This window comes from Aegilops tauschii, chromosome 7, assembly GCF_002575655.3.
Source record: "Aegilops tauschii subsp. strangulata cultivar AL8/78 chromosome 7, Aet v6.0, whole genome shotgun sequence".
NCBI lineage: Eukaryota > Viridiplantae > Streptophyta > Magnoliopsida > Poales > Poaceae > Aegilops > Aegilops tauschii.
In genome coordinates, this window is record NC_053041.3 from 459,649,050 (window position 1) to 459,701,273 (window position 52,224).

A 52,224-nucleotide genomic window follows, 5' to 3' on the forward strand; every position below is an offset into this window, starting at 1 on the left:
CATCGTCCACCGCCGTGGTGCTCTCGGCGTGGCGTGGTCAATGTGGTCAAGGAACGACTTCCATCGGAAGAGTACTGTACGTGGAGAGGCTGACAGCTGGGTCCACGGCAGCCGCAAGGAAGTGCCTCCTTATTACACGAAAAATAATTATTCCTCCACCTGACAGCAAGGACCCATCGGACGGGCCACCGTATTTGGCGAAAAAAAGATTTCCCCCTAACTGCTGGGACCCATCGGACGGGCCACCGTATTTCGCGAAAAAAACGTTCCCCTCGTTGTCAGCTCGGACCCACCGGAAGTGCCTCCTTATTACGCACAATAAAATGAATACTCCCCCAGCTAGTAGGGACCCACCTTGGTGGGAGGCTGACTTGTGGGCGTACTAAGTTGACGGGGACGGTGTGCTTTGTCAACTTAGTCAATATGAACGATTCTAGCTCCAGTGACCGTACGATGTCCATCCAACGGCCATAGTGCTTCTTCAACCTCTGGTCTTCTTGCTCCAGCCGCCCAAAGCAGCGCCGGTCGTGCCACATGCTCCTGCCTCCCGTGGCTGGCTGTGCTCCCGCGGAGGCCTCACCGCCCCCAACTATTCCCACCACGGGCCAGGCCCGGCGGCGACGGCAGCCTCGCACCAGAGCCGAACCAGTGAACCCTCGTACTCCTCTCCGCGCGGGCTTCCACTGCCGCGTCTTCCCCGGCTCCGCGTCGTCCCCTTCCTAGGCCTCGATGACGTCGTCCACCACCCTGGTGCTCTTAGCGGGGCGTGGTTAACGTGGTCAAGGAACGACTTCCATCAGAAGAGTACTATACATGGACAGGCTGACAGCTGGGTCCACGGCGGCCGCAAGGAAGTGCCTCCTTATTACACGCAAAATAATTATTGCTCCGCCTGACAACAGGGACCCACCGGACGGGCAACTGTATTTCGTGAAAAAAAATGTTTCCCCCTGACTGCTGGGACCTACTAGCTACATCTTCGCACGCAAGGAAGTGCGTCCGGGCAAAAAAACGATTCGCCCCCTGACTGCTGGGACCCACCAGCTACATCTTCGCACGCAAGGAAGTGCCTGACAGTCGGGACCCACCTGGTCGAAGCGTACGTAGCGATGTCATTCTGGTTGCGACCGTGTACGTACATACTGGTCGATGTAGAGGCGCACACGTGTCGATGTAGAGGCGCGCACGTAGCATGTACATGTACGTACAGCCGCCAGGGTGCAAGAAAGTAAATACGACCACGTACGTACATACGGGCGGGGTCTCAAACGCCTACTTGCGCGTACGTACGGCCAGGGCTTGTGTACATGGCTGGGTCGGAACGGAGAAACTACGTCGTCGTCGTGTTCATGGGGAGGCAACGGAATGCGTCGTGTTCATCGGGAGGCAACGGAACACGTGGGAGCCAACCGGCTTGGACGGAACAGCCGATGGAAACGTGGCCTAGCGTACCATAGAACGGAGGAAATGGCCTTGTGTTCGACCGGCCACGTTCGAAACGCGATCCTGTTCATCGGGAAGGGTCTGGCGTACCGCAAAACGGAGGAAATGGACCTCCTACGGTCGAAACGGGGGTCCTGTTGATCGGGAGGGATGTGGCGTACCGCAAAACGGAGGAAACAGACTTGTGTTGGAGCGCTACGGTCGAAACGAGGGTCCTGTTCATCGGGAGGGGTGTGGCGTACCGCAAAACGGGACACCACGGGATACTGTTCATCTCCACCGTCGACCCCCTCCAGCCTCCATGGGCTACTGTTCATCCACCGTCGACCTCCTCCAGCCTCCACCTGCGACTGTTCATCCACGGGCTCCTGTTCATCCAGCCTCCACCGCGCGCTACTCCACCGGCTACTGTTTAACCAGCCCTCTCCACGGGCTCCTGTTCAACCACCCCTCCACCGTCTACTGTTCATCCAGCCCTCCACCGTCTACTGTTCATCCAGCCCTCCATGGGGTGGTCCTATTCATCCAGCCCTCCACGGGGTCCTGTTCATCCAGCCCTAACCGGCTCGATCGATCGGGGTCCTGTTCATCCAGAGGCAACACCACGGGGTCTTGTTCATCCACCCCCACCGGGAACTGTTCATCCAAACCCCCCAGCAACGCTCACTGTTCATCCAGAGGCAGCATCGATCGGGTTCAGTTAGCAGCAGTAGCTAAGGAATCGCTCGATCGGGTTCAGTTAACAGCCATCGATCGATCGCTCGGGTTCAGTAACGCGTAGCCTGCAGTGCAATCGCTCGGGTTCAGTTAGAGCCCAACGCCTCGCTCGGGTTTAGTTAGATCCCAACACCTCGCACCCACGCGTGTGCGTGTACGAGAGAAACGCGCATCGCTCGGCCCCGACCACCCACCGTAACCGGGAACACCCTGATATTTTCCTCGCCCTCGCTTCTACCATGGTTTTTTCCGTCATGGACGGCCCAAGGAATGTCATGCAGCTGCGTCTCCGGCCGCCCAGGACGAAAAGCCCATTTTCTATCATGATTTTTTGTCATAGAAGTAGGAGCCCACCACATCTATGATGATACCAGGTTTTGTCATAATTATCGTCATAGAAGTGTCATAAGTATGACAGAAAAAATCCGTTCGGCCTAAAATGTCACGGATGTGTCTTTTTTTGTAGTGAATGTGTTAGGCGTGTTTACTACAACATGCTTAATACATCGACCGTACAAAACATAGCCATTAATTGCAACTGGTATTGGTAAGATTGAACTGGTGAGTACATACTTGGTAAGTCCTGAGAGGTGGTTGCTGGGGCACTTCATCTTGGCCAGAGCCCGCCCAAAGTCAGTGGCGGCGGAGGCGAGCTGTTCCTCCGAGTCGAAGCGTGGATCAGTGCCACTGACATGTGTACCTACACGCAACCAATAAATGGTAGAAGTTAAACTACAATTGCTCAAATGATGTGAAATACTGTAAGACATGGGATGCAGCTAACCTCGATGGCAAACAACAGCATCGGCTGTTATGACCCTGCGTAAGTACATGGACAGGCATGTTAAGTACAATAGGGTTAACATCCACCAAAAATAGCAAATGGGCATCATCTCTAGTATATCTTTATTATGGAGAGTAGCATGGTAGCAAATGGACAGATTAAAAAATGGATACAACTGTTAATTGCAACAGGCTTAACAGCATCCTAAGTCATGTTTTGTAAGTTTGTAGCCATTGAAATACAATTGTTTAAAAATGGATTCAACTGTTAATTGCAACAGGCTTAATAGACATTGAAACCGGTACTGATAAAAATGCAATTGGCATAGTTAAACATCACAAGGCAGGAGCTGCCAGAGCAGAGAATGGCCCAGATGTCTATAAAAAGGTAGGGAAAGTAGCAAAAACGTATTAGGCATGTTTACTAGAACATGCTTAATACATCGACCGTACAGAACATAGCCATTAATTGCAACTGGTATTGGTAAGATTGAACTGGTGAGTACATACTTGGTAAGTCCTGAGAGGTAGTTGCTTGGGCACTTCATCTTGGCCAGAGCCCGCCCAAAGTCAGCAACGGCGGAGGCGAGCTGCTCCTCCGAGTCAAAGCGTGGATCAGTGGCACTGACATGTGTACCTACAGCCAACCAGTAAATGGAAGAAGTTAAATTGCAATTGCACAAATGATGTGAAATACTGTAAGACATGGGATGCAGCTAACCTCAACGGCAAACAACAGCATCGGCCGTTATGACCCTGCGTAAGTACATGGACAGGCATGTTAAGTACAACAGGGTTAGCATCCACTAAAAATAGCAAATGGGCAGCATCTCTAGTGATATCCTGAGTCATGTATTGTAAGTTTGTTGCTGATATTGGTGAAATTGAGCTGCACACTGTAATATTTGAACATCACACAGTGTGCAGTACTGAAATAAACAAGGCACGAACATGCTTAATACATCAACCGTACAAATCATAGTCATTGCAAGTGGTATGGGTAAGATTTAGCTGGTCAGATCTTACCTGTTAAGTCCTGGGGGTAGTCGCCGGGGCACTTCATCTGGGCCAGAGCCTGCACCATGTCGGCGGCGGCGGCAGAGGCGAGGTGTTCCTCCGGGTCAACACGCACAGTGGCCATCGCGCCATGGACCGCCATCAGCTCCTGGCGGTGGGGATTTGGAGGCATGAGGATGTTTCACAGGCGCCATTTAAGCAATCAAGCCGGGGCCGTGATAGAGATCGGTGGGTTACTTGACTGGATCCGAGCAGAACGTAGATGTGGTTGAAGCTATGGTTGCGGCGGCGGCGGTTTGAGATGCCGGTAGGGGGAGGCACGAGGGGGGATCCTTGTTGGGGAACGTAGTAATGTCAAAAAAATTCCTACGCACACGCAAGATCATGGTGATGCATAGCAACGAGAGGGGAGAGTGTTGTCCACGTACCCTGGTAGAACGACAGCGGAAGCGTTATCACAACGCGGTTGATGTAGTCGTACGTCTTCACGATCCGACCGATCAAGTACCGAACGTACGGCACCTCCAAGTTCTACACACGTTCAGCTCGATGACGTCCCTCGAACTCCGATCCAGCCGAGTGTTGAGGGAGAGTTTCGTCAGCACGACGGCGTGGTGACGATGATGATGTTCCACCGACGCAGGGCTTCGCCTAAGCTCCGCAACGGTATTATCGAGGTGTAATATGGTGGAGGGGGGCACCGCACACGGCTAAAATATCATATATCAAGTGTGTAGAGAGGTGCCCCCCTGCCCCCGTATATAAAGGAGCAAGGGGGAGGCCGGCTGCCTATGGGCGCGCCAAGGAGAGGGGGGGAGTCCTCCTCCTAGTAGGAGTAGGACACCCCTTTCCTAGTCCTACTAGGAAAAGAAGGGGGGAAGGAAAGAGAGGGAGAGGGAGAGGGAAAGGGGGCTGTGCCCCCCTCTCCTAGTCCAACTAGGACTCCTCCTAGGAGGGGGCGCGCCACCTCCTGCCTGCTGCCCTCTCTCTCCCCTCAAGGCCCACCAAGGCCCAATACTTCCCCGGGGGGTTCCGGTAACCCTCCGGCACTCCGGTTTAATCCGAAACTTCTCCGGAACACTTCCGGTGTCCGAATATAGTCGTCCAATATATCAATCTTTATGTCTCGACCATTTCGAAACTCCTCGTCATGTCCGTGATCACATCCGGGACTCCGAACAACCTTCGGTACATCAAAACATATAAACTCATAATATAACTGTCATCGTAACTTTAAGCGTGTGGACCCTTTGGGTTCGAGAACTATGTAGACATGACCGAGACACCTCTCCGGTCAATAACCAATAGCGGGACCTGGATGCCCATATTGGCTCCCACATATTCTACGAAGATCTTTATCGGTCAGACCGCATAACAACATACGTTGTTCCCTTTGTCATCGGTATGTTACTTGCCCGAGATTCGATCGTCGGTATCTCGATACCTAGTTCAATCTCGTTACCGGCAAGTCTCTTTACTCTTTCCGTAATACATCATCCCGCAACTAACTCATTAGTCACAATGCTTGCAAGGCTTATAGTGATGTGCATTACCGAGTGGGCCCAGAGATACCTCTCCGACAATCGGAGTGACAAATCCTAATCTCGAAATACGCCAACCCAACAAGTACCTTTGGAGACACCTGTAGATCACCTTTATAATCACCCAGTTACGTTGTGACGTTTGGTAGCACACAAAGTGTTCCTCCGGTAAACGGGAGTTGCATAATCTCATAGTCATAGGAACATGTATAAGTCATGAAGAAAGCAATAGCAACATACTAAACGATCGGGTGCTAAGCTAACGTAATGGGTCATGTCAATCACGTCATTCTCCTAATGAGGTGATCCCGTTAATCAAATGACAACTCATGTCTATGGCTAGGAAACATAACCATCTTTGATTAACGAGCTAGTCAAGTAGAGGCATACTAGTGACACTCTGTTTGTCTATGTATTCACACATGTATTATGTTTCCGGTTAATACAATTCTAGCATGAATAATAAACATTTATTATGATATAAGGAAATATATAATACTTTATTATTGCCTCTAGGGCATATTTCCTTCAGTCTCCCACTTGCACTAGAGTCCATAATCTAGATTACACAGTAATGATTATCACACTCATGGAGTCTTGGTGTTGATCATGTTTTGCTCGTGGAAGAGGCCTAGTCAACGGGTCTGCAACATTCAGATCTGTATGTATCTTGCAAATTTCTATGTCTCCCACCTGGACTAAATCCCGGATGGAATTGAAGCGTCTTCTGATGTGCTTGGTTCTCTTGTGAAATCTGGATTCCTTTGCTAAGGCAATTGCACCAGTATTGTCACAAAAGATTTTCATTGGTCCCGATGTACTAGGTATGACACCTAGATCGGATATGAACTCCTTCATCCAGACTCCTTCATTTGCTGCTTCCGAAGCAGCTATGTATTCTGCTTCACACGTAGATCCCGCCACGACACTTTGCTTAGAACTGCATCAACTGACAGCTCCACTGTTCAATGTAAATACGTATCCGGTTTGCGATTTCGAATCGTCGGGATCAGTGTCAAAGCTTGCATCAACGTAACCCCTTACGATGAGCTCTTTGTCACCTCCATAAACGAGAAACATATCCTTAGTCCTTTTCAGGTATTTCAGGATGTTCTTGACCGCTGTCCAGTGATCAACTCCTGGATTACTTTGGTACCTCCCTGCTAAACTTATAGCAAGGGACACATCAGGTCTGGTACACAGCATTGCATACATGATAGAGCCTATGGCTGAAGCATAGGGAACATCTTTCATCTTCTCTCTATCTTCTGCAGTGGTCGGGCATTGAGTCTTACTCAATCTCACACCTTGTAGTACAGGCAAGAACCCTTTCTTTGCTTGATCCATTTTGAACTTCTTCAAAACTTTGTCAATGTATGTGCTTTGTGAAAGTCCAAATTAAGCGTCTTGATCTATCTCTATAGATCTTTATGCCTAATATATATGCAGCTTCACCGAGGTCTTTCATTGAAAAACTCTTATTCAAGTATCCCTTTATGCTATCCAGAAATTCTATATCATTTCCAATCAGTAATATGTCATCCACATATAATATCAGAAATGCTATCGAGCTCCCACTCACTTTCTTGTAAATACAGGCTTCTCCAAAAGTCTGTATAAAACCAAATGCTTTGATCACACTATCAAAGCGTTTATTCCAACTCCGAGAGGCTTGCACCAGTCCATAAATGGATCGCTGGAGCTTGCACACTTTGTTAGCTCCCTTTGGATCGACAAAACCTTCCGGTTGCATCATATACAACTCTTCTTCCAGAAATCCATTCAGGAATGCAGTTTTGACATCCATTTGCCAAATTTCATAATCATAAAATGCGGCAATTGCTAACATGATTCGGACAGACTTAAGCATCGCTACGGGTGAGAAGGTCTCATCGTAGTCAATCCCTTGAACTTGTCGAAAACCTTTCGCAACAAGTCGAGCTTTATAGACAGTAACATTACCATCAGCGTCAGTCTTCTTCTTGAAGATCCATTTATTTTCAATGGCTTGCCGACCATCGGGCAAGTCAACCAAAGTCCATACTTTGTTCTCATGCACGGATCCCATCTCGGATTTCATGGCTTCAAGCCATTTTGCGGAATCTGGGCTCACCATCGCTTCTTCATAGTTCGTAGGTTCACCATGGTCTAGTAACATGACCTCCAGAACAGGATTACCGTACCACTCTGGTGCGGATCTTGATCTAGTTGACCTACGAAGTTCAGTAATAACTTGATCTGAAGTTTCATGATCATTATCATTAACTTCCTCACTAATTGGTGTAGGTGTCGCAGAAACTGATTTCTGCGATGATCTACTTTCCAATAAGGGAGCAGGTACAGTTACCTCATCAAGTTCTACTTTCCTCCCACTCACATCTTTCGAGAGAAACTCCTTCTCTAGAAAGGATCCATTCTTAGCAACGAATATCTTGCCTTCGGATCTGTGATAGAAGGTGTACCCAACAGTCTCCTTTGGGTATCCTATGAAGACACATTTCTCCGATTTAGGTTCGAGCTTATCAGGTTGAAGTTTCTTCACATAAGCATCGCAACCCCAAACTTTAAGATACGACAACTTTGGTTTCTTGCCAGACCATAGTTCAAAAGGTGTCGTCTCAACGGATTTCGATGGTGTCCTATTTAGAGTGAATGCAGCCGTCTCTAAAGCATAACCCCAAAACGATAGCGGTAAATCAGTAAGAGACATCATAGATCGCACCATATCTAATAAAGTACGATTACGACGTTCGGACACACCATTACGTTGTGGTGTTCCGGGTGGCGTGAGTTGCGAAACTATTCCGCATTGTTTCAAATGTAGGCCAAACTCATAACTCAAATATTCTCCTCCACGATCAGATCGTAGGAATTTTATTTTCTTGTTACGATGATTTTCAACTTCACTCTGAAATTCTTTGAACTTTTCAAATTTTTCAGACTTATGTTTCATTAAGTAGATATACCCATATCTGCTCAAATCATCTGTGAAGGTGAGAAAATAACGATATCCGCCACGAGCCTCAATATTCATCGGACCACATACATCTGTATGTATGATTTCCAACAAATCTGTTGCTCTCTCCATAGTTCCGGAGAACGGTGTTTTGGTCATCTTACCCATGAGGCACGGTTCGCAAGTACCAAGTGATTCAAAATCAAGTGATTCCAAAATTCCATCAGTATGGAGTTTCTTCATGCACTTTACACCGATATGACCCAAACGGCAGTGCCACAAATAAGTTGCACTGTCATTATTAACTCTGCATCTTTTGGCTTCGACATTATGAATATGTGTATCACTACTATCGAGATTCATTAAAAATAGACCACTCTTCAAGGGTGCATGACCATAAAAGATATTATTCATATAAATAGAACAACCATTATTCTCTGATTTAAATGAATGACCGTCTCGCATTAAACAAGATCCAGATATAATGTTCATGCTCAACGCTGGCACCAAATAACAATTATTTAGGTCTAAAACTAATCCTGAAGGTAGATGTAGAGGTAGCGTGCCGACGGCGATCACATCGAGTTTGGAACCATTTCCCACCCGCATCGTCACCTCATCCTTAGCCAATCTTCGCTTAATCCGTAGCCCCTGTTTCGAGTTGCAAATATTAGCAACAGAACCAGTATCAAATACCCAGGTGCTACTGCGAGTATTAGTAAGGTACACATCAATAACATGTATATCACATATACCTTTGTTAACCTTGCCATCCTTCTTATCCGCCAAATACTTGGGGCAGTTCCGCTTCCAGTGGCCAGTCTGCTTACAGTAGAAGCACTCAGTTTTAGGCTTAGGTCCAGACTTGGATTTCTTCTCCTGAACAGCAACTTGCTTGCTATTCTTCTTGAAGTTCCCTTTCTTCTTCCCTTTGCCCTTTTTCTTGAAACTAGTGGTTTTACTGACCATCAACACTTGAGGCTCCTTTTCGATTTCTACCTCCGCTGCCTTTAGCATTGCGAAGAGCTCGGGAATTGTCATATCCATCCCTTGCATGTTATAGTTCATCACGAAGCTCTTGTAGCTTGGTGGCAGTGATTGAAGAATTCTGTCAATGACGCAATCATCCGGAAGTTGAACTCCTAGTTGAATCAAGTGATTATTATACCCAGACATTCTGAGTATATGCTCACTGACAGAACTATTCTCTTCCATCTTGCAGCTATAGAACTTATTGGAGACTTCATATCTCTCAATCCGGGCATTTGCTTGAAATATTAACTTCAACTCCTGGAACATCTCATATGCTCCATGACGTTCAAAACGTCGTTGAAGACCCGGTTCTAAGCCGTAAAGCATGGCACACTGAACTATTGAGTAGTCATCAGCTTTGCTCTGCCAGACGTTCATAACTTCTGGCGTAGCTCTTGCAGGAGGCCTGGCACCTAGCGGTGCTTCCAGGACGTAATTCTTCTGTGCAGCAATGAGGATAATCCTCAAGTTACGGACCCAGTCCGTGTAATTGCTACCATCATCTTTCAACTTAGCTTTCTCAAGGAACGCATTAAAATTCAACGGAGCAACAACATGAGCCATTTATCTACAATTAACATAGACAAGCAAGATACTATCAGGTACTAAGTTCATGATAAATTTAAGTTCAATTAATCATATTACTCAAGAACTCCCACTTAGATAGATATCCCTCTAATCATCTAAGTGATTATGTGATCCAAATCAACTAAACCATGTCCGATCATCACGTGAGATGGAGTAGTTTCAATGGTGAACATCACTATGTTGATCATATCTACCATATGATTCACGCTCGACCTTTCGGTCTCCGTGTTCTGAGGCCATATCTGCATATGCTAGGCTCGTCAAGTTTAACCTGAGTATTCTGCGTGTGCAACTGTTTCGCACCCGTTGTATTTGAACGTAGAGCCTATCACACCCGATCATCACGTGGTGTCTCAGCACGAAGAACTTTCGCAACGGTGCATACTCAGGGAGAACACTTTTATCTTGAAATTTTAGTGAGAGATCATCTTATAATGCTACCGTCAATCAAAGCAAGATAAGATGCATAAAAGGATTAACATCACATGCAATCAATATAAATGATATGATATGGCCATCATCATCTTGTGCTTGTGATCTCCATCTCCGAAGCACCGTGCCCGTGATCTCCATCTCCGAAGCACCGTCATGATCACCATCGTCACGGCGCGACACCTAGATCTCCATTGTAGCATCGTTGTCGTCTCGCCAACTATTTGCTTTTACGACTATCGCTACCGCTTAGTGATAAAGTAAAACTATTACATGGCGATTGCATCTCATACAATAAAGCGACAACCATATGGCTCCTGCCGGTTGCCGATAACTCGGTTACAAAACATGATCATCTCATACAACAAATTATATCACATCATGTCTTGACCATATCACATCACAACATGCCCTGCAAAAACAAGTTAGACGTCCTCTACTTTGTTGTTGGATATTTTACGTGGCTGCTACGGGCTTAGCAAGAACCGTTCTTACCTACACATCAAAACCACAACGATAGTTTGTCAAGTTGGTGCTGTTTTAACCTTCGCAAGGACCGGGCGTAGCCACACTCGGTTCAACTAAAGTGAGAGAGACAGACACCCGCCGGTCACCTTTAAGCAACGAGTGCTCGCAACGGTGAAACCAGTCTCGCGTAAGCGTACGCGTAATGTCGGTCCGGGCCGCTTCATCTCACAATACCGCTGAACCAAAGTATGACATGTTGGTAAGCAGTATGACTTATATCGCCCACAACTCACTTGTGTTTTACTCGTGCATAGCATCAACGCATAAAACCAGGCTCTGATACCATTGTTGGGGAACGTAGTAATTTCAAAAAAATTCCTACGCACACGCAAGATCATGGTGATGCATAGCAACGAGAGGGGAGAGTGTTGTCCACGTACCCTCGTAGACCGACAGCAGAAGCGTTATCACAACGCGGTTGATGTAGTCGTACGTCTTCACGATCCGACCGGTCAAATACCGAACGTACGGCACCTCCAAGTTCTACACACGTTCAGCTCGATGACGTCCCTCGAACTCCGATCCAGCCGAGTGTTGAGGGAGAGTTTTGTCAGCACGACGGCGTGGTGACGATGATGATGTTCCACCGACGCAGGGCTTCGCCTAAGCTCCGCAATGGTATTATCGAGGTGTAATATGGTGGAGGGGGGCACCGCACACGGCTAAAATATCGTATATCAAGTGTGTAGAGAAGTGCCCCCTGCCCCCGTATATAAAGGAGAAAGGGGGAGGCCGGCTGCCTATGGGCGCGCCAAGGAGAGGGGGGGAGTCCTCCTCCTAGTAGGAGTAGGACTCCCCTTTCCTAGTCCTACTAGAAAAAGAAGGGGGGAAGGAAAGAGAGGGAGAGGGAGAGGGAAAGGGGGCTGCGCCCCCCTCTCCTAGTCCAACTAGGACTCCTCCTGGGAGGGGGCGCGCCACCTCCTGGCTGCTGCCCTCTCTCTCCCCTCAAGGCCCACCAAGGCCCAATACTTCCCTGGGGGGTTCCGGTAACCCTCCGGCACTCCGGTTTAATCCGAAACTTCTCCGGAACACTTCCGTTGTCCGAATATAGTCGTCCAATATATCAATCTTTATGTCTCGACCATTTCGAGACTCCTCGTCATGTCCGTGATCACATCCGGGACTCCGAACAACCTTCGGTACATCAAAACATATAAACTCATAATATAACTGTCATTGTAACTTTAAGCGTGCGGACCCTTTGGGTTCGAGAACTATGTAGACATGACCGAGACACCTCTCCGGTCAATAACCAATAGTGGGACCTGGATGCCCATATTGGCTCCCACATATTCTACGAAGATCTTTATCGGTCAGACCGCATAACAACATACGTTGTTCCCTTTGTCATCGGTATGTTACTTGCCCGAGATTCGATCGTCGGTATCTTGATACCTAGTTCAATCTCTTTACCGGCAAGTCTCTTTACGCGTTCCGTAATACATCATGCCGCAACTAACTCATTAGTCACAATGCTTGCAAGGCTTATAGTGATGTGCATTACCGAGTGGGCCCAGAGATACCTCTCCGACAATCGGAGTGACAAATCCTAATCTCGAAATACGCCAACCCAACAAGTACCTTTGGAGACACCTGTAGAGCACCTTTATAATCACCCAGTTACGTTGTGACGTTTGGTAGCACACAAAGTGTTCCTCCGGTAAACGGGAGTTGCATAATCTCATAGTCATAGGAACATGTATAAGTCATGAAGAAAGCAATAGCAACATACTAAACGATCGGGTGCTAAGCTAACGTAATGGGTCATGTCAATCATGTCATTCTCCTAATGAGGTGATCCCGTTAATCAAATGACAACTCATGTCTATGGCTAGTAAACATAACCATCTTTGATTAACGAGCTAGTCAAGTAGAGGCATACTAGTGACACTCTGTTTGTCTATGTATTCACACATGTATTATGTTTCTGGTTAATACAATTCTAGCATGAATAATAAACATTTATCATGATATAAGGAAATATATAATACTTTATTATCGCCTCTAGGGCATATTTCCTTCAATACTGACGGTGGGGATGTGGTTGGAGGAATAAATTTTGAAATCGCGCGCCTAATGAAAATTTCACTGCAAAACTTTAAACTTGGGCGGGGGAAACACACAACACAGACAAAGCGCGTAAAATACTCGTGTGCGAGAAAAAAGAAAGTTGGCAGATCCCGTCTCCAAAAAAATGTACACGTGTAGTTGATTTTTTTCGGTCAATGGTACGCCTGGTTTATTTGGAAACATCGCACAGGTAACTGACTTATGGATCATTAACGCAAAAAAACGCAGACGGGTATGACATAGAAACCATATGTTTTGTGATCTTCTAATGATTAATGCAAAAAAACGCACAAGGCACACATGCAAATCAATGCTCAAAGCCCTCAAGGGATGCTCTTACCGACATTGCACGTTAATACTACAAACTTAAATTACTACTGGTAATTTTCTCTAATACTACAAACTTAAACTACTTCTCACATGCTGCCATCGGGGCATGCTGGCCAGATGCCGGTGTTCTCCTTCCCGGCCCTGTAGGCGGCAGCCCACCGTGCTTCGATATCCGCCAAGCTCTCCTCACCACAGCGTGCGGCCTCTTTTTTCTTGCGGTGGCGGGACTCTCTTTTCTTGACTGTTTCTGCCTTTTCCGCTCCTTCTTTGCGGCTTTGGCCGCCTCCAGATCCACCTCCCATTTGGCCATGGCAGCCTCAAAGTTCGCCCATGTAAGTGTCTGGCCGTCGGTGATGATGAACTCAGCGCAGCGAGATGCCATCGTTTCCTTACCATGTGTGCGCTCGCGGGCGGCGAGGAACGCGGCGCGGCGGGATGCCATCGCTTCCTTACCAGTTACTGTGTGCTGCGGTGCCATGGAAGACGCCTGGAGAGAGCTCTTGGACGGAGGGGCCGGGCAGCCGTACAGTGCGGTGGTATTCAAGAGCTCAATGACAAACGACAACAGAAATTTGGCTTCCCTTACAATTTTGCTTGTTCATTATCGCACACGGTTCATCTTCGTCGCTTCCGGAAACAGTGTGCGCTGAGCCTAGCCTATTGTGTGTTGCGTTATGATTGGCCGGAACCCCAGCCACGTGGATCGCGCGTGTGCACCGTAGGATGCACCGCAATCGAACGGCAATCCACGTCCCTCACATCACACCCGTGCACCTGTAGCTGGATTGGATTTATATGCGCTAAATGCCTGGGAAATGCACATAATCCCCTAAATATGGTAAATGAGCCCGGAAAATGCCAAATTTGAACACGGTGATTTGCAGGGTGTATGTTCGTCGTAGAAAAAAACTCCAAGGCAAAGAACAAAGAAGATTTGGATTCCCCTTCAATCTTGGTGATTTCCCTCTCGAAAGCATGGAACTTCCTCGGCGATGGTTCGATTTATGAAGGGCGTGCATGACGACATAAGCCAAACCTTCTCAAATTTTTACTAGGGCATGGTGAGGTCATACCATGTCACACCATGCCAGGCGTCATGTTTTTCAAGCATTTATTTCATTTTTTCTATAGTTGAAAACCCAATAAACAAACGTTTGTGGTTGACTATTGCCGCACATTTCATCAAAGTATCTGTCCCTTCCTTGTAAAAGGCATGAGAATTGACTAAATGGCACGAGCATGGTTTTCCAAGCCGTTCTTGTGCACCCTTTCATGCACCGATAGTTTGAACTTGAATTATGTGCATTAACGCCTAGGAAATGCACATAATCCCCTAAATATGGCAAATGAACCCGGAAAAGTGCCAAATTTGAACACGGTGATTTGCAGGTTGTATGTTCATCGTACAAAAAAAATCGTGGACAAAGGACAAAGGAAATTTGGATCCCCCTTCAATCTTGGTGATTTCCTCCTCAAAACCATGAAACTTCCTTGGTGATCGTTCGATTTATGAAAGGCGTGCATCATGACATAAGGAAAACATTCTCCAATTTTTACCAGGGCATGGTGAGGCCATACCATGGCACCACGCCAGGCGCCATGTTTTCCAACCATGTGTTTCATTTTTTTTGTATAGTTGTTAGCCTAGTAAACGACGCATTTATGATTGACTATTGCCACACATTTCCTTGAAATATTTGCCCATTCCTTGTAAAAGGCATGAGAATGTACTAAATAACACGAGCATGGTTTTCCAAACCGTTCTTGTGCACCTTTCATGCACCGATTGTTTGAATTTGAATTATGTCCATTAATGCCTAGAAAATGCACATAATCCCATAAATATGGTAAATGAGCCCGGAAAAATGAAATTTGAACATGTTGCATTTGAGGCGGTATGTTGATCGTTGGAAAAAATTGAATGACAAACTAGGACGGAAATTTGGATTCCCCTTCAGTCTTGGGGATTTCCCTCTCGAAAGCATGGAACTTCCTCGGTGATGGTTCGATTTGTGAAGGGCGTGCATGACGACATAAGCCAAACCTTCTCAAATTTTTACCAGGGCATGGTGAGGTCATACCATGGCACCATGCCAGGCATCATGGTTTTCAAGCATTTATTTCATTTTTTCTATAGTTGAAAACCCAACAAACAAACATTTGTGGTTGACTATTGCCACACATTTTGTCAAAATATCTGTACATTCCTTGTAAAAGGCATGAAAATTTACTAAATGGCATGAGCATGGTTTTCCAGGCCGTTCTTGTGCACCCTTTCATGCACCGATTGTTTGAACTTGAATTATGTGCATTAATGCCTATGAAATGCACATAATCCCCTAAATATGGAAAATGAACCCGGAAAAGTGCCAAATTTGAACACGGTGATTTGCAGGTTGTATGTTCATTAGAGAAAAAACTCGTGGACAAAAGGAAAAAGGTAATTTTGATCCCTCTTCAATCTTGGTGATTTCCCCCTCGAAACCATGAAACTTCCTCGGTGATGGTTCGATTTATGAAAGGCATGCATGACGACATTTTTACCAGGGCATGGTGAGGCCATACCATGGCACCACACCAGGCGTCATGTTTTCCAAGCATGTATTTTATTTTTGTATAGTTGTTAACCCAGTAAATGATGCATTTATGGTTGACTATTGCCACACATTTCCTTGAAATATCTGCACATTCCTTGTAAAAGGCATGAGAATGTACTACATAGCACGAGCATGGTTTTCCAGACCGTTCTTGTGCACCTTTTCATGCACCGATTGTTCGAATTTGAATTATGTGCATAATTAATTCCTAGAAAATTCACATAATCCCCTATATATGGTAAATGAGTTCGGAAAAATGTCAAATTTGAACACGTTGCATTTGAGGCGGTATGTTGATCGTTGGAAAAAAACTGAATGGCAAATTAGGACGGAAATTTGGATTCCCCTTCAATCTTGGTGATTTCCCTCTCGAAAGCATTGAACTTCCTCGGTGATGATTCAATTTATGAAGGGCGTGCATGAAGACATAAATCAAACCTTCTCAGCTTTTAACCAGGGCACGGTGAGGCAATACCATGGCACCATGCCAGGCGTCATGTTTTTCAAGCATGTATTTCATTGTTCTATAGTTGATAACCCAGTAAATGACGCGTTTGTGGTTGACTATTGCCACACATTCCATTGAAATCTCTGCCCATTCCTTGTAAAAGGCTTGAGAAATTACTAAATACCACGAGTACGGTTTTTCCAGACCGTTCTTGTGCACCTTTTCAAGCACCAATTGTTCGAATTTGAATTATGTGCATTAATGCCTACAAAATGCACATAATCCCCTAAATATTGTAAATGAACCCGGAAAAGTGTCAAATTTGAACACGGTGATTAGCAGGGTTTATGTTCATCATAGAAAAAACTCATGGAGGAAGGAAAAAGGAAATTTGGATTCCCATTCAATCTCGGTGATTTACTATCGCACACGATTCATCTCCGTCGCCTTTGTGAACCGTGTGTGTTCACTCACACATGCAAAAGGAAAAAAGAAAAACCTCGCCCACTTCGTCCCCACACACTCGCCACGGACTCCTCCGCAAATCTGCACCCTAAGCTCGACGGCTGTTGGTGGCGGACGTAGGTCGCGCTGCAAACAGCATGGGATTTCACCCCTACCGCTTTCCGCCGCCTATCTGCACTGACATTCTAGACTCTGGTTGACTGGGGTTTTCTGCGGATTGGGCCGGGGATTTTTCTCATGGAGAAGGTAGTCAACTTAGTGAAATATTCACTCATCTCTTATCGCAGTCCGTCCATCGATGTTAATCAACCGGCGGAAATCGCCGTGGAATCATTTTTGTTCTAGCTGATTCGTGGGTGTTCATTCATGTGTCCATAGTGCGAGCACAAAGCGGGCAACTGTGGTCGTGGACAGTCGGAAATGAAGTTCTATCTCACCATTCCGGATGACTTCAGGGAGCGCTCGTTATGTTCAATCTCAACCTACCACGGTCGACATGGCCTAAATTTGTGAACACATACCGTCTGTTGCTATATTATCTATATATTTGCATCAAATCTTTGTTACATTATCTATTTTTAATTCTATATTTTTGTACTTTGCTTTCATCTATATATTGATCAGTTCTATCAGTTACTCCCATATTTGCATCTTGCTCTGTTATTTCAATATATCTAATTTACGATCTTAATTTTCATTTCAAGCAGAACATCCCTTGCTTTGCAAGAACAGGAGTAGAAGCAAATCTTGGGCTTTACTTTGTTGATGACTCCCAGGATGTCATATTGACAACGCAACATGGATTTACAATGACGGTTAGCGTAAAACTTGATAAAGATGGTCACTCCTATTTTAATGTGGACCTTTGGAGAAAAATGTCTAAGTGTTATGAACTGAAAGCTGGCAATAAAATTCTAGTGCGTGCACCATAGCCTGGTCTAATTAACATGGATGTTTACTTCCCCAACGTCATCAGCCGATCAAAGTCTGATCGAGGTTAGTGTCCTTTCAACTTTCTCTATACTGTCATATTACTTAGCAAAATCGGGGTATTTGTTCTGACTAATTGATCACTATTTAAGCAACCAATTGTGATATCATATTCTGACTCCGTTCCTAGGCAGTAACAAATTCTATTTACCAATTTATGTGCACTATATATTCTTCTGCCATGTTCTGAATAAATAATACCTTTCCACCTTTTAAGCAGGATATGTTGGATGCATAGTGAACGATCTATATGTTACTAAGCGTACCAAATTTCATTGGAAGGACTTGAAGCATATCATAAACTTTGTTGATAATCTGACAGAGATAGCACAGCGTATGAACACTGGATTTTGGATGGGATTAATTAGAACTATGGTGCACACACTGAACAAGACCAATTGTGTGCACAAAACGCTGGTAAAAAGTCTTATTTTAATGTTGATGCTCATAAACTATATATATCTTCAACGATATGTTACAATTGGTTTTTATTCTACATGTCAACAGAAATTGCCCCATGTAGCAGTTCCTGGATCGATTTCATGGCGTGGTCGAATTACACTTGTGCCTGCTAATAACGCCAAAGTGATTGCAAAGTACTGCATTTCCCGCAGAAATGGAACCATTTAGATTAACAAGTTCTCGCTTCTCGTGGCAATGCATCCATATTGGAAAATTGGAGACACAGTTCTACTCATGCTCTACCAAGGCACAGGAGGGCTCTTCCTTTTCATTGACGAGATGCCGAGTCACCGTGATCAAGCTGCTTCCAGTGGATAGTTGTGCTTGTTGGCCCTCAGCCTCTTAAAGTGTGCTAGTTGTTACTATATATGCTAAGTATGTAGATACGGACCATATGGTTGTTGGCCCTTAGCCTCTTAAAATGTGATAGTTGTTACTATGTTAAGTATGTAGATGTGGACCATATGGTTGTCAAAACAGTGTTATGAAGATCCTCCTTTTGTCGAATAGTGTAACCACTATATATATGTTAATCAAATGTTGTTACCCAAGTTCATAAATTTTCATGGAAAGTATTAGTATCGTACACAGTTCATTGAGTTTAAGCGTGTGCCCGATGTCCAGAAGGCATTTGCATATTAACTGTCCATATTGCAAATTCACACTATGTTAACATAAGGAAATGTATGTGTAACATACTAATCATCGCTCACGAGTACTCTCAGACGCATCGTGTGCGATACTCCTAGCCACCGCAAGCAACTAGTTTGCATTTTTCAAAGTTTTTTGTATACACAGAATCACACACAAACTAACTGTATTGACCATCTGTGTTGTAATTTCTCATCCCAAATAGTTCATCCGAGTCAGCTGTTTGCCACGTATCACACACATCTTGTTTACACGGCTCATTTGTGTTCTTTTGGCTCATCGCAAACAGTTCATCCATGTGAACTGTATGCCGCATATCACACACATCTTGTTAAGTTGAACCGTTTCTGTTGTGTTCCCTAATCGAAAACAGTTCGTCCGAGTGAACCTTATGCCGTATATCGCACACAAACTGATATGGCTGCCCATTTATGTTGTTCTACCTCATCGCAAACAGTTCAAATGGATTAACCGTGTGTCCTGCATAGCACACACATTGATATGGCTCCCGTTTCTATTGTTCTGCCTCATCGCAAACTGTTGGAATTGATTAACCGTGTGCCCTGCATCGCACACGCAACTAAAATCTAAACCATGTTTGATGGCTCCGCCATCGCAAATGTTTTGCACCTTTTTTGAAGGGTTTTTTACACAACCGTTTGCGATTATTGCATCGCACACAATTTCGGCAAAGGGTCTCTGATCGTAGTGTCGCGTTAGCAGTATCCTGCAGTAGTGCAAGCTGAATTGCTATTGAATAATATACTAAGTAATGAAAATGATTGGACACTTTCTAAACCAACACCGAAGCCAACTCCGAAGAAAAGGGGTATTCTATTTCTCAGTCCTGAAGATATGCAAGAGGCAAAGAAATCTATGAAAGAAAAAGGTATTAAAGCTGAAGATGTTAAGAATCTACCACCTATTGAAGAAATACATGGTCTTGATAACCCGACACACGTAGTAGAGGTAAACTCTCTCCGTAGGTCTGATGAAGGTGATATTCCTCATAATAAGTCTGCTAGACAATGCTTTGATGAGTTTGATAATTTATTGTTAAACAAGAGAACTTCAATGCTTATGTTAGTAGACAATTGAAACGTAATGCTTACATGCTTGATCACGTGAGTAATTATATGAGTAGAACTATTAGTGATCTTAAAGTTATTAGTAAACATGCTTCCATGGTTACAACTCAAGTAGAACAAGTACTTAAGGCACAAGATGACTTGCTTAATAAGTTGAATAGTAAGAATAATGATAATGTTGTTAGGGTTATGACTAGAGGTGGTAAAATGACCCAGGAACCTTTGTATCCTGAAGGTCACCCTAAGAGAGTTGAGCAAGATTCTCAGAGAACTAATACTGATGCATCTAGTCCTCGTACTAAAAAGAAAAAGAAAACCGATAGGACTTTGCATGCTAGTGAACCTGTTATAGATACACCCGAGAATCTCAATGATATTTCTATTTCCGATGCTGAGACACAATCTGGTAATGAACATGAACCTAGTGTTAATGTTAATGATAATGTTCATGTTGATGCTCAACCTAGTAATGATAATGATGTAGAGATTGAACCTGATGTTGATCCTGATAACCCACAATCAAAGAATCAACGTTATGATAAGAGAGACTTCATTGCTACGAAACATGGTAAAGAAAGAGAACCATGGGTTCAGAAACCCATGTCGTTTTCTCCTAAGCCATCCAAGAAAAAAGATGATGAGGATTTTGAGCGCTTTGCTGAAATGATTGGACCTATCTTTTTGCGTATGCGTCTGACTGATATACTTAAAATGCCACCTTATGCTAAATATATGAAGGATATTGTTACTAATAAAAGAAAGATACCAGAAGCTGAAATTTCCACCATGCTTGCTAATTATACTTTTAAGGGTGGAATACCAAAGAAACTTGGAGATCCAGGAGTACCAACTATACCATGCTCCGTTAAAAGAAACTATGATAAAACTGCTTTATGTGATCTTGGAGCCGGTGTTAGTGTTAGAGCATCTCCAACAGTCGCGCCAAAAGGCGCGCGCGCGCGTGGTAAACTGAGTTTTTAGCGCGCGGGGGACGTTCTCGCGCGCTCCAGCGGTGGCGGGAAAATAGCGCGCGCGGGAAAAGGTGGCAGCTCGCGCGCTATTTTTGGCGCACCGCTTCCGGCGCGCCTTTAAATTGCGGCGCTCGCCACGCGGTTATTCCACACTCTCTCTTCCTCTTCCGCCGCCACGCGCGCCTCCCCCACTTCCTCGTTGCTTCCTCGCCGCTCCAGCGCCCCGCCACGGACGCGCCATCATGCCGCCGCGCCGCCGAGGAGCGTTGGGCTACCGCGGCGTCCGCCAGCGCCCCAACGGCTGGTACTACTCCGAGATCCGGTCCGGCGACGTCCGGCTCGGCCTCGGCACCTTCGAGACGGCGCACGAGGCCGCCCGCGCGTACGACGTGGCGGCGTGGTGCCTAGGCAGGTCGCACCTGCAGATGAACTTCCAGGACGTCTACACGCTCCAGCAGGCGCTGGACGTTGCCCCTCCGCCTCGTCTTATCACGAACCAAGACCGTGCGGAGCACGCTGAGCGGCAGCGCCGCCTCCTCGTCGCTGAGGAGGACGAGTGGGCCATGGCGGAGTGGCGCCGGCGCCACCCGGAGGACGTCGCCGACGAGCAAGCCTACTGGGCGGAGCAAACGGCAAAGCGTCGCGCGGAACGGTTAGACAGGCGTCAGCGGAAGGCCCTGGCGTTATCGCAGTGCGAGATCGTTGAAAATGGTGGGCAGTCGATCTTTTCGGCTAATGATCCTCGTTGGGACGACATGTGGCTCGATACCTCGGACCAGACCAGCGAGGATGACGATGATGATGATGATGACGACTCGGAGTAGGTTGTAGTTGCATTGCACTATCTAGTAGTTTTTTTATGTCGTTGGATCGTAGTTTTATCTATTCATGCTGTGAAACTATGTGAAATATCTATGTATCATTTTTATCTATGAATTTTTATTTAGTATCGTTTTTATTTAAAAATATGTACGCGATGTTCGGCTGCTGGAGCTACGCGCGCGCGCTGCATTTTAGTGCAGCTGCTGGAGCTACGCGCGCGCGCTAAATTTTAGCGCGGCTGCTGGAGCCAGCGCTGCCCGCCGCGCTTTTCCAGGCGATGGGCGCGCTGCAAACTGCTTTTTAGCACGCCGCGCGTTGGGCGGCTGTTGGAGATGCTCTTACCCGTCACCAACGCTCCAGCTGCCCGCTCATTTCATTCTGAGTTATTTCTTTTTCGCCTCTGATTTCTCATGTCTGATTCTTTTTCACCTCTGATTCTCAGTCTTTGGGTTAATTCGTTTTTGTGCCGAGGACCTCTCCCATGTAATCAGTTGAAGGGAGCAAGGTGGGAAGAAAACTCGAACGTAATCAAACGCACGGCCAGACAGAGTTCTCACATGCGTGCCGGCTGAAAATTCTGTTGTTTCTGCCATAGGACGTGGCGGCGGGTTAAATACTACAACATGTAGGGTCTTTTTTATAAAAAATGAAACATTTTCTCTCAGACATTCACTTAAAATCGTACTGCGGGTTCAATTATCGAAAAATACAAGGACGTTTTTGCAAAAAGTGCGCGACGACGGACGAGTGGACGACCAGAAGCACTGCGTTAATAGGGACTGCGGGTTGATTTTGCAGAAACAGAGGGACTTTTTTGTCAAATTGGCAACAACGTACGACCAGAAACCCTATGTGCTTTATTATTAGGTAGAGATTTAACAAAAAAATACGAAAATACCTTGCTGCACTTTTATTTATTTGCGATGTTTATTCAACCTATTACAATTTTCTCCCGTCCACGCACCAATTTCTTGCGCCATTACCCGAAAGGGATTGACAACCCCTTTAACTCGTCGGGTTGCAAGGTGTTGTTGTTTGTGTATAGGTGTTGTTTACGTTGTGTTGCTTGGTTCTCCTACTAGTTCGATACCTTGGTTTCATAACTGAGGGAAATACCTACCGTCGTTGTGCTACATCATCCCTCCCTCTCCGGGGAAATACCGACGTAGTTCCAGCTGCCATCATGGTCCATGACGCCGGCCTGCGGCATGGCAGCGTGGATCGTCTCCACACGGTGTTAGTGACTGGCTGGTGGGCGGCCGCCGTCGAAGCCAGCTACGACTCTCAGTACGACCAGATGATCGTTCGCACCACCAACAGGTTCACCGTCGTCAAGAAGCCCGCGGACGACATCGCCGTACTCCTCCAGCCCGCGCACCCGGGCTCCTCATTGCCTGCCACCCTAATCGGTCTCCATGGTCAGAACCTCTTTCAAGCACTGGTGGCCCTGCGACTGCCCGCCGACGCCATGAAGAATGTCCACCTGGAGGTCGCGCTCGCCGCGAGGCGCCTCGCCCTGCAAGAAACCATAGACCTACACATCCATGTGTACGAGCGAATCGTGTACATAGGTATCTACAAGGACAGTGAGGACGCTACAACGTTGGCCTTCTTCAACCGGCTGGAAGCCTTGGATGCCTTAGCTGAGAAGCACCTTGACCTCGCCACAAAAGCCGCCGCTCCTTAGCCGCCGGATGGTGGCCTGGCACACTGAGTTGAGGAGGAGGAGGTCGTATGTTGATGGATGCTTCTTTCTTCTTGCCTCATGTAACCACCACTGCGATTGCATCATCGTGGCCTTAAATCTTATTGTGCTATTGCATCTCGTTCTAGTCAATACAGACATGTGCGATCCCTTTGCTTAATTATATGCATCGCTGTAACTAGTACTCCATCCGTCAATTTATAAGTTGTTCTGACAGTGTTTGGGGCCGGCGCACGATCACGCACGTTCGTGTGCATTCGGCTGAACCGTAAGTTGAACCATTTATGTTCTCTTCCCTAATCAAAAACAATTCATTCGACTGAACTGTATGACGTATATCACACACACCTTGATCTGGCTGACCGTTTCTGTTGCTTTCCCTAATAGCAAACAGTTCATCGGAGCGAACCGTATGCCGTATATCGCACACGCATTAATATGGCTGCCCGTTTCTGTTGTTCTGTCTAATCGCAAACAGTTTGTGTGGATCAACCGTATGCCCTGCTTCGCACACGCAACTAAAATCTGAACCATGTTTGATGCATCCGTCATCGCAAACGTTTTGCACCTTTTTTGAAGGGTTTTTTACACCATCGTTTGCGATTATGGCATCGCACATTAGTTTCGTTGAACGGTCTCTGATCGTAGTGTCGCATTAGCAGCATCGTGCAGTAGTGCCCGTTCATCAAAGGTGTGTGGATCATGAGCATACGAAGTAATTTTAATCAAGGATGAAGTATCAAAATGATTACATATTTTGTTTTCTTGAGTATAGGATCACGCACTATTAAGAGGGGATCGATAGGGTTAGTAAAAGACTTGCCCTTGCCACAAACCTCCTTCCAAAAAAATTCTTTAGATCTATCACTGTGTTCTCTGGCATGTTCTCTCTCTGGCCCTGCCGGATGTCCGGGCTTCACGCCGGATGTCGGGGCCGCACGCCGGATATCCGGACCCAGCTATCTAGAGAGCACTTTGTGTTGATGTTGTCTTCCGGATGTTCGGCCCTCTATGCCGGATGTCCTGTCTCTCCATGGGCCCCGGATTTCTGGGCTCCCTTGCCGGACGTCCGGCTTGTGCTATCTAGAGGGCTATTCGATTTGGTGAACTTGCCGGATGTCCGGCCATGTGCCGGATGTCTGGGCTTTCCTGATATGCCGGATGTCTGGGCTTGGCCCCGGATGTCCGGCCCCTCTGTTTTTTCCTTTGCTTTAGCTCTGTTATTTTAGTGCCTTGCCACGCCGGATGTCCGGCCCCTTGCCCGGATGTCCGGCCTACCCGTACTTGCATTACAACGGCCACATTTGGGCTCACACTATATATAGCCCTCCTCCCCCACGGGAGAGGGTTGACCATTCACTTTGAACAAACCCTAGAACGCATTTCACTCTCTCTCTCTCACTCTTCCACACCAAATCTTAGATCCCTAAGGGATTTGAGAGCATTTGAGAGAAGTAGTCCAACCAAGTGATAGATCCACTCCTCCTTCTTTGCACCAAAGGAATTCGTGATTTGAGCAAGTCTTGAGCTTTTCCCCATCGTTCTTCTTACTCTTGGAGGTTGGAGACTCCTAGGCGGTAGGAGTCTTTCGGAGAGGAATCGATCATTGTGATTACCCCTGGAAAAGTTTGTGAGGGTTTGGAGACCACCCCAAGGTCTACCACTAGTGGTTGAGAAACGCCTTAGTGGTGTTGTCTCAAAGGGAGAATAGGGTGAGCCTTCGTGGCGTTGGTGTGCCTTCGTGGTAACATCCACCTCTCTAACAATGACCTAGCTTCCCTCCAAGGAAGTGAACATCGGCATACATCCTCGTCTCCCGGAGTTGTGGTTATCCCTAACCCTAACTCTCTACTTGTGGTTACTTGTCTCTTAGCACTTATTTATATCATAGTGTGCTTGCTTACTCACCTATTTGTGTTACTTGTTAATCTTGCTTAGCTCCTACCATTATACTTGCAATTGTTAGGTCACTTTCACATTCCGCATTATTGCCTAAAATTGCTAAGTAACAATTAAAATTTGTAATTGTACCTATTCACCCCCCCCCCTCTAGGTCCATCTCGATCCTTTCAGACGGTGCTCCCGGTTTCCTTTTGTTTTGAATGATTGCCCTGCGTAGAGGCGGCATTCTTAGAGGCCGCTTCCGATGGAGTGCGGCTTGCTAAGCGCCGATCCTATGAAGCACATTTTAGTGTGAGGGGTAGGGTGCAAATATGGGCTCCTTTTTTAGGAAGTTTCCCGAATACTTACGACGGAGAAAGGGAAAAGGCGCGGGTAGTCGGCTGTAATTGCCACCTCCAAGCCGTCAAGGCTTGCTTGATAAAATACTCCATCATCAAACTCTATGTATATATCCGGATCCTCGCGGAAGCCGGAGTCTTCATTGCGAGCATAGTCCTCTGGCTGTGGGGAGGGGCAATGAATGTTCTTAACCATCTTCCTCCATGACTGCTTTAAGACAACAGAGACAATTTAAATAGCATGCCTCGATAACGAGGTAGCATAGTGCCGATAATCAAAAACTTACCCATTCAATGGGGTTGTACATGGAAAAACCTTCCCAACAATTTAAACAGAGGAAGTCTTCTTTCTCCCCCCTGTAAAGATCGGCCGGGATTATAGCTAGTTCGTCTGGGGTATCCGGGCCCTTACGCCTATAATGAGATGCATCGTCCTCCCCGTTGTAACACCATAAAGGGGTTTCCTTGGACTGGAGGGGCTGGATACATCACTTTATCGCAATGGCCATGACTTCGATTATCGGGAGTCCGGAATGAGCAAGTAATCTGACCTTGCTGACCAGCCTCATTACTTCCACGCTGTCTTCTTCTTTGGGACTCCGGGGGTGCCAATTAAGGCGTTTCTTCAAGGGAGCGCTAGAAAATTTGGGGAGTCCGCGCCGAACTGGGTCCGGAAGGGGAACATCTTCAATGTAAAACCATTCCAAAGACCATTCTTGGGATGCCTCCTTGGGGGTTCCGATAGGGTAACCTGATCCGGCTATGCGCCATACTTCGACGCCGCCCACTTCAAATATGGAACATCCTCGATGACGAGGGACAAGGCAAAAGAACTTTCTCCATAGTTCAAAATGAGCCTCGCAGCCCAGAAACAGTTCGCAGAGAGCGACAAAACCCGAGATGTGCATAATGGAACCTGGGGTGAGGTTGTGCAGCTGGATCCCATAGAAATCCAGCAGACCCCTGAGAAAGGGGTGGATCGGGAATCCTAAGCCCCGCAAAAGAAACGAAATGAAGCACACCCTCTCCTCCTTATTGGGCTTGGGGAAATTCTCTGCTAGCACATCATTACCAATCGAGGCCAATCCCGCTGGCACAGAGACTTGATCTGCGAGAGGGAGATATCCTTGCGTCTGAAGTCTAATCAACTGAAGGTGAGACATGGAGCAGCTTCGCCAGTCACCTTCTTGAGGGCCATGGGGGCGCGAAGAAGAGCTACGAGCGCTGGCCATGTTTGAAGTTTTCCGTGGCTAGTTCTGATGATCTCTACGCGATGTGGATGGCATTTGGGGATCTGACCTCTTTATATAGATACCACCCATGTGTGGTCAGGGGCTTGTTTGTAAAAAAAATATTATGGGCCGTTCGCATTCGCCCGGTGCATGGAAATCGAGGCGACGACAGAGAGGAATCATAAAGGCAGAACGTGAAGATCATGACCGGACTGTCGTCCGTCCGAAGTATGATGAAGAACCTACCTTGCAAAGCCGAAGACATAAGCCGGGTCGTCACTGAAGGCAAGTTCGGGGGCTACTGAGGGAGTCCTGGATAAGGGGGTCCTCGGGTGTCCGGCCTACACGATATGTGCCGGATTGATGGGCCGTGAAGATAGAGTCGAAGATTATCCCCCGTGTCCGGGTAGGACTCCTGTATGCGTGAACGGAAAGTTTTGGTGTCCAGATGTATTATTCCCTTCCTCTGCAAACCGACTTTGTACAACCCTGGGCCCCTCCGGTGTGTATATAAATCAGAGGGTTTAGACTGTAGAGGCTATCAGAATTTTCATAGGCTAGATAACTAGGGTTTAGCCATTACGATCTCGAGGTAGATCAACTCTTGTAACCCCAATACTCATCGAATATAATCAAGCAGGACGTAGGGTTTTACCTCCTTTAAGAGGGCCCAAACCTGGGTAAACATTGTATCCCCATCTTCCCTTGTTACCATTAATCCTCAGACGCACAGTTCGGGATCTCCTACCCGAGATCTGCCAGTTTTGACACCGACAAGAGGTGCTCTGTAATGGGTTCAATCTTGCGGTGTTCTATATCCCAGCGAAAGAAAGGGACAAGACACGTATTTGTATTGTTGCCATTAAGGATAAAACAATGGTGTTTATTCATATTAATTGGGTTTAATTTGTCTACATCATGTCATCTTGCTTAAGGCGTTACTCTGTTTGTCATGAACTTAATACCCTGGATGCATGCTAGATAGCGTTTGATGGGTGGAGTAATCGTAGTAGATGCAAGCAGGAGTCGGTCTACTTGTCTGGGACGTGATGCCTATATACATGATCATTGCTCTGGATATCGTCATAACTATGTGCTTTTCTATCAATTACCCAACAGTAATTTGTTCACCCACCGTATGTTATGTGCTCGAGAGAGAAGCCTTTAGTGAAAACTATGGCCATCGGGTCTACTTTTATCATATATAAAAACACAAAAATACCTTGCTACAATTTTATTTCTTTTATATTGTTTGCAATTTATATTATTACCTACCACTACGAGATTTCGTCCTTGTAAGTAACCTCCGAGGGGATTGACAACCCCCTTGTTCGCGTTGGGTGCAAGTATTTGCTTTTCTGTGTGCAAGTGCTGCTAACGAGGTTCTATGTGGTTCTCCTACTGGATTGATAACCTTGGTTCTTAACTGAGGGAAATACTTATATCTGTTGTACTACTTCATCATCTCCTCTTCGAGAAAATCCCAACGCAGCTCAGAAATAGCAGCGACCTAATGCGATAAGAGCATCCACATCCCGACTAGGCAAATCTAGGCCCTCAAAAGCCCGCGGACACGCTCAGACGCGCCCACAGGCACTGACCGATCACTCCTCAAATCGCGTTGTCCACATCCGTGTATCTCATATCCGGTCCCCTATATCCATACTAAAGCATGCAAGGACGAAACTATGTAGATCAGCAAAGGACATAGAAACGGACACCGGGAAGCATACGTTCACCAAAATATCACGAACGGATGTTCAAAGGACCGCCAAAGTTCATATAAACGACGAACAACTTCAAACTACATCTAAACTTGAAATTAAATTTAAGAAAGCGGATCTTCACCACCTGCGGGCCGGCCATTTCGCCCCTGGTCGACTGCGCAGCTATAGCCATTGGCGGCTGGTGGATGATCGTCCGATTCGTCGGACGAGGAGCCGTCGGAGAAGGAGGAGGAGGAGACGGTGATGAGGCCCTTGAGGCGCCGAACGGCCCGGTCCTGCTGGTGCTTGAGCTTCGCCAGCCGAGCTGCCTCATTGCCTTCTCCTTGGCCTCGCGCTCGGGCTGCTCAATGGCCAACCGAAGAGCCTTTGCGTTCTTCCGGCGATAGACCCATGCGACGAGCCATTCGTCCTCGTCGGGCTCCGCTGGTAATCTGCGGCGGCGGCAGATAGAGCTATCTGCCGCGGCCCTCTCCCTTGCCCGCTGCTTGTCGCGGCGGGCAGCGCACGCCTCCGACTCCGGGGTGCGCGTCTGGGCCAACAAGGCAGACACAAGCACCCACCGCTGCCCGCATGAGGGAGCAGCAGCCGGTAGGGGCAAGGGATGACGTGGGGGAGGCGCGGACTACGGAGCCCATGCGGAGCAAAGCACGGGCCGGGAGGAGCCAGCGCCGGCGTCCTCGCTGCATCAGCGGGGGAGAAGGCGGCCGATCCGGAACTGCCACCCGTGTCCACCTTGGACCTCTCGGGGGCAATGTGGAGGGTCAGCTCCTCGTGAAGGTCGGAGTCGGAGCGGCTGCTGGAGCTCGACATGGTCGCCGGAGTCGTCAGACTGGATCAAATCGGAGAAATCAGAGGAGGAAGAGAAGAAGAGGCGGAGCGAGAGCGCAGTGAGGTAGGGTTTCCGGATTGGGGATATTTGTGGGAATGGAGTGGGTCGGGGTGAGCCGGGCTCATATGTCGGACGTGTGCGGGCATCCCCATATCTGCCCTATATTTGGGCTAGATATGAGGAACGTCGGACAGTTCGGGCGTTTGAAACGTACGGCTGGGTCAAATTTCCGTGATCAGTTAATGACCGGACGAGTTTAGGGCGCCCGGCTAGATGTTCTGAACAGGTACATGCTTGCGTGTGTGTTTTTTTTTTTTTTTTGAGGGAGGTACATGCTTGCGTGTTAGTTAAATGGCCTCCGCTAACTGGTACGGCCAATTTCCTCGAAAACAAAAATGTACGACCAAGCCTAGCTAGATTTATTTTAGGGAAACCAAGCTCGGCCCAGTTGCAAAAAAAATAGCTTCGGTACAACCCAGCTCGCTTTAGTTAAGCAGCATTAGCCATGGAAAATCATGCGGGTGGAGGATTAGTGCTGATGTGGCCACACTGAATGGACGCTGATGTAGAAAGTTTGCATGTTAAGAGAATTGGTAGTAGTGAGGTTCAATTCCTTAGGCTAGTCATAGTGAGAAGTAACTTAGACTAATGTCATGTATATGATATTAGTCTATGTTATTATCTTTATAGTGGGGAGTAACATAGAGGTTGTATTAATTAGATTTTAGACTCATTTTATGTTAGGAGGTGTTATGTTACTCTAAACACCTCTTTTCTTATTAACTACGTGTTACATAAGCAAACTTATCTGGAGATGTGTTATGTTATTATCTAAGTTACTCCCACTATGACCAGCCTTAAGAATGCAAGATCCTTCTTCTAACACTTCATAACAATTATTAGATTCACAATTTTCACAAAGATCTTCATCAAGATAAAGAAGTGCACTCAACTCCATCTTTTCTTTCAAAGAACCTATCCCGATAGCATTAGCTATTGGTTAATCTTAATTAGAATTTTTTTTAAAGTCCAACTAATGGAGATGATCCAATATATTTTATTTTTGTTTTCTGTTTTAGTGAGTCAACGGTAAAATAACATAACTAGGCAAGGAATAAAACAGGAAATACGAAGTCTATGTCCAGGTACCTGATTTGGTAGAATAGGACTCCCAGACAATGGCACCAAAAGTTACGACGTTATCACCGTGGCCCTCATTCGCGCAGAGCAGCGGGGCATCTTTCTCGTTGTCCTCTATGGCAACAGTGGCACGCGGCCGTCGACGGTCACCAATGTGGCGTCGTGGGTGACCATGGTCGGCACTGCCACCGTGGACCGCATGTTCCCGGTGAAGCTCAACCTCGGCAACGGACCGGTGCTCATCGTCTAGTCATTGTACAACACGGGGGCCGAGAGCAGGAGGAGCGCCGCGCTCGTCAAGAACCACTACAGCGAGCTAGAGGACCTGACCACCGACAAGGTGATGGGCGGGATTGTCGTCTGCCGCAAGTTGGATGGCGAGATTGAGTCGTCGGCGCGGCTGCGAGCAGAGTCCGGTACATGCAAAACGAAGAAGAACGAAATCAATCATAGAGGGGACACAATACTGATCCGTACCATGCGGGAGGGGGGGGGGGGGGGGGGGGGGGGCTTCGCCCCCCTACACCCCCGAGGTGTCCCTGCTAGGGGCAGCCGCTCTGGCCCAAGTCACCTAGTGATGGACCGTAGCTCCGTTTCGCTCCTTTTATCTTTATATATGAACTCGGGTTATAACGTAATATCGTCCTCGCCTACACTGAAGCATACATGGCGTCGACAGCCTACCCGACGGCGTCGACCGCCTTGGCCCGCGACACGAACACCGGCGACAATCCAACCCCGATTTTTGTAGGCTTTTCTTCGCAGGATAGGAGGTGGAGGGGATCATGAAACTGGACCTCCTGGCACCCGGAGTGAACATCTATCTGGAAATAGTCTATTCGCCTAGAGTGGTTTGCTGAGGCGGTCCGGTACATGCAAAACGAAGAAGAACGAAATCAATCATAGAAGGGACACAATACTGATCTGTACCATGCGGGGGGGAGGGGAGGGGGGCTTCGCCCCCCTACACCCCCGAGGTGTCCCTGGTAGGGGCAGCCACTCTGGCCCAAGTCTCCTAGTGATGGACCGTAGCTCAGTTTCGCTCCAGAAGTTAGCCTTTATCTTTATATATAAAATTGGGTTATAACGTAACATCGTCCTCGCCTACACTGAAGCGTACATGGCATCGACCGCGTACCCGACGGCTTCTCTCGCCTTGGCGCGCGACACGAACACCAGCGACAATTCGACCCTGATTTTCGCAGGGTTTTCTTCGCAAGGTAGGAGGTGGAGGGGATCATGAAACGGACCTCCTGGCACCCGAAGTGAACATCTTGGTTGCGTGGCCAGCTCAGCCGTTCAAGTTCAAGATGATGTCAGGAACATATGTGGCGTCTGATGATATGCAGGGCACAGGGATATAGCAATTCGTGGTAAGTAGAGCATGTTGATCCCATAGGGAGCGGTTGAACAGGTAACTACAAACCCCGCAGATACTTCGTCACTTACTTGGCTACATTCACACCAAGAGCGTTATCTGAAAATAGTCTATTCGTCGGTTGCTAACAAAATGATAATAAATGAGGGTTTAATAGACTACAAACTAGGACAAAAAATATACTAAACTAGAACACAAAGTAAAAGGGGTTGTACTTATATAGAATTGAACAGAGCAAAAGGCGGTATATAGCAGGCTTTTGGTCTCACTACTAGTAGAGGAGCGCCCCAGTGGCATGCAAGTATTCCGCGTTCTGTCACTTCCAGATGTGCTAGATATAACATCGTGTCATGGTCACACGCGACTGTCAATAATACACAACGGGACCAAAGGATCACAAAGTTCATCTATCTACTCCGTGTACGTGCAAGTGCCATACATGCAACGCGAAAGAGAGTAAATACTAAATGAATCCATGAAGACCAGTTATGCGTACTATATCATACGTCAACCTAAAACTGGATCAATTACTCAAACATAGATGAATATACACACAAAGAGGAATGATTCATTGCACACATCAACAGGGCAGAAACATAGTTGTGCAGACTGTGCGGCCTGCACAGGGCCCTAAATTTTTTATAGGCATGTGACTATGTATAGGCAACCCTATACATCTGCGGCCCAGCTCCCAGGCTGGGAGCTGGGCCGCGGATGGCGCTGGCTTCAGCGGCCCAACATACATCCCAGGGCAAGCCACCCTGCTACTCCTAACGCATACGGTACACACTAAGGCCTCATTCAGTTTGGAGGATTTAAGAGAAAAACATAGGAACAAGGATTCCGGAGGAAAATTTCCTATATATGCATTCAGTTTGTAGGAAATGTGTACGGAAATTTCGTAGGAATGTTACTCATTTTCTGTGTTTTTGAAGAAAACTACACATTCACTCAAAGCTTATTTTGCGCGTAAAAACGAGACAGGTCAATTCCTCAAATTCCTATACTAGTCCTAATTCCTACGTTTTGATTTTCTCCAAACCGAATGAGCCCTAAATGGCCTAACGCACTGGAAGTCCTAAAAAACATAACGTACTGGACTGGAGGATGGGATGGAGGCGAGGCGACCTGCTCCTGCCAGTCCGCCGCCAGCCGCCAGAGACGTCTTCCCGCTCCGCGGTGTGACGAGCCGACGAGCCCAACCTCCGCTTTGCCCTGCTGCCGTCGTGCTTCCATCCGCCCCAACCGAGGCCGCCGGTGTCCCCTGCCTATGCCTTCACGTTCCCTTGTGCAGAAGATGATCTTCAACAGTATGGAAACTAGTTGTTTTTTGAAGGAAAATCCCAAGGAGATGCGTGCTTGAAGATAGGTCGATTTGGATCCATTAGAAGAACGATGCAAAGCCAAGGCATTATAGTACATGCAGATGCAGAGTTAATTCAGTGGTGTTGTGGCGGTCAGCAGATGCATATTAGGCTGAATAAATAGGTAAACTATAAGTTTCTAGTCAACAATGACACTGAGGCATAAGATTTTTATTTGGTTGCTGCTTCATGACAGGATCAACACAAGGAACCTCCTCAACAGGAAATCTATGCATCTCACCAGCTACAACTGTGCACTTTGTTCAGATAACACGGAGGAGACGCTGCTTCATTTATTCTGGAATTGCCCCTTTGCTCTCCAATGTTGGGATACCATCATCCCTTCCAAGCCAAGAGGAATATCTGCCTTCGATGACTTTCAACTAGCCTTGGAGCAACTCCCTCCAGATATTGCCCTGGATATTATTGTGATGGGTTGTTGGAGCATATGGTCCATCAGAAATGACAAGATATTTCGTGCAGCAGTTCCTCATATTCTGGGTTGGAAATTCTATCTTCAAGATGGTCTATGGGCAGCACAGATAAAAGCAAAGCAAACTAAAGCGGCCAAGATTAGCTCCTGGGTTTTACAGCATTTATAATTGTTCTCATGTTTCACAAAACTGGTATTGGATGATTGCTGTGATGTAATCTTATTGCTTGTACATAATTTATTAATATAATTTACCGTAGAACCATTGTTCTACGGTTTCCTGGTCAAAAAAAACAATGACACTGAAAAATTAGGATATTGGCACTTATATTTGAAGAGTGAATATTAATAAATACATAACTGATTCTAAAATGATAATGCTTGAACAGATGCATACATTTTAACCTGAAATCATACAACCTTAAAAGTCTCGCAAATGGTTTTTATATTAACCTGATGGTAAGTATTTCAGCTTATATCAATGATAATTATTTCACTTGATGATTATGCATTTTCTTATGAAATTATACTTTTGATGCCTTGAAGGTGTTGGTTCTTCTTTTACTGTTGATCTGGTTATGGGAGCTATGGATGAAGTAAAAAATTGATTTGGTACTCTTTTCATCCCTTTACTATTATTTGCAATTTTCCATGTTTATCTATTTTTTGGATCATTGCCCATTGAGTTTAAACTCTAGATTTATTGAGCAACTGAGCTTTATTTTGTATGTTTTAGAATAGGGTATTTTTTGGGAATGTTATGTGGTATTTTTGGGTAGTAACAACTTGCCAAAATTTATCTATGTTGTCGGAAATAAAATGGCCTAGGGTTTGCTTCAATCCTGGCTCCGCCACTGCTCGCCTCCTCGGTTAAAGATCAGAGCATCGCAGTTCAACCAGACAGGACACAAGACTAGGTGAGTTAGACGATTCGTCTGATTGGCAAACATTGACGCATAATCTCCAATTGGTATCTGCTTCATTTTCTCTAGTGAGATAGGGCCCCATTTTTGAGTTTCGCACAGGGCCCCGGATTTTGCCGGCCCGGCCCTGCGCATCAACATGTTCATCTTACAAAATACAGTGCGAGGATGGAGGTCGGCACCGGTGCGCCCGGCCTATGGCCGGCACCCAGTGATGGCGGCGGCGCCTCCTTCTCCTCTTGCATGGCCTTCATGGTGATGGTGATGGAGGGAGAGGCCGCCACCTAGATGAGATGTGAGAGGCCTCCCGGCGGCTGCGTGGACTTGTGCTGGAATGAGGATGATGATGATGATCTCTAGCGGCTAGGGTTGGAGGTCTTCTTATAGCAGGCCTCCTCGGTTCTCCTCCGTTGATGTAGCATCCTCCCTTTCATCCAAGGGCTCTAGGGAAGTCACATCCACTCCCAGAGGATGTCTTATCTGCCAAGGATCCCGTAGGAATAAATCGGGACAAAATCGGAGCAAGATCAGGAAAGTTCTGGCCAATTTACAAAGTTATTTGCATATCATACGAGCATCCGTCCGAGCGGCTATGCTTGTATGGAAGGATGTTGTTCATTGTGGACTTCAGGAGCTGTTTCATATTTTGGTCGCCATTTCTTCGTACGGACTCCGATTTTTATGTTCTTGGGCTAGTTGGATTGCTAGCGAAATGACCGATGCGCCAGAGGCCTTGGATATTCATTTTGGACACTTTAATAAATTTCAAAACATCAAATACTAAATAGTCCTTCATCCGGTGCCTGGAACTTCTTCGGTTTGACTCCCAACTTGGTTCTTTTGATGTGCCAAGTGCAACTTGCTATGGCTTGGACCTTATATGGCTGATGTCAGCACATGAACTTGGTAAAAGGAGTAAACACCAAAAACTATGCATTCAAGACATGTATTATTGCTAGATGGATATGTTATGAGGGATTTTGGCACTAAAATATACTCTGAAAAGTATGCATAAAAATCCACTCATCAACTTTCCCAATCTTAAACCTTGCTCGGCAGCGAGCAAGAAGGTTGATCAATCGAAGTTATCCAACTAGCTCATCAATAAAGATTGTTGCACATAGGTGTATCTTATCTTATCTGCAAGTTATAAGCAAGATGGATCGTATTTGTACAAGGTAGCACATGCACAACTAAGTAAGATATATACATTTTGATAACCAAACCACCAGAGCTTCAGTAAAATTTCTATGCTCCTTGTCAAAGTTTAATCTAGCATGAAAACAAATACTTGGATCCTCTTACTTGATAGCTTATTCATTTCTTTTTGTTGTTTTTCTTTTTTAAACAAACTTGAGCATAGAGAGTTGACAAAAAGTCAAGTTATAGAGTTTCTCATCACTGTCCACTAACGTTCTCAAGTCAAGGCTCTCAAGCACTTACTTCAGTCATTGTTTGCTGGAACTTTTGTTGTCCGGTGACGGGATCATGCCAAAGAAATGATCTTGCACGGGTTTTGCAGTGGCTTAAGCATAAGTACTATGGACCAATATGTTGTCTCTTTTGAGCTCTTGTGAGCAGTACTCGGTTATTTCCACATACACACACATTCAAGAGAAAGCTGAATAATATTCGATGTAGTGTTTCTTGGATGGTGGACCATCTATGTTGGAGAGAGGCCACATTGCAGGTGACAATGATAGGACGTGGCTACACATATTCCTTGTGTTCATGATAATTGAAAGGATCAATACAGTCAACTAGAGGGGGAGAGGTGAATATAAGACTACATATTTTAAACTTAGTTGCCAATTTTAGGGTTAAGTGGATAAATAAGGTTCACTAGAAATATAACTAGATGAACACAACCTCTATGGCAAGAAAACTTAAGGCGAGGTATGCTAGGGAACAACCCAGATAGCAAGCCAATAAGCATATAAAGCACAACAAGGTGTGGGAAAGGATTAACCACAAGTGTGTCAATGACGTAGATTTTATCTCGAAGTTCACTCTTCCTTGGGGAAGAGCTAATCTTTGTTGGACCGGTGCCAAAACAAAAGCTTCCGGAATGCCACACAAGTCTCACTGTATCTCCTCATGTCATCCCCAATGGATGAGCCTCGAATCATGCGAGGTTGGTCTTGAAGGCGACCACCACACCTTTGTTGGGGAACGTAGCAGAAATTCAAAATTTTCTACGCATCACCAAGATCAATCTATGGAGTAATCTCGCAACGAGGGGAAGGGGAGTGCATCTACATACCATTGTAGATCGCGATGCGGAAGCGTTGCAAGAACGCCGATGAAGGAGTCGTACTCGTAGCGATTCAGATCGCGGTTGATTCCGATCTAAGCACCGAAGAACGGTGCCTCCGCGTTCAACACACGTGCAGCCCGGTGACGTCTCCCACGCCTTGATCCAGCAAGGAGAGAGGGAGAGGTTGGGGAAGACTCCGTCCAGCAGCAGCACGACGGCGTGGTGGTGATGGAGGAGCGTGGCAATCCTGCAGGGCTTCACCAAGCACCGCGGGAGAGGAGGAGGGAGAGGGGTAGGGCTGCACCAAAAGAGAGACGTTCTCATGTGTATGGCAGCCCCAAAACCCCAATATATATAGGGGAGGGGGAGGGCTGCGCCCCCATCTAGGGTTCCCCCCCCCAAGGGGTGCGGCCAGCCCTAGATGGGGCTTGGGGGGCGGCCAAAGGGGGGGAGAGAAGGGGGCGCCCCACTAGATGGGCCTTAGGCCCATCTGAGCCTAGGGTTTCCCCCTTTCCTGCGCCCTGGGCCTCTTGTGGGGGGGCGCACCAGCCCACCTGGGGCTGGTCCCCTCCCACACTTGGCCCACGCAGCCCTCTGGGGCCGGTGACCCCACCTGGTGGACCCCCGGGACCCTCCCGGTGGTCCCGGTACATTACCGATAGCACCCGAAACTTTTCCGGTGACCAAAACAGGACTTCCCATATATAAATCTTTACCTCCGGACCATTCCGGAACTCCTCGTGACGTCCGGGATCTCATCCGGGACTCCGAACAACATTCGGTAACCACATACAAACTTCCTTTATAACCCTAGCGTCATCGAACCTTAAGTGTGTAGACCCTACGGGTTCGGGAACCATGCAAACATGACCGAGACGTTCTCCGGCCAATAACCAATAGCGGGATCTGGATACCCATGTTGGCTCCCACATGTTCCACGATGATCTCATCGGATGAACCACGATGTCGGGGATTCTATCAATCCCGTATACAATTCCCTTTGTCTATCTGTATGTTACTTGCCCGAGATTCGATCGTCGGTATCCCGATACCTTGTTTAATCTCATTACCGGCAAGTCTCTTTACTCGTTCCGTAACTCACATCATCCCGTGATCAACTCCTTGGTCACATTGTGCACATTATGATGATGTCCTACCGAGTGGGCCCAGAGATACCTCTCCGTTTACATGGAGTGACAAATCCCAGTCTCGATTCGTGCCAACCCAACAGACACTTTCGGAGATACCTGTAGTGCACCTTTATAGCCACCCAGTTACGTTGTGACGTTTGGTACACCCAAAGCATTCCTACGGTATCCGGGAGTTGCACAATCTCATGGTCTAAGGAAATGATACTTGACATTAGAAAAGCTCTTAGCAAACGAACTACACGATCTTGTGCTAGGCTTAGGATTGGGTCTTGTCCATCACATCATTCTCCTAATGATGTGATCCTGTTATCAACGACATCCAATGTCCATGGTCAGGAAACCGTAACCATCTATTGATCAACGAGCTAGTCAACTAGAGGCTTACTAGGGACATGGTGTTGTCTATGTATCCACACATGTATCTGAGTTTCCTATCAATACAATTCTAGCATGGATAATAAACGATTATCATGAACAAGGAAATATAATAATAACCAATTTATTATTGCCTCTAGGGCATATTTCCAACAGTCTCCCACTTGCACTAGAGTCAATAATCTAGTTCACATCACCATGTGATTAACACTCACAGGTCACATCACCATGTGACCAACATCCAAAGAGTTTACTAGAGTCAACAATCTAGTTCACATCACTATGTGATTAACACTCAATGAGTTCTGGTTTGATCATGTTATGCTTGTGAGAGAGGTTATTAGTCAACGGGTCTGAACCTTTCAGATCCGTGTGTGCTTTACGAATATCTATGTCATCTTGTGGATGCTACCACGCGCTACTTGGAGCCATTTCAAATAACTGCTCTACTATACGAATCCGGTTTACTACTCAGAGTCATCCGGATTAGTGTCAAAGTTCGCATCGACGTAACCCTTTATGACGAACTCCTTTTCACCTCCATAATCGAGAAAATTCCTTAGTCCACTAGATACTAAGGATAAGTTCGACCGCTGTCATGTGATCCATACCCTGATCACTATTGTACCCCTTGACCAACTCATGGCAAGGCACACTTCATGTGCGATACACAGCATAGCATACTGTAGAGCCTACGTCTAAAGCATAGGGGACGACCTTCGTCCTTTCTCACTTCTGCTGTGGTCAGGTCTTGAGTCTTACTCAATACTCACACCTTGTAACACAGCCAAGAACTCCTTCTTTGCTGATCTATTTTGAACTCTTTCAAAATCATGTCAAGGTGTGCGTTCTTTGAAAGTATCATCAGGCGTCTTGATCTATCTCTATAGATCTTGATGCCCAATATGTAAGCAGCTTTCTCCAGGTCTTCCTTTGAAAAACTCCTTTCAAACAACCCTTTATGCTTTCCAGAAATTCTACATCATTTCGGATCAACAATATGTCATTCACATATACTTATCAGAAATGTTGTAGCGCTCCCACTCACTTTATTGTAAATACAAGTTTCTAACAAACTTTGTATAAACCCAAAAACTTTGATCACTCCATCAAAGCGTATGTTCTGACTCCGAGATGCTTGCTCTAATCCATGGAAGGATCGCTGGAGCTAGCATACCTTTTAGCATCCTTAGGATCGACAAAACCTTTCTGATTGTATCACATACAACCTTTCCTTACGAAAACTGTTAAGGAAACTTGTTTTGACATCCATCTGCCAGATTTCATAAATGCAGCTAATGCTAACATGATTCCGACGGATTTAAGCATCGCTACGGATGAGAAAATCTCATCGTAGTCAACTCCTTGAACTTGTGAAAATACTCTTTGTCACAAGTCGAGCTTCATAGACGGTAACATTACCGTCCACGTCCGTCTTCTTCTTAAAGATCCATTTATCTCGGATTTCATGGCTTCTAACCATTTGTCGGAATATGGGCCCACCGTCGCTTCTCCACAGCTCATAGGTTCATCATTGTCCAACAACATGACTTCCAAGACAGGATCACGTACCACTCTGAAGTAGTACGCATCCTTATCAACCTACGAGGTTTGGTAGTGACTTGATCCGAAGTTTCATGATCATATCATAAGCTTCCACTTCAATTGGTGTAGGTGCCACAGGAACAACTTCCTGTGCCCTGCTACACACTAGTTGAAGTGACGGTTCAATAGCCTTATCAAGTCTCCACCATCCTCCCACTCAATTCTTTCGAGAGAAACTTTTCCTCGAGAAAGGACTCGTTTCTAGAAGCAATTACTTTTTCTTCCAGATCTGAAATAGGAGGTATACCCAACTGTTTTGGGTTTTCTATGAAGACACATTTATCCGCTTTGGGTTCGAGCTTATCAGCCTGAAACTTTTTCACATAAGCATCGCAGCCCCAAACTTTTAAGAAACGACAACTTGGGTTTCTCTAAACGGTGTCGTCTCAACGGAATAGCGTGGTGCCCCTTTTAAAGTTAATGCGGTTGTCTCTAATGCCTAACCCATAAACGATAGTGGTAATTCGATAAGAGACATCATGGTATGCACCATATCCAATAGGGTGCAGTTATGATGTTCGGACACACCATCACACTGTGGTGTTCCAGGCGGTATTAATTGTGAAACACTTTCCACAATGTCTTAATTGTGTGCCAAACTCGTAACTCAGATACTCATCTCTATGATCATATCACAGACATTTTATCCTCTTGTCACGACGATCTTCAACTTCACTCTGAAATTACTTGAACCTTTCAATAATTCAGACTTGTGTTTCATCAAGTAAATATTCTCAGCATCTACTCAAGTCATCTGTGAAGTAAGAACATAACGATATCCACTGCGTGCCTCAGCACTCATTGGACTGCACACATCAAAATGTATTACTTCCAACAAGTTGCTCTCTTGTTCCATCTTACTGAAAATGAGGCCTTTCAGTCATCTTGCCCATGTGGTATGATTTGCATGTCTCAAGTGATTCAAAATCAAGTGAGTCCAAACGATCCATCTGCATGGAGTTTCTTCATACCAATAGACATGGTTCGCATGTCTCAATCTTTTCAAAAACGAGTGAGTCCAAAGATCCATCTACATGGAGCTTCTTCATGCGTTCTATACCAATATGACTCAAATGGCAATGCCACAAGTATGTGGTACTATCATCACTATTTTATATCTTTTGGCACGAACATGTGTATCACTGCGATCGAGATTCATTTTCGGTGCAAGACCATTGAAGGTATTATTCAAATAAACAGAGTAACCATTATTCTCCTTAAATGAATAACCGTATTGCGATAAACATAATCCAATCATGTTTATGCTCAACGCAAACACCAATCTCGATGGTAGAGGGAGCATGCGATGCTTGATCACATCAACCTTGGAAACACTTCCAACACACATCGTCATCTCACCTTTAGCTAGTCTCCATTTATTCCGCAGCTTTTATTTCGAGTTACTAACACTTAGCAACCGAACCGGTATCTAATGCCCTGGTGCTGCTAGGAGTACTAGTAAAGTACACATTCATATAATGTATATCCAATATACTTCTGTCGACCTTGCCTGCCTTCTCATCTACCAAGTATCTAGGGTAGTTCTGCTTCAATGACCGCTCCCCTCATTACAGAAGCACTTAGTCTCGGGTTTGGGTTCAACCTTGGGATTCTTCACTAGAGCAGCAAATGATTTGCTGTTTCATGAAGTATCCCTTTTGCCCTTGCCCTTCTAGAAACTAGTGGTTTTACTAACCATCAACAATTGATGCTCCTTCTTGATTTCTACTTTCGCGGTGTCAAACATCGCGAGTTGCTCAAGGATCATCATATCTATCCCTGATATGTTATAGTTCATCACGAAGCTCTAATAGCTTGGTGGTAGTGACTATGGAGAACCATCACTATCTCATCTGGAAGGTTAACTCCCACTCGATTCAAGTGATTGTAGTACTCAGACAATCTGAGCACATGCTCAACGATTGAGCTTTTCTCCCTTAGTTTGCAGGCTTAAGAAACTTGTCAGAGGTCTCATACCTCTTGACGTGGGCACTAGTCCGAAATCCCAATTTCAGTCTTCGGAACATCTCATATGTTCTGCGACGTTTCAAAAACCGTCTTTGGTGCCACAATTCTAAATCGTTAGCATTACGCACTGAACTATCACGTAGTCATCAAAACGTGTATGTCAGATGTTTCGCAACATCTATAGACGACGCTGAGGTTCAGCACACCGAGCAGTGCATTAAGGACATAAGCCTTCTGTGCAGCAATGAGGACAATCCTCAGTTTACGGACCCAGTCCGCATAATTTCTACTACCAACTTTCAACTAAATTTTCTCTAGGAACATATCTTAACCAGTAGAACTAAAGCGCAAGCTATGACATAATTTGCAAAGACCTTCTGACTATGTTCATGATAATTAAGTTCATCTGATTAATGAACTCCCACTCAGATAGACATCCTTCTAGTCATCTAAGTGATACATGATCCGAGTCAAACTAGGCCGTGTCCGATCATCACGTGAGACGGACTAGTCATCATCGGTGAACATCTCCATGTTGATCGTATCTTCTATACGACTCATGCTCGACCTTTCGGTCTCTTGTGTTCCGAGGCCATGTCTGTACATGCTAGGCTCGTCAAGTCAACCTAAGTGTTTTGCATGTGTTCCGAGGCCATGTCTGTACATGCTAGGCTCGTCAACACCCGTTGTATTCGAACGTTAGAATCTATCACACCCGATCATCACGTGGTGCTTCGAAACAACGAACCTTCGCAACAGTGCATAGTTAGGGGGAACACTTTCTTGAAATTATTACAAGGGATCATCTTACTTACTACCGTTGTTCTAAGCAAATAAGATGCATAACATGATAAATATCACATGCAATCAAATAGTGACATGATATGGCCAATATCATTTTGCTCCTTTGATCTCCATCTTTGGGGCACCATGATCATCTTTGTCACCGGCATGACACCATGATCTCCATCATTGTGTCTTCATGAAGTTGTCACGCCAACGATTACTTCTACTTCTATTTCTAACGCGCTTAGCAATAAAGTAAAGTAATTTACATGGCGTTATTCAATGACACGCAGGTCATACAAAAATAAAGACAACTCCTATGGCTCCTGCCGGTTGTCATACTCATCGACATGCAAGTCGTGATTCCTATTACAAGAATATGATCAATCTCATACATCACATATATCATTCATCACATCTTCTGGCCATATCACATCACATAGCACATGCTGCAAAAACAAGTTAGACGTCCTCTAATTGTTGTTGCAAGTTTTTACGTGGCTTGTATAGGTTTCTAGCAAGAACGTTTCTTACCTACGTAAAACCACAACGTGATATGCCAATTTCTATTTACCCTTCATAAGGACCCTTTTCATCGAATCCGATCCGACTAAAGTGGGAGAGACAGACACCCGCTAGCCACCTTATGCAACTAGTGCATGTCAGTCGGTGGAACCTGTCTCACGTAAGTGTACGTGTAAGGTCGGTCCGGGCCGCTTCATCCCACGATGCCGCCGAATCAAGATAAGACTAGTAACGACAAGTAAATTGACAAAATCGACGCCCACAACTACTTTGTGTTCTACTCGTGCATAGAAACTACGCATAGACCTAGCTCATGATGCCACTGTTGGGGAACGTAGCAGAAATTCAAAATTTTCTACGCATCACCAAGATCAATCTATGGAGTAATCTAGCAACGAGGGGAAGGGGAGTGCATCTACATACCATTGTAGATCGCGATGCGGAAGCGTTGCAAGAACGCCGATGAAGGAGTCGTACTCGTAGCGATTCAGATCGCGGTTGATTCCGATCTAAGCACCGAAGAACGGTGCCTCCGCGTTCAACACACGTGCAGCCCGGTGACGTCTCCCACGCCTTGATCCAGCAAGGAGAGAGGGAGAGGTTGGGGAAGACTCCGTCCAGCAGCAGCACGACGGCGTGGTGGTGATGGAGGAGCGTGGCAATCCTGCAGGGCTTCGCCAAGCACCGCGGGAGAGGAGGAGGGAGAGGGGTAGGGCTGCGCCAAAAGAGAGACGTTCTCATGTGTATGGTAGCCCCAAAACCCCAATATATATAGGGGAGGGGGAGGGCTGCGCCCCCATAGGGTTCCCCCCCCCAAGGGGTGCGGCCAGCCCTAGATGGGGCTTGGGGGGCAGCCAAAGGGGGGAGAGAAGGGGGCGCCCCACTAGATGGGCCTTAGGCCCATCTGAGCCTAGGGTTTCCCCCTTTCCTGCGCCCTGGGCCTCTTGTGGGGGGGCGCACCAGCCCACCTGGGGCTGGTCCCCTCCCACACTTGGCCCACGCAGCCCTCTGGGGCCGGTGACCCCACCTGGTGGACCCCCGGGACCCTCCCGGTGGTCCCGGTACATTACCGATAGCACCCGAAACTTTTTCGGTGACCAAAACAGGACTTCCCATATATAAATCTTTACCTCCGGACCATTCCGGAACTCCTCGTGACGTCCAGGATCTCATCCGGGACTCCGAACAACATTCGGTAACCACATACAAACTTCCTTTATAACCCTAGCGTCATCGAACCTTAAGTGTGTAGACCCTACGGGTTCGGGAACCATGCAGACATGACCGAGACGTTCTCCGGCCAATAACCAACAGCGGGATCTGGATACCCATGTTGGCTCCCACATGTTCCACGATGATCTCATCGGATGAACCACGATGTCGGGGATTCTATCAATCCCGTATACAATTCCCTTTGTCTATCGGTATGCTACTTGCCCGAGATTCGATCGTCGGTATCCCGATACCTTGTTCAATCTCGTTACCGGCAAGTCTCTTTACTCGTTCCGTAACTCACATCATCCCGTGATCAACTCCTTGGTCACATTGTGCACATTATGATGATGTCCTACCGAGTGGGCCCAGAGATACCTCTCCGTTTACACGGAGTGACAAATCCCAGTCTCGATTCGTGCCAACCCAACAGACACTTTCGGAGATACCTGTAGTGCACCTTTATAGCCACCCAGTTACGTTGTGACGTTTGGTACACCCAAAGCATTCCTACGGTATCCGGGAGTTGCACAATCTCATGGTCTAAGGAAATGATACTTGACATTAGAAAAGCTCTTAGCAAACGAACTACACGATCTTGTGCTAGGCTTAGGATTGGGTCTTGTACATCACATCATTCTCCTAATGATGTGATCCCGTTATCAACGACATCCAATGTCCATGGTCAGGAAACCGTAACCATCTATTGATCAACGAGCTAGTCAACTAGAGGCTTACTAGGGACATGGTGTTGTCTATGTATCCACACATGTATCTGAGTTTCCTATCAATACAATTCTAGCATGGATAATAAACGATTATCATGAACAAGGAAATATAATAATAACCAATTTATTATTGCCTCTCGGGCATATTTCCAACAACCTTTACATACATCTACAGACCATACCACAAGCAATCAAGCTTCCGGAGGAACCTTAATAGACTAGGAGCCAAGCTCCAAGAGTAACAACTCAATGGTGAAAAAATCTTGTGGGGAACACAAATTGGTTTGGTCAAAATGTAGTTCAGGCTTTGCTCCTTCAGTCCCAAATTTTCAACGAGTTTTGATGAACGGATTAAGTATCTTGAGCGAAACAAGGTTTGGTAATGATGGAGCTCAACAAGGCAAAAGGATTAGGGTTGGAGGTGGAAGAAGGGTGCCTTTTATAGTGCAGGTGAGGGATGGGGATTTTCTACCCGTTGGACCCACAAATAGTTGTCAGTTGCCCCGTGCGCACATGGTGTCCAGAAACTTTCTATTTCATCCCCATGGATACCTCCATAAAAGCACAAACAAGGTAATTTAAAGTGGTAGGTGTAGGAACATTGGTGTACATATTTTAGAGTGTACCCACACAAAATCAATCCACAAGGACCCCTCTTAATAGTGTGGTTGTCCTACGACTCAAATCGAACCAAAACGAAAACCTTTGAGTCGCCGGAAGCCTTGCACATCGAAATGAAGGGGGGGCAATCATCTACACATTAAACTTCCAAGGAACCAATAACCTGAGATAAACTTTAGCATATGTTATTAGTTTCACTAACCATATTGCCATCACACCAAAATAAGATTATGTGTCATATGCACTTTCAATCTCTTCCGTTTTGGTGTACTGATGACATTATGGCTAGAGCATGGCAAATAATATACTCCTTCAGCCCCATAATGCACATTTGACACAAGTCAAAAAATGTCTTACATTATGGGATGGATGAAGTAATCAATAAGACAAGCCATGCAGCAACTTTTGATCACGAGAGCCGAGAAAATAAGGATGTGCTTTGTTTCTCATTTTATGGAAGCTTTCTCAAGATTTTCTTCCATATGTGACGATATGGCTTGGTAGTGGTGAGTGTTAGGTTGATCTCCTCCTGTGTGGGCCCAACAGCCCACCGGGCCCTTAGATCCGCGCCCTGATCGGGGGCGCCCAACCCACTATGGTTGAAGGGCCCCTGTCACCTGTGCTAGATAAAGAGGTGGGGCCGGCGGCATGCAACACGAGGTTCATCGCGAGCCGTACACCCCACCGACACACCTGCCGATCTAGGTCAGCGCAGTAGTGACGGGAAGATCCATCGCCGCCTCAACCACACCCTGCCATCACTGTAGCCTCCACCATGTCCGCACCATGGGCTCATCGATCCAAGGAGAAGGTACTCCTCTACTTCTCCATCTCTCTGTCCTCCCTTCTCAAATGACTAGACAGATTCGACATATAGATGGTTCTACCAATAATCTCTAGCCTAGATGTTCTTAGTGAACTTAACATTGGTGTCAGAGCAGTGCTAGGCTTAGATTTTTTCGGGTAGAAAGAAAAGCAAATGAGATCTACACTTCCTAGATCAATTATAATAAAAGAAGAACAACCCTTTCCCTTTTTTTACCATGTTCGGATCGATGAAGATGCCGAAATCACAGACCCCTTCGGGGCAAAGGGCCCCACCACCGAGCTGCTTGACAGCAGCGCACTCTCCTTGGGAGCTCGCGCACACCGGCAAGGAGATCAGTAGGGGGTGCCGCCACTCCATAGAAAGAAAAGGGGAGCAGAGGAGGGCGCAGCCGCGTCCCTCTCTCTCTCTCTCTGCCACAGGAGGCGGACGATGGCGGGAGAAATGGAAGGGAAAGAGTAGTTGGCACGGCGCGGTGGCATTCGACACCGTCGCCAGCAGTCGAGAGTAGCCTCACCGGCGGCCGGGCGTGTTCCCTTTTTCTACCGTCTACAGAATAGAGACGAAGAGGGATGGAGAGGAGGAGAAAATAGAGTGGGGCTAGGTTTCGGTTGTTGTCTGGTTTTGACCCAGCAATGAGCGCGCTAGTCCGTCGGATGGAATTCGATGGGATCAAGTGGCGCTCGGCACAGCGGGCCGTGGGCCATGAGCGGCGCGCGTCGCAGGCTGTGGGACGGGCCGCTCAAGCAAAGAGGCCCGTCAGCGTTTTGTCTGTTATTATTTTTTCAGGAGCATGTTTTGGATTGAATTATGTACCGTTTTTAGAGAACTTTGCTCAGAATTTTTCTATTCAAACTGATCCAACGAAATGTTTGTTTTAGAAAATAGAAAAAGTAAAAGAAATGCTTCTGAAAAGCATAAATTTCATGGATTTTTTATTCATGTTTTCCGCTGCAAAAATAAAAGTGCTTTTTTAAAAAAGTGAATAGAACTAAAGTGAGAATTAATTTTTAAGAGCATGTTAAAGTGATTATTGAAACAATTATGATTCTGTTATTTTATGACCAACGTTGTTAATAACATAATCGTGATTTATTGTTGTGTTATGTGCATTTATTTCTATTTTCTGCCCAACGGTGATATAGTTTCAATTGCACAAACAGTTGTATGTTTCAATTTTGACCAATGTTGGATTAATGCATGCAATTGTTGTTATGATCTCACTTCATTGTGGTTTTAGGGAGGGTACTACTTGATGAGCTGCATCAAGGATGTTCCAACCCTCAGAGGTGACAACTACACTGAATGGAGAAAGAAGGTCGACTTGGCTTTTGTTTATGCTGAGGTGGACTGGGTTGTGGACACTCCACAGCCGGTCAAACCAACAGAGCCAGTCAGAGATGCAAAAGATGATGATGCTACTTGACACAAAAAGAAGAGGGGTCATGCTCCAGTGAAGATGTCACATACCCTCAACAACCAAAATTGGCTCACCGCCAATAAAAAGTGCATGACTTTCATAAAGAACACAATTGAGAATGCTATTGTGGGCTCAATTGCAGAGTGTACTTCCGTAGGGTAGTTTCTTGAAAAGATAAAGAGCCAGTTCACTGGTTCTTCAAAGATATATGCTACCCAGTTGCTAAAGCGGCTGGTGACAGAAAAGTACACATGCGGTGGACATGGCATAAGAGAGCACATCATCAGGATGAGCAACATGGCAGCTAAGCTTAAACCCATGGATTCGGATTTGGAGCTCAAGCCTGCACTCCTTGTTCACCTGGTTATGGCTTCACTGCCAAAAGAGTTTGACACTTTTGTTGTCAACTACAACATGTCATGTGAAAAATGGGACATTGAAAAGACTATAGCCATGTGTGTGCAAGAAGAGGAAAGACTTAGAACCTCACATGGTGGTTCTCTGAACTATGTGAAGGATAATAAGAAAAAAAAATACAATCAAAGTAGCAAAGGTCCCCCTTCAAAGCCACATGGAAAAGCTCTCACGCAATATCAGCATCAGCAAAAGTCTTTTCCGGTGGACAAAGATACATGTCTCCATTGTAAGCGGACTGGGCACTATAAGAAAGATTGCCCTGTTTGGCTAAAGTCAATAATGGCAAAGAGAGGTAACAACATTGTTTCCTTTGTAAATGAATCCTTGTATACACAGTTTTAGAAATCTACTTGGTGGATTCACTCAGGTGCAACCGTTCATGTTGCAACTTCACTACAGGGATTCCATTCGACGCGGACTACGCAAAGAAGCGAAAAATGCATTGAAGTTGCAAATGGAGTTCAAGCAAAAGTTGAAGTTGTCGGCGACATCTCCCTGGAGTTAGCTGATAAATTCAAGTTCTGCTTACAGATGTTTTATGTGTTCTTTCATTACACAGAAACTTGATTAGTGTTTCATGTTTGGCTAAACAATATTATGACTGTCATTTTGGACATGGCAAGTGTGCCATATGGTTATGTCATGTTTATAACATTTCTCTATTTTGGATGATGACATTTCTCTATTTTGGGACGGTAGCCTATGTCATGTTTATATTTATATATTGTGTATTTTTACTATAATGACAATAATTGTGTGTGTTGACATCACAGGCTTAGGATCACGACACATTTTTATTTTTTTGGGAATTAGGACTGCAAGTGGCAGGTCAGAAAAATCTGAGCCTGACGAAGCTCGGCTCAGTTGCCACGAGGGGTGGTTATCTAGATGTGTAGGAGAAGTATTCAACTTGCGTTTAGATTAGCCTTTTTCTAAATGGCGTCTAGATTAGCCTTGGCGTTGCTTTGAGTTGTCTAGAATGGTTTTCTTAGTGTTGGTTGTGGGCGCAAGTGACTCACGAGTTGGACCGTTTGGACTTGGAGAATGGTTTATACCTTGTCATGCATAGTAAAAATAACTTAGATTAATAACATGCATATGTTTATATAAAGCTTTGATTATTACTTTATAAAATCATAAAATCATTATGTGATGGTAACATGTTATGTTACTTCATTTGCATTTTTTTCATTACTCGTCACATCATATTTTTTGCTTATAAGACATGCAAGTTATTGTTTATGTTATTTCCGCTCTGAGCATCCTTAGCCTATAACAGGTTCACAAAACAGTTGCCCGGGAAAAGACTTCGATCACGGTTCCGGAGTGCTCTTAGGTGGATCTCGTCTCCACTTCGTCCAGAACAAAAAAGAAGCATCTTCTGTCCATAGTTTACAATGAACACCATATACATATCTGGTTCACATGGAGAACACGCGAAATACACTAACTGATGGACCAAGAAACGTTGACAACTTATCACGTCAACACCCTAAGCTTGCAATCCATCAAGCAGGCGATGAAGAATTAATTTCTACATGCATTCGACATCAACAAGACAACAACCTACGCGCAAAGAAAAAGAGGAAGACAAAGAAGATTACAGCACTGGACCGTTGATGGTTTCTTGCCACGGTCGACGACTTAGACCGTCGTTGGTGAAGAGCAAGCACGTGCATGGTGATCACGACCGGCCGGCGACGACGAACGTGCCCGGACTCAACAAGTGGTACCCGTGGCGCTGTTGTTGTTGGTGGTGGCCCCTGCCGGCGAAGCGAGCGCAGCTGGGCGACGACGCGACGCCGCCGCCCTGCTCCATCTCCCACATGACCTCCATGAAATCATCGACGGCACATGGCAGCTCGAGCGGGCCGACGCAGCCGGCGAAGCCGTACTCCGTCTCGGCCTCGTCCAGCAGCGCCCGGAACAGGGGGTGGTTTGCGCACCTGGCGCGCACCGCGAACCGCTCCTTCTCTGGCCCCACGAGCACGGCGAAGTACCCCGCCGGAACGGCCCACGCCGCCCTGCCATCGGCCGCGCGTGGAGAGGCCGGGGCGCTGGCGCTGCTGCCAGCGCCGCCACCGCCGTAGGCTGCCGACTGCCTCCGGTGGCCCAGCGACCGGCACTTCTGGAGCGTCTTGGCCAGGATGTTCTTCTTCTGACCCCCTTCCTTCATGGCCGATCGATGTGGAAAGCTATCAACAGACAACGGGACTGGATCGAAACAGTATACTAGTACGTGGGGGTAGTAGCTATGGAGCTAGCCACGGTCGTAGCCTTGGTGCAGGCGGGACATGTCCTTGGTGGCTTTTGGCGCGAGGAGGGAGAGGGCGCTCCCGGTGTAGTTCATGCTTCTTTGTGGACGGGCGCAAGAGGCGACGAAGGAGGCATCGGCGGAGTATGAGGTGATGGTTAGTTTCTCCCAAGAGTGAACCAGAGTTACGAAAGCAACGAAGAGTATGAGGTGCTGGTTTGGAGAATGGGACGCATGAATTGGGAAGGTACAGATTTAAAGGAGAAAGGGAGCGCCTCAGCTGCTTTCTCGCGGTGGTAGCAAGAAGAAGAGGTTCAGATTAAGAGCAAGCTAAGAATGGCACATATGCATGCGTACGGCCGGCGAGGGCTGCTTTGAAAGTTTCTCCTCCTTCTTCTCGCCCCCTGAGACGCGGTGAGAAGTAGTTAGTGCGAGCCCTAAAATACTCCCTTTTCTCAAGATAAGTGTCTCAACTTTATACTAACTTTAATATAAAGTTATATTAAAGTTGAGACACAAACCACCACAGGCACAGCGGGATGAAATTTTTTTCGATAAAGTTGAGATGCTTATTTTGGGACGGAGGAAATATTAGGAGTAACACTAATATCCTTCTTGAAGGCGCCGCCGAGGAGATCCGCGCATCCTCTTCTCCTAGATCGAGCTCTTCGGGTGAAAGCCAAGATCCTGCTGTTGGATCGGGCGGCAGCGTCGTCTCCAACATCGCTCTCCCTCTTGGGGGCGCCGTCTTGAAGACCGTGATCCCTCCTGCTCTTCCTTGCGGCTGGACGTGCACGACATCGTGGTCGGCAGGTGCCCGGCTGGCGGTGCGGATGTGGCGTTGCGACTTGTGTGGCACGATGATGGTTGCAAGATGAGCAGGGTCATGGCTTGCCTTCGTCGTCGACCGTCTGGCATGTTCTTGAGCTTGAAGTCGAAGCTGTGGCGTTGCGGGGCGACTCTGCGGCAACGATGTCGGGCGATGGGCAGATCGGACTCTGTTGGTGCAAGGCATGCTCCTTTTCTCCTGCGAGGCTCGTCATCAAAGTCGGAGCTGCCTCTCCTCGGCGCGGGCGGTCGATTGTTTGGCCTTGGCCGGCAGGGTTTTCGTGTGCTGTTCGTTCGGAGGGGTCTTGTTGGTTCGTCAGCGACGAAGTCGGAGTCGCTTGCTCGGGGA

At 46.4% G+C, this 52,224-nt stretch overlaps 2 protein-coding genes and 1 pseudogene across 2 annotated transcripts; 2 read left to right on the top strand and 1 right to left on the bottom strand.

The window, feature by feature from the left end:
* Positions 1–21,351: 21,351 nt before the first annotated feature.
* LOC109760033 (uncharacterized) lies at positions 21,352–21,933 on the top strand. Its single transcript, XM_020318870.1, has one exon. The coding sequence runs from the start codon at positions 21,352–21,354 to the stop codon at positions 21,931–21,933; it is 582 nt and encodes a 193-aa protein (XP_020174459.1).
* A 7,826-nt stretch (positions 21,934–29,759) lies between these two features.
* On the top strand, positions 29,760–49,239 carry LOC141027264 (uncharacterized; annotated as a pseudogene).
* Positions 49,240–50,112: 873 nt separating this feature from the next.
* On the bottom strand, positions 50,113–51,410 carry LOC109780707 (protein SMALL AUXIN UP-REGULATED RNA 51). The gene has a single exon (XM_020324374.4). It carries the CDS (start codon positions 50,967–50,969, stop codon positions 50,478–50,480), a length of 492 nt encoding a protein of 163 aa, XP_020179963.1. The 5' UTR covers positions 50,970–51,410; the 3' UTR covers positions 50,113–50,477.
* Positions 51,411–52,224: the final 814 nt, after the last annotated feature.

Excerpts from the sequence above, each read along its gene's own strand:
- LOC109760033 (XM_020318870.1), top strand. The coding sequence starts at position 21,352 with ATGCCGCCGCGCCGCCGAGGAGCGTTGGGCTACCGCGGCGTCCGCCAG.
- LOC109780707 (XM_020324374.4), bottom strand. The coding sequence starts at position 50,969 with ATGAAGGAAGGGGGTCAGAAGAAGAACATCCTGGCCAAGACGCTCCAG.